Raw genomic sequence first — 60,948 nt, 5'->3', positions numbered from 1 at the left:
AGGATCCAGCTGGTAACTTCTACTCTCAGGAAACAAGGAGGAAGTGAATAATCTGAAGGATTGGTGGGAGAAGAGACTGTCTTGATATTCACCAGAGTCCTACTAGCAGGGTCCATGGTCACACTCACTTTTTCTTCCTGTACTACACCCAATCACTTATGGTGACATACACAGAGAGCAGAATAGTATGGATAAAAAATTTCTATGGAGCATACAATACTGTCACTCCAACCAGTGATGACCTCTCTTTCCTTGATGTCATTGCACATTGGAAGGTTGAACTTGATAGGTTTTATTTCCCATCACATCCTGTAATGAAAGGCAGTAAAAAGAAGAAGCAGGAGGAGGGGGAAGAGGAAGAGAGGGAGGGGAGTAGGAGAAAAGTTAGGATTAAACAAGGAAAAGCATCAATGCCAAAGGGCTGGTGAAATCTACAGGGAAGTAACGGTGTTATGGCAGAGCATAGATGTTGATGTCAGACGTATTTAGGTTCATACCTCAGCCTGCCACTTATTATCTATTTAGGCAAGTTGGTTAACCTCTATGTGCCTCAGTTTCCTTGCTTTTAAGTTGGAAATATAGTACCCAGCATAACAAATTATTGTGAGAATTAATGAGATCATGTAAGGGGGCTGAGTTTAGCTTTTGGTACAGTGAGGATACTCAACAAGTGATACTTGTTACTATTAATGTTATGATTATACCTTTATAAATCAGCATGGAAAAACTAGATCATATTTAAGTTGCTATTATTCCTTCTCTTCTAACACTCACTAGCTCTGTGACTTTGGGCACACGACATACTTTCTCTGATCTTAGTTTTCTCATCTATAAAATGAGGATAAGCATATTTCATAGTGGTGTTGTGAGGATCAACTAAGTTAATACTTGTAATGCTCTTAGAACAGTGGCTTGCACATAGTAAGTACACAATAAATGTCAGCTATTACTACTACTACTACTATAACTATTGTTATTGCTATTATTCTCAACCAAGGATGAACACATACTAATTGAGCACTATTATGAGTCCAACAGTGTTGGTAAAAGATTTGTGAGCAATACTGAATATTAAACTGTGTAGTATTGAGGCTAGGTTTCTAGCACTAAGTACTCAAAGTATTTGATTAATTAATGAAGGCATGCATTAGTAACCCAGAGAACAGACAGTGAATTGGTGAGGAAGAATCAGGAAAAACAATACTCATATTTTTGAGAGAATTGAATACATGAGAAGGGAAAAAGGAGAGTGTCTTAGACTGGGACAAAGGCATGAAGGCATAAGTGGAACAAAGTGCGTATGGAGAAGTGAATGTCCACCAGCAGTGGCATGCATACAAGAAACTGCAATATAGTAAAGTAATACAACGGATTACTATACAGCAGAGAATATTAACTAATTGTACCTATATATCAGTGTGGATGAATCTCACAAACTATGGAGTAACATAAGCAAGTCACAAAATAAAAGCTATTATTATTCTATTTATATAAAATTCTAAGCTAGGCAAAACTAAATTACATTGTTACAGATAACATATGTAAATTATAAAGCTATTAACAATTATTATTGCAAAAGTTAAAATAGTGGTTACATCTGGGGAAAGGAAGGGAAGGTCTCATGAAGTATTAATGTTCTATCATTTCATAATGGGGGTGTGTATGAGAACTTGGGTGTTTGCTTTACAAATTTTATTTATTTATTTTTGGCTGCATTGTGTCTTCGTTGCTGCACGCGGGCATCAGTAGTTGTGGTGTGTGGGCTCAGCTGCTCTGTGGTATGTGGGATCCCCCAGACCAGGGATCGAACCGGCGTCCCCCTCACCAGCAAGTGGATTCCCAACCACTGCCACCAGGGAAGTCCCCAGGTTTGTTTTTTTTTTTAGTGTACATGTATGCTTTATATATTCTTTTTTATGGATGACATATTTCATAATAAAAAGTAAAATCACTTAAAAGTAAGAGTGAATGGGGTCCAGGAAGTTAGCAAGCTCAACCAGAGGATATTGTATGTTGTGGAGTAGCAGGAATTAAAACAAATAAGGTGATATTCAATCCATTTCTTTTTCAGTGCTAAACGGCATCCAATTGGTTACTTTTTCCTCCTATAAGCTTAAAAATCTCACCTTCCTCAATATATAAAAACAAATAATAATGAAAAACAAAAACAAAAAAAACAAACAAATAATGGAAGTCATGAAGCTGAGTCAAGGGGTCATGACGAAGGGTATTGAAACCTGGGAGAGGAATGTTACCTCTGACACCTAGCTAGCTGGGCTGGGGTATCAGGCACAAGGCAAGAGTGAGGCATTGATAGTCGGCAGTTGTCTATCGATATTCAGGGCTTCCTCATCACAATTGAGGCCCTTATTCCAGTTGACAAATGACACCCCACCAAAAGAGACGATGGAATTCATTCTGCTATCGAGGATATGGTTAAAGCAGAGTCTGGTCAGTCCTCAGTGGGAAAATGGAAGAGATCAAGTGAGGATAAACCAAAGGAATGTACTCCTACTAGGAAGATCAGAAAGAGATATAGGCTGATATATATGCAAGTTTAGACACCTGGAGTTTATCTCTTGTGCCCGAAATCTGCCCCAGACATTCCATTACTCATGGCTCTTTCTCTTTTAATCCTGCTGTCGAGGAAATAAGATGCAAGCCGAGCAGGTGGGGACTAAAATCAATAAGTTTAACATTTTATTTGAATGCTTCTATCAATAGAATTTAGCCAGCAACGAAAAGGTTTATTCTGAGCTCCTTATTATTTTTTTAAATGGCTAGCCAGCTGAGAGCTAGATAGCTGGATATTTGGAAGTATTTCTGTGTTATTTGGGTTCAATTAAAATGTCTCTGTCTCTCTCTCAGAAATTATTCTGGGAACAGGTAAATGTCCAAGGCTAAATAAGAATACTAGAATACCATAGCAGATAAATCTTGCCTTGTTATAATAATTATTTTACTGTTGTTTTTGTATATAAAGTGGTAGACACTTTACATAATCCCTCAACAACCTTGCAAAATTGCTTTTTTTCCAGATAAGAAAACTGAGGCTCTGCAAGTTTAAATAATCTGACCAAAAACGTATAGTGAAGCTAGGATGCCAACTCAGTACTGTCTGAACACAAAGCAAAAGCGGTAGTTAGGTAATCACTAGTTTCTTAAAAAGCAGAATACTTTAAAGGAATCTTCTCAGAGCTAGTCATAGAGGTGGGAAGATTGTTCTCAGAAAGACTGGTATATCTAGTGGAAGTCTTTCTAAACTAATGAAAGACTGGGTGGTGAGGGGACCATGTGAAGTAGAAAAGGTGTAAGTCACCTAAGGTGGTCAGTGGCTCCTCACTTCCCACTGATTGTTGTAATGTGGGATTTAGGCCTAGTATTGCTAAATTTATTATTTTTCAAAAGAGGCCAGAAATCAAACATTTAAATAAAAAATCTCCTGATTAAAAAAAAGACTGTACTGTGTCTGAGTTTTTACAAAACTCTATAATGGCCTAACAAAGTCTGCCATCAGCCTGAATTTGCCCTGTAGGCAACTAATTTGCAACCCTAAACTTATTCCAATACTGCAAACCTGGGCTTGCAGGTGGTTTTCCTTTTAGCCTCCAGAGAATTAACTAGCTGTCTCTTCCTCAGGAAAGCCTTCCCTGGCCAGATTGGCTCTTCCAGTTGGACTTTCTCTAATTCTCTATAGATCCCCTATCCTTCCTCTCTACATACATTTTTTGGAATTACATGTTTGATGTTTTTCTTTCCTCCTAGACGGTAAGTTCATGAAGCAAGGAGCCATTTCTGTGCTGGTCATTGTCATTGGCTTCCCCAGAATCGGACTTTGGCTGACAGGAAGTTATGTGAAGGAGGTTTACTGAAGCGTGATCTAGGGAGCACCAGGTGGTTAAGGGAACCGGATTGGTCTGGGAGAGAATTAAGGTGAACAACTTAATAGAGCTCCCACCTGGGAGATAGTTATCTATAGTATATGATAAATAATTTATATGTTACTACTTTAAAATAAAGATATGAAAAATGGGTGTTTATTTGAAATTATATTAAATTCTGTATTATTTACTTTTCTGTTATATAAATGCTATTGTTTCAACCAAAGCAATATAACTAGTTAATAGTGACAATTAGTAGTAATTAATAGTAAGACCAATTAATTGTATGTGTGAGGAAGATTTAACAATATTTCGATATTTCTTCCCTCTGATGCAATGATTTAACTCTCTTAATTGGATATTAAATAATTCCAGGATATAGTAATGTGTATTTTTAAGATCCATACTAATTAAACAGATATTGCCTATATCTAATAAAAAAGTAACAATGAGATGTTTCTTTCTATCTTACGATACGGTAGAATAGTTTTACTCTTTCAGTTTCCTTTTCCAATAATACTTCTCTGAATGCCTGAAGCCTTTGCCTTAGGACATCCTTTTTTTCTTTTATGTAGTGGTAAAAGTAAATATAGTTGAATGTAAAATTCATTTTGATTTGCAGCTCTGCTCTTTCTTTTAAATCTTTTCCTTCTAATTTTATTGAGATACAATTAACATAGAGCACTGTATAAGTTTAAGGTGTACAGCATAATGGTTTGACTTATGTATGTCGTGAAATGATTATCACAGTAAGTTTAGAGAGCATCCATCTAGTCATATAGATATAAAATTAAGGAAATAGAAAAAAAATTTTTCTCTTGTGATGAGAACTCAGGATTTACTCTCTTAACAACTTTCACTTATAACATTAGCAGTGGTGATTATATTTATCATGTTGTACATTATGTCCTTAGTACTTACTTATAACTGGAAGTTTGTACGTTTGCCTTCATCCAATTCTCCCTTCCACAACCTCCATAACCACAAATCTGATCTCTTTTTCTAAGAGTTTGTTTGTTTGTTTCTGAAGTATAATTGATCTACAGCTAGGCTCTACTATTAGAGCATGTTACACACCATAGTGATTCAATATTTCTATACATTTCAAAATGATCACCATGATAAGTCTAATTACCATTCAAAGATATTAAATATTATAGCTATAAGCCCACGGATTTCTGATGTCAATCCAATGTGACGACATTGATCCCAATATCTTCTCAACAAGTTGGGCATTGAATACTTGGGATTTTACTCTGTAGTAACAGCAGGTTTTTAGACTTTTAAGAATTAGTTTCTGGCTCTCCCAAAATGTCCATTCATGTTGTATCTATACACTTGTTTTGGTAGACCAGCTGCTTATCAATCAGATCCTTTGCATGTAGAAGTCAATCAGGTAGGTTATCCATAACTAAATTGTTCACCATTTTTTTTCATTTTTTTAAACTTTTTTGGGGTTTTGTTTTGTTTTTTTAATTGTTCATCATTTATAAACAATCAAGCACACAGGATGTCATCATAAGTTAAATGTCCTTTTCAGCATTTAAGGCATAGAGGTAATTTGAACTTGTGAACTTGAAGTTGGATTCCAAATAAGGTAGTTTTAGTAAAGAAATGAGAAAGTCCTATTTAACTTGGCTACCATTTTCTGAGTTTTAAAGCAGTCTTATTTCTCCAAAAAAAAAAAGAGTCATTTTGTTTTTCACTGTATGAGTTTTGTTGAAGCCCACACATAACATTGAATGATTCATGTGCACCCAGTCCATCCTTTTCCAGTTTCCTTATGGCCTCTTCAAAGATCATTGAACAATTTCAGAGAAACAGCATATACAATTCTGTTTTACTGTAATCTTTTATCCATTCTCCCTCTGGATGCATTTTCATATTAGAGAAGGACATTCTTCTTGTCTCACAGTTTGAAAATATGATTTTACAGTAAGCTAACATTTTAGCATCTTTTCTATGGCTAGTAGCAATGATACCCATCTTGTGGGCACATGTCTAAGGACACAATCTCTTTCCATTTCTATAAAGTCAATCTTATTAAGTGCTTCTGTGCATTTTAAGGAAATTGAAAAGTGACCAATGTTTTCACTATGAAAGCCTCAATATTACGGGCAAGAAAATCACACTCCTTTTTTTTCCCCAATACTGCTGTGTACAGGTGTGTAGAACATAGCAGGTAAGACCTTTCTATTTTGTTTGATAAGAAGTTTCTAGATTGGAATTTTACAAAATTTATATTTGTATAGTACATCTGCTGAATATACAGATAGATAAGCAAAGTCCACTTCTGTTTGAACAAAATATCAACGATCTTTCGTATTTTCTGTAGTTTGATTAAAATCTTCATAGAAATCAGGAAGATGATTTGATTTTCAAATCAAAATACCTACGAGCCAGGGGGAATTTTTTTTTCTTGCCATGATTCAATTTATCACTTGTACTATAGAAAGTATGGTCATTGGTAATATCTGACATCATCGGCTCTAAGGGACCAACGCATCGGTTATCAAAATTCTCCCGTTTGTTTGGACCACAGGACTTTTTAGTTGGGACTCTAAATCAGAAGAAATAGCTTTACTCAGCAACACAGAGCAATTAAGGGACTGATAGATAATGTTTTATGTGGTGTGTCTAAATTAATTCAATGGCCACTATTTTCAACTGAGCCTTGGTGTTTTTTGGGGAATATGAAAAAACTGTTGATTGATTTAAAGTACTTGCCTGCTTCATTTCCTAACTTGTGAGATTTAATCTTCTTATGTGCTTTTACCTCCCCTTCTCCAACCCCAAGTTCTTTTTTGCATATTACACCAATATTGTACCAACGGTATTTTTTGTTTTAGTTTGGCCCTGTGTCCATTATCTAATAAAGTACTTCTAACAGTATGAAAGACCAAGCCTTGAGCTATATCTTATACGTGGGAGCTCTGACTCAACGTCTCATCTTCAACTCTTTAATGGAGTTCGTCCTAATATTTAGAAAACTTCAATTTTCCTACATGCTACAGGGATAGGAGGCTGTACTTAAAGGGAGAGGCGCTGGTAGGAAATTGCAGTAAGCCCTGGAGTTTCTTAGTACAGCACAATGGAAATAAAAGCCACCTCCCTTCTGCTGGTCCATTTTCCCTTTTGGATGAGCAAATGGGAATCATCTTTAGGGCATTACGTATTCATTGAGGGGCTGTGACCTTAATCCATAAAGCCCTATGGAGTTTATGCTTTGATTACCTTAAAGCTCGCCTCCCCTTATACAGTGTCCCAGACAGTCAAAATCTCCCCACAGTGTTCCTGCTAACAGTTCACAGTTTCAGTGGACCCAAGACTGAGCCCCATCTGGTAAACAGGGCTTGGTACAGAGATTCCCTTAAAGTGATCTGACCATGCCACACAGTTTGCCTAGAAATCTTCTCCTGAATTTCTATAAAGCTAGGCCAGTTTTTAGAACTCTCCTTGAATTATTGGAGAATACAGTAATTAAAATAAACTATAATTGTGGATTCACTACAACAAAGTTTCCATAAAGAAACTTTGTTTCTAAATAATGGCATTTAGAGTTTTCTTGTTATTAAAAGGAGATGAATAAAGGTTAAATTTAATGGGGCGGGTGTAAGGGTAAAAACATTTTTTGGAGGACCTACATGTGTCGGGAAATTGGTATGTTTTCTCATTTGACTCTCACAACTCTATGATGTAGATGTTATTATTCTTATTTTACGAATGAGAAAACTGGCTTAGAGATGTTAAATAACATTTCCAAAAGCATATGGGTAGTGAGTGGTGGACTTGGCATTCAAATTCAAGTGTGTGGGCTCCAGATTCTAGGTCTTTACATTCTGTTACCCAAATAATTACTCTTACTGAACTCCCTATTTCTCACCCCAGCTCTAATTCATTTCTTCTTTATCCTCTTTACTTTTCCCCTATTGTCCACCAGCCTGTTATATTTTTCATCATTTCTCCTTTCGATAGTCTCTTTAATGTCTTCTTTTTTTTTTTTTTTTTTTTTTTTTTGCCGTACGCGGGCCTCTCACTGCTGTGGCCTCTCCCGTTGCGGAGCACAGGCTCCGGACGCGCAGGCCCAGCAGCCATGGCTCACGGGCCCAGCCGCTCCGTGGCATGTGGGATCCTCCCGGACCGGGGCACGAACCCGTGTCCCCTGCATCAGCAGGCAGACTCTCAACCACTGCACCACCAGGGAAACCCTAATGTCTTCTTTTAATGACTATCTTTTTAGTTTCATTTCTCATCTCCTAGAGCTTAAGCCACTGTCATCTTTCCTAGACCACTGTATTAATATACTAACTGATCTCATATTTATTTTCTCCTTTCAGAGTCTGTTCTCCATACATGATTATCTTAGAGGAAATAAGTAAATTATGCCACTCCTTTGCTCAAAATCCTGTAATGGGCTCACATCACAATTTAGAGTAAAATTCTCCCTTTTGATGGCTGAGACATTCTGTGGGGTCTGGCTTCCACTTTAACCTCTTACTGAGTCTCCTGCTCTGCTCCTCATTCCAGCCACACTGCTCTTCCTGCAGGATCTTGCACTCCAAGCTCATTCCTGCTTTTGTACTTGCTGCTCCTTTGCCTTCCCTCTGACCTTTCCCTGGCTCACTCTCTTACTTCATTTAGGTCTCTGTTCAAACATTCCCTCGAGAGAGAGGTATTCCTTGACTCTCTATTTCTAAAATAACCACCAACTAGTCCTACTCTAATGGCTTACCCTAGAATTTATCACTCACTGCCTGGAATTACATTAGTTGTGAACATAAATTTATTCTCTTTGTCTTTCTCCTGCCATTAAAATACAGGCTCCATGGCAACAGGAATCTTTTCTGTCTTGTTTAGCACTGTTTCCCAGAGCCTAGTATAGTGCCTGCTTGTAGTAGACAATCAGGAAATATTTTTTTGAGTGAATATACTTTCACAAGTGCCTCAGGAATTTTCAAGGTGATCTTAGCAAATTGCTTTTCTGGCCACTAAATTATTTCTTCACTTCTTTTATTTGTTGCATTTTTAAAATTAAACACTTACTCTAGCACTTGATCACATACTGCCTAATGATGTATTTTGTATTATTACTTAAATAACGTCTATACAGTATTGTTATAGTTTGTGTGTTTCAATTTTTATCTTGTCTGTAAACACCATAGTAGCTTAAGGATAACTGTACTTCTCTTAGTATTTTCCAGAGCAACACAGTTATTGATACCACATAGTAGGAAATCATAGATGCTTCATTATTTGATGATTGAATTAATGACATGTTATTAAATCCCAAGACAATATTCTAACACTTTTTCAATATTATTTCTTTTATCCTTATGACAACAACCTGAAAGTAGGAATTCTTATTCTCCTCTTGCAAATAAAACCGTGGTTCAGAAAGGAGAAGTGAAATGCTTCATTAAGGTTGTACACCTAAGAAAAGATGAAGTGGGTCTTAAACATAGATCCTGACTTGAAAACAAACGCTCTTTCCACTAGAGACTATAATTTTGCAGTAAATCTGTTAATATATAGATTCATTTATAAGGCACAATGACTCCCAAATCATACTGAGCTGACTTGTCTATTGTGGGTAAAGAGGAAGAGTAGAGTGTGTGGCTCTTGATTTTTACCTTTATGCCATGCGCTTACAGTGCTGTGAAAAGAAGAACTGCAAAGGCAACTGGATCTACTCAAAAGACAGGCATTTAAAAACGCAAAACAAACGGGCATGAAGGGTAAAGTACAATTTTGATCCAATCCTCCATATTACTTGACCCCCCAAGACAAACTATGTTGCTTTCTTTTCCTTCCCATGACCATTATTCCTAATGAGGCCTGTGATGCACAGGAAAGTGTAGCTCTAATTAGAACTGGGAAACTCAATGTACAGCCTAAGGGAAAGTGAATCAATCACTAGCTAACCACATTTCAGTTCTCCACAGTTGTCCAAAGCTTGCAATATCCTTGGCATCTTTGCAAGCATGACATTGTGCAAGGTGCCTAGCCAAACCAAAAATATCACTGCCTAGAGAGTACAAAAGAGGGCAGCAGCACACAGTAGGGATTTGGTGATTTGGTGAAGCTTGACATTTCATGAGATCTTCACATTTGCTGTACTTTCTTATTCAAGCTGAATTTCCTGAATGTTAACATAAATCAGTGGCTGTCATGTTTTCATATACAAGAACCACCAGTGCATCCTGTATGAAAAAGCAGATTCCAGGGTCCTCATTGCTAGGGATTCTCATTTAGTAAGCCGTGGGTGAGCTTGAGAACCTGAGTCTTAAGTACCTCCAGGTGATTCTAATAATACATCATCCACGGAGGTATATCGGTCTAGAAAAACCTTTCCCCCCACTCAGATATTTTAACTCTGGACTTGTGTTTTATGTCTCTGAATAATGTATTATTTTCCACATGAGCATGGAGGACAGAGAATATTATTAAATGTGTTAATTTTAGAGACTCAAATCCAAAATGATAATCAGAGAAGAGATTGATCTTGGAATGATTTATTCAAGCCATTTTGTTTTTTGTTTTGGTCTTGTAGGGCTTTTAATGCACAGTCAATCTTTTAAATTAGACATCAGCCAAGTGTTAGCTCACAATCTATATTGCTAAGTACAATAAGCTGGCCCAGTGTTCTGGCAAGAAGGATGAGCTGTGAACAGTGAGGCCTGACAACCAAAATGGTGTGAAGTGCTTAGATCACCTTGGGGGGAATCTTGGCACTAATGCTAATCCTTATTTCCCAGAAGGTTCCTCAAGTGTCACACAGTGGGGAAACCATTAGCTGACACACTGCGAGAGGATTTTGATTGCTGTGATACATACATGCTGCATCTTCTGGGAATTTTTGTACTGCTTTCATTACACGATTTCTCTAAATAATTATTGAAAACTTATATTAGACTCTATAAAGTTATATATATCACAGTCACAGTCCTTGCTCTATTTACCCCATAATATGGATATGGGCAGATATGGATAAGAGCAGACCTGTATGTTATTAATTACGATAGAATATGAAAAGCACTACACAAATGGTATGAACAAAGTGCTCAGAGTTTGGAGGCTATGAAGAATGTGGAGAGGACGACATTTGAGCTAGACTGTAGAGTATAAGTAACCTTTCACCAGGCATAGGATGGAGCAAAAGCCTTTCTAAAGAGAAGGACTGCTTTAGGATAAAATAATAGCAACTAACATTTATGGAAAACTTATTACTTGCTAGATACTGTTATGAGCACTTGTGTTTTATCTCATTTAATTCTCAAAAACCTCTATGTAATGGGCACTGCTATTATCTTCCATATGAAAATGAGGAGAACCAGCTGTGTGCATATGTTTGCAATACTCTTGGATAGCAGGAGCGGGTCAGGCAGTGGCAAATGGTGTGGCGTGACCTGAGTCAACAGAGGAGGACTCAAAGGTAGGCTGGGGCCAGGCGATGAAGTGCCTTTGTTAGATGCTGATGAAGTGCTTTTACTACATGGAGGGTTTTGTTTTTGCTTTTTAAATTAGTGTTTCTAATTACAAATGTGATATCTACATGTGATTTTAAAATCTACAAAGAGCGCATAATAAAAAGAATCTTTGGCACCCTAGATCTTCATTTCCACGGCCTCCCTCCTGGGAAGCAACCACTTCTTGTGTATCTTTGTGGAAATCGTTTATGTGTAAACATGTCCTTTCTTCACCCATTTTTGCACACACAGGAGCATACCATACAGACCTTGATTTGTATCTTGAGATCATTCCGTATTTGGCACATTTAGATCTATCTCATTCTTTTCCACAGCTCCGTGTTTTACAATTATGTGGTTGAACCATGGTTTATTTAACCCATCCACTAATGATAGATATTAAATATGTTGCCAGTCAATACACAATGCTGATTTGAATATTCTTGTCTTTGAAAACATGCAAGTATTACTTACAGGAGATGCTCCTCAAGGTGGAATTTCTGTGCCCCAGAAAGAAATTTAAACAGGGGAGTGGCGTGAACAAGCTGGCCTTTTCTTTTTATTTATTTATTTTTTTGGTGGTACGCGGGCCTCTCACTGCTGTGGCCTCTCCCGTTGCGGAGCACAGGCTCCGGACGCGCAGCCTCAACGGCCGTGGCTCACGGGCCCAGCCGCTCCGCGGCATGTGGGATCTTCCCGGACCGGGGCACGAACCCGTGTCCCCTGCATCGGCAGGCGGACTCTCAACCACTGCGCCACCAGGGAATCCCAAAGCTGGCCTTTTAGAGCCATCAATCTGGCTGTTGTGTGGAGGATGGATTGGAGGGACGAGCAGTTAGAAGCAAAGAGGTCCGGAGTCTCTTGTATTTCTTCAGAAGCGAGACAGTGAGAGTTGTGGACAGCGCTGGCAAGGAGTGCTGGGAGTGAAGGACAGATTGGAGAAACAGTTAATGGATAGAGTCAACTGAGAGAAAGAGTTTGCACCCCCTTTCTGACTGCTTCTCTTTCTTCCTTTATGCCTTTCTGTTTTCTACTGAGGTCTTTGAGCAGATATCCAGAACCTGTGATCAGAAGTATTTGTGCCAACATCACGACCTTTATCTTTGAAAGTATTTTGAAATTAGTAACCACAGATAATTGAAGAAGCCAACAAGTAGTGGAAGAAGTGGGGGAGGGAACTGTTCTTAAAAATGAATTACAAAAGGGACAGACCAGTTACCTTAGTGGTCAAATCTGCTCCCAATGCTACTAGAGGATTGCGGATGGAGCTGTGTATCTGTGCATCTTTTATTGCCATCTTTCCTTTTTTAAATTTTTAAATTTATTTTTTATTATTTTTGGCTGTGTTGGGTCTTCGTTGCTGCACGTGAGCTTTCTCTAGTTGCAGCGAGCGGGGGCTACTCTTCGTTGCGATGCGTGGGCTTCTCATTGCGGTGGCTTTTCTTGTTGTGGAGCACAGGCTCTAGGCACGTGGGCTTCAGTAGTTGTGGCATGCAGGCTCTAGAGAGCAGGCTCAGTAGTTGTGGCGCACGGGCTTAGTTGCTCCACAGCATGTGAGATCTTCCTGGACCAGGGCTCGAACCAATGTCCCCTGCATTGGCAGGTGGATTCTTAACCACGGCACCACCAGGGAAGCCCTCCTTTTTTAAAAAAATTCTTTTCTCCTACCAATAAAAGCAAGCTTGTTATCCTTTTCATTTGAGGGTAGCTACTATACCCTCATTAAGCCCTGTGATTTCTTCATTCGTTGTCTAGTCATAATCTTAATTACCCCTGCTTAAAAAAGCTTAACCTACTTAAAGGAGAAATAACAAACTAATCCTAGTTTGACAACACATGTACATTGCATCTGGCATTGGAAGCAAAAGGGTTTACCCAGCATCTATCACTGTGTGGCTTCCAGGGGGAAAATGCAAAGAAGCAAAGGCTCAGAGTTATCTTCCTCTCTTCTCTCTGTCTCATGCATGGAGTCAGCTTTGGGAATGGACTCACTCACTCCAAGCCTGAGCTCCAGAGAACTCCACAGCCCATGTGCCCTAGGGCCATCCAGCTTTATGTAACAGAGAAATGAAGTAGAACTCCTCCTGGTGAGGTTGCAAATCAATTAGAATTTGAGAAACATAAAACTGAAAGCCAGAGAGGACTGGCTGCCAGTCACACAGTGTGTCCTTCTGCCACGGCATTCCTGCCCCAATGATATGGGTACCAATGTTTATTCTGTTCTGGCAGAAAAAAAAAAAAGCCCCAACTGGTGCAGCTCACAGCACTTTGGCTCAGAAGGGACCCAGCACACTCACACACCTGTGCTGCTCATCCAGCCATCAGGTTTTGATGATGGGAATTGCAAGGCAGTAAAGACAGTGCCTGCTGTTCATTCAGGGGAAAAAGTGAAATCTGCAGCTCAGCAGTCTTCTGGGTAAATGGTGTTCACAGTTTGCTCTGGGCTTCCTGATGCTTCCATTTAAACTACTATTGTTCTGTTTTCCTGGAGGAAGAAGAAAGAAAAAGGGAAGTTTTAACTGGGATTTTTCAGGTGGTGGGGCCTATTTATTTGTTTTTAGTGGTGAAATTGACTTTATTCAGCACATTTCTTTTTATTCCTGGAGAAACAAATTCAGAGCATGTGCAGAACCAGGGAAACGGAAGAGGTGAGATGGAGTAGGTTCTCAGTTCGCTTCCTGCTTACATGCCTGGAACGTTTCTCTAAGGCAGAACTTCCTAAACAGGGTGGATTTCAGTGTTCCAAAATACTGATCCTTTCAGCTCACAGGTGGCAGGACAAGGCCTGAAAGGGCCTCCAGTGGCCTTCTCCATGTATTTCAAGTCACTTCCAAATATAGTCCTTTTGTGTATATAGCAAGATGTGACATTTTTAGAGGCACTAAGAAACACTGTTTTAGAGCCTAACAGTCCCAAATTCTTGGAGAGAAACACAAGATGGCTATTTGACCCCATCAAGCCTCTGGTTTGCTAGGTTGCGTGGATGTGTATGTATTTTACATATATACACATGTATGTGTATATGTGTGTCTGTACATATATCTATAGAGAGTATTAGAGAGTTAATCAAGCGTGGTGGCTAATAGCATATGCTTTGGAGTCTAGAAGATTTGGTTTGAAACTCAGTTTCACCATTATCTCACTGTATGCGACCTTGAGCAGGTTATTAAACCCCTCTGAACCTTGGTTTCCTGGGGAATAAATACCTACCTTTCAGGGTCATGACCTTGAGCAAGTCACACTCTGTTCTTCAGTTTCCTCATCTGTAAACTGGGAAAATAATAGTATTTATCTCAAACTTTTGCTGTAAGAATTAATATGTTAACTCATGTCTTAGTATATGAGTTAATATGTATATAAATCAGTTAGAACATTGCCTGTTATGTGATTAACTATGAAGTTGTGAGTCTTCATTATCATTAATCATCATCTCGTAAAATGTTTAGCACAATGTTTATCCTGTTTAGCACAGGATAGCTATCATCATCATTATTATCATAGTTAGCTTTGGGGAAGAAAATGTTTTTGTTCCCACCACAGAAAACCAAAATGTGTGGAGCTCTGACAATTGCTGAGAACATAGGAGATAAGACTCTTTTCTGAGTGAGTGTAAAGTAGACGTCATCTTTGCAGCCTAGAAGATGAGCTCCAATGCAGGCCTCTTATCTAGTCAAAAGTCTCTTCTCTTTACCCCTTTCTTTCCAGCCTCCCTCCATCATATTCCCGTCTTTTTTAAAGCACTTATCCATTAATTCTGCCAAAAAGAAAAATGGGAATATTTGTGTTCTTTGGAACCCTGGCCTGTCCTTGCCATATCAAAAAGCCAGCTGCCAAGGAAGATTTGCCCTGGGGCTCCCTGGCTTCCCCTTGGCATTCCCGTTCCACTGCTCTCCATGTTGGCAGCGGAGGGAAACAATGTTCATGGGAAGGAGTGTGAAGAGTCAGCAAAAGCTGAGCTGAGCTAAAGTGTTTTTAGAAACAGAAGAATAACCAACAAATTGAGCTTTCAGACAGGAAAATAGAGGCAACCAAGACCAAGTCCAGGTGGGCACCCCACGGGCCCAGGAGTCTTGGGGCAGATATATTGTGCAGGGGTGTGACATGGCAAAATGACCCCCTGTGGACTTCTTGTTGCTCCCTGTCATTCCATCTCGGGGTCAATCTACACCATCTCTAGGAATCCGAGCAGAGAGCAGCCCCTAGAAGAGGAATAAAGCAGGAATCGCTTCCCTGGTTCACCCTCCTTTTCCGCACGCATGCTGGATTGTCAGGGAGCTGGTAGAAGAGGGCATGAGTCAGAACTTGAATACTCCAACTAGAGTTCATTCCAAAGCTCTCAGGACAGCAGCCCTGCTAAGGGGCTAGGAGAGCTGCGTGGGAGTCAGATGGACCTGTGCTGAAATCCTAACTCTTCTCTGCAACTGAATGATCATACTCAAGTTATTAATTTCTCTAAGCCTTGGGACCCGCATCTGAGAGATGGAATTAAAGGCAGTTGCACACATTACATTGTGCCTGAACCAGTTAATGTATGGAAAGAACTTGCCACAGTGGGGCATCACAGGTGCTTAATAAATGGTAGCTGTTGTTATTCTATCATCATTATCATTAACATTAAAGTCATGTATAAACCGCTCTTCAATGGGTCTGTCCACTGCTACCCCTGAGACAAAATCTTTTTCCTTTTTTCACTCACATCTGCTGGCAGCTTCCTGCTGGCCTTTCTTGACTCCTTTTCCTCTTTGAATACTGCAACTGATGTTGCTTTAATCTGGGTTTTACTTGTATATATGTGTTTACTCTTTGAGATAGTCCTGGGACTCTGAGCTCTCCTTGAGCCACCCTGGTAAGGAGTGAGGTTGGGACAGAACCCAAGTCTCAGATCTCATCTCCTGCTCTGATCCCTCCAAAGTCTTTTCCTGCCATATCCAATCTGACTGAGGAGACTTATAAACTGCAGATGCGTTCATGGGGCACTTGCTAGAGGCAGGAGAAGGGAAATGATCCCTCCCCACGGAATGATCTCTGGGAGGGAAGGTGGAAGGGAGACTGGGTTACACAACAGGGAAAAATCTTTCTGTCAGTAGCTTCTTATTGGCAGTTATTCTGGTTTCTGGTTTTCAAACTGCTGTGCAAAGTCAGCTACTGACAGTTTGGGCTGCCGTTTGATGATGGAAGAGGTTCATAAGCCCAACTGAAGTTCTCCCAAGCCTCCTCCATGGGATTGTTTCAAAGAAAAAGAGAAAAAATGCCATTGGTATCTTCTTTCTCCGAAGCTTTGATAGTCTCTCCAGTTATCATTCTGGAAAGGACTCTGATCTAGTATTTCATGAGAAAACCTAAATGAAGCATGTAAAAATAATCTTCTGTGGGGTCATAGGAGGGATGGCATTAGATGCTACAGATGGAAATGTTGGCTCAAAGGAACTGAGCTTCAGAATGAACAGGACCCCTTGGACGGTTGTCGACACAGGGTCTCCCCACAGGTCAGAATAGGGAAAAGGTGGTTCATCCTCTTAAGTGGCATGAAAAGAGGGCCTCAGGATACTTAAAGAGAGACTCTGCAATGCCAGGATTCTAAGCCTTACAAATCTAGCAGATGTTTTTGGTAGAGAATTTGGTTGGCTTTGAAAAAGAAGTAGAGGAAGACTTTTAACTCCGCGTGAGGACTCAGTCTTTGAAGGCTGATTAAACGAATACGTGGGTAATACTGTGTGTTTCAGACATCTCCCTTTCTTCGCTTCTGAACCCATTTTCAAGTGATTTTATCCGAGAGTTTATTGAAATGGCTCAGAATATAATTATATCTGTCTTCTTGGCCCTACCTGAGGGATTTGCTCTTTTCCATCTCTTATGTCTAACGAATTCTTGTCACTAAGTTCAATTTCTGGAATTATCTAGCTGACAAAAGTCTATAAAGTTTAGTGTGTCCTGGACATATCTAGTTAAAGAATCATAACTAAATTAATATTTACTGTGTTGCAGAGTGGAACTTAGGTCTGCATCCCCTCACCAGAGGGGGTAAAACAATGAAATGCAATGAGATGAAGTGATTCTATCCTTCCAAGGACAATTTCCTGTTCAACTTAAGCACCTTAACTTTGGTGGCTAAGCTAAGGACAATCTACTTTCTTCTTGTCCCTCCCTTAACAAGGAACTTATTAATTCATTCATTCACTCAACAAATATTTATTGAATATCTGCTGTGTGATAGGAACTCTTCCAGAAGCTGGGAATATAGTAGTGAATAAAACCAAGTTTATGCTCTCATGAAATTATATTTTACTAGGAGGCGATAGACCAATAACCTAATGACTATATTATATGATGCTGGTGGAGATAAGTGCTATGAAGAAAAACAAAGCAGGCTATCTAGCAGAAGACTTGTTAGAAAGCAAACTATTTGGCTAGAGAGAAAGTAAAACACTAACACTTTTTTTTGGTTGTTCCTGCACAGTTTATTAAGTAAAAAGTACATTTTTAAACCAAAGAATAAGCCAGGGTTAATTCTAAATGCATTTATCATGTGTCTAGTTGCTTTTGGTTTCAGATTTTTTTTTCTTTATCACCAGATATATAGCTTGAGATTTCATCTGCCTAAAGAAACATGTTATCATTAAGTTAAGTTTTGATATATGGCAGAAATAACATGACCAAAGCATTAACACTTCAGGCATCCTTCAACCTGTACAGTTTTGCCACTTGAAGGGCTCAGGACTCTCAAATGATATTAGTGGTGCTCAGCAAAGATAAACACCTTTGTGCGGACATGGAGACGTGTACTTGTCATAAAGAGGGAACCGTGTCTCAGGGTCAGGTTTGACTGCCCCGTGAACACCAGCACTTACCTCAGAGATGCGCTGGGCAGAAATAGGCTTGTGATGCTGAACCCGACACATCCAATTTATTTCTTCTTCTTTTTTTGGCTTTAAATCTGCATTTTAAAAATCGTGGTAAAAAACACAGAACATAAAAAAATTACCCTCTAATTTTTAAGTGTACAGTACAGTACTGTTAACTATATACACAGTGTTGTACAGCAGCTCTCTAGAATTTTTTCACCTTGCATCACTGAATCTTTAGTGAAGATTGAACAGCAGCTCCCCATTTCCCCCTCCCCTGCATTCTACTTTCTGTTTCTCTGAGTTTGATTATATTAGATACCTCATATAAGTGGAATCCTACAATATTTGTCCTTTTGCAACTGGCTTATTTCACTTAGCATAATGTTTTCAAGTTTCATCCATGTCATAACGTTGGACAGGATTTCCTTCTTTTTTAAGGCTGAATAATATTTCATATATATATATATATATATATATATATATATATACACACACATACCACATTTTCTTTATCCATTCATTCATCGATGGACATTTCATTTTGGATGGTGGATCCAAATTTGGGTTTGTGGATTGTGCTGCGGTGAGCATGAGTAAGCAAATATCTCTTCAAAATCCTGCTTCCAATTCTTTTGGGTACCAATTTAGGCATTCTTGAACCACTGTATGATGTGTTGACCCTGAATGAAATGCATGGATCACTCTCTTTGTAATTTGCAGTGGTTCCTCCAACCCCCATACACCAAGTACCAGCTGTCTCCCAGGCTCCAGAGACCCAGAGGAGAATAGTAATAAAAGCTAACACTTCTATGATGCTGGGCACTCTTTTAAGAACCTTGGGAGGTAAGTACTATTATTGTCACTCAGGGAGAATGCTGAGGCATACAGTTAACTGGCAAAAAGAAAATGGGGCTTAGTCTCAGGCAGTTTGACCCCAGAGGCTGTGCTTGTAACCCTTACACTGAACAATCTCCTCTTTGCCTTCCAAGTGTTCAGGGTATGGCAGGACGGGGCTGACAGACAAGGAAATGACCACATTCAACAGTGCAGGAATTGCTGCTGTGTATACGCTCAAACAATTTGCTTTGGAAACATGGAGCAAAAAGCACTGAACTCTATGAAGTTGGGCAGGATTTTTCTAGAGGCAGAGAGGTTTGTGTTAAATCCTGACAGGTGAGTGGGAGGAACAAATGAACAAAGGGGCATTTAAGGTACCTTCCAGGTAAAACAAAATCCATGTTTTTTCACACCTGTTTCGTGCATACCTGCATTCAATACCTGCTGTTCAATTTGTGTGTGCTAGACCAGACTGCAAGTATTTTGTGTACTATTAATCCCAAACCCTTGTCACTGGAGGGCAAGTATAATAATCCTCATTTTACAGGTGAAGAGACTGAAATTCAGAGAGGTGAAGTATGGTGCCCAAGAACATCCAGCCGAAGTCCAAGTCCAGTTTGTCGGACTCTCAAGCTGGTACTCCTGACACTCTGCGAAGTATAAAGGGAAGACAGATGAGGTAGAAGTCAAGCTCTTCACCCTTGGAGACCCCTGAAGGTGCAGTTGCCCAGGCAAAGGTGTGGTGTGAGCTGGTCCAACTTGGTCCACTGACTGATAAACCTGCCTGGAGTACACAGCAGAAAAGGAAAGGTTAAGAACAAGGGCAAGGTAGCAAGCCCTTTCTTTAAAGAAAAGAAAGCGGGGCCTCCCCCCCCGCCCCCCACTCCCGAGCTTAGCACTTCGGCACCGCGGTGGAGCTGGGTGTTTGGTTGCCTTGCAGCCACTGTTCTCTTCGGTCTAAGGTTGCAGTTCAAGGCTCCGTTCACCTGACACTACTGAAAAGCGGAGCGAGTGAAACAGTGGCTTATCACAAGGCACCGGAGGTCTCTGTTTCTGGCTGCGTTCTACCGTGCACTTGGCATTCTGAAAGCACTTGTAGATGGACTGCCAGAATGCCAGCTTTTTTTTTTTTTTTTTATAAATCCAAGGTAGGGTCAGATTTTCTCTCCATCCACCCTCCTCCCCATCCCCCAAGGTAGTAATCGCATCATAGGGAAACCTGAGCTGCTTGTTTTTTGCCGCTTGTTCCTATTTGCCTGGAAAATGCATTTGCTGGAGAAGAATCCGGGAGGAGCTCGGTCTTGATTTATTGCTCTTTCCCTGTGAAATTTTTGCTTCTGAGAATTCTATTGTGTCAGAACTGGGGTGGGATTTAGGTCTTGCTCTCAAGGACCCGAGTCTTGGTAATAAGATTAATAAAGGGCATATTCTGGTCTTTCAAGCACTGTGATGTGGGCACTTATTAAGGAGAACGGAGAAGGGATGGTTTGTTAAATTGCTTTGCTGTTCCTGTGGACCTTTACGTACTACCCTAATGCACACGATGGGCAGACTCAGAGGTTCGAGGCTGTCTCACAGGTCCTCCCCAGAACTCTGCAGCACGTCTCTATCTCCTCATTCTCTCCCACACATAACGCCAAGATGCCCTTGACCAAGGGGCTCAGAAGAGGAATAAGTGTGTTTTGCCTTCAATTCAAACATCCTTAGTGATATAGGTGCTCCACGAATGTGTGTTGAACGGGTGAGCTGGGATTTAGGAAAGAGTGGGCAATGGTGGAAATGGGGGCAACAGGCTGGTAGAGAGTGAGGAAGAGAATGGTAGTCCATAGTAGGAAGGAAGACAAAGCTGGTGTCCTAACCTCCTTTGCTTTCTCCACCACCAAAATCCTTTACAGTCCTGGCTTGGGAAATTCAAATATGCTCAATATGTTCACACAGAGGAGGACTTTTCTCTTTGCAAACATGCTTGGGGAGTATTTTTAGTAGAACTTAAATCTGTTTGTACTTTGGGTTCGAAGAGCAACTCACATCCAATGACATTTTCTCTTTTGTGAGACAATCATGTAGTTAAGCACTTGTCAGCAATGGCCACAGGATAGGTTTCTTTTTGTAACTGCGCCAAAGTTTGAAAGGAAAGTTTTTTGTTTTTTTTTTAAAATCATTTCTCAATTCAGAAACTGTATTTTGGTAGATATGGAGGAAAGGACACTTTTGATAAATATACAAGGAGATGAAACAAGGATTACCTTGATTTTAATTATGACAATAATCCAATTGCTCTTTTTCGTGTGTGTGATTTTTAAAAACCACTTTATTGATATATAATTTACAGTCCATAAAATTTACTGTTTAACTATACAATTCAGTGGATTTAATTTACTTATAGAGTCGCTACTATCACCATAATCTAAGTTTGTAGCATTTTCATCCCCCTAAATAGAAACTATGTACCTGGTAGCAGTTACTCTTCATTCCCTCCAGCCCCCAGCCCTAGGCAACCACTATTCTATGGATTTGTCTGTATGGATTTGCCTCTTCTGGACATTTCATATAAGTGGAATCATCTAATATGTGGTCTTTCTTGTGACTTCTTTCACTTCGCATAAGGTTTTCAAGGTTCATCTGAACAATGTCTTAGCCAGTATCAGTACTTTACTCCTTTGTATGGCTGAATAATATTCTGTTGTGTGGATATACCACATTAATTAATTTTTTTACTTTTAAAAATGATTTATTTAAAAATTTTAATTTTATATTGGAGTATGGTTGATTTAAAATGTTGTGTTAGTTTCAGGTGTACAGCAAAGTGATTTAGTTATACGTATACATGTATCTATTCTTTTTCAGATTCTTTTCCCATATAGGTTATTAGAGTTCCCTGTGCTATATAATAGGTCCTTGTTGATTATCTGAAAATAATCCAATTGCTTTTAAATGACAAAATACAAAGTTATAAGCAGTTGGGATCATAATTTCTGAATGTGTGAGGTAATTATGTACATTCTTAGTGGAGTTAGACTTAACTCCTGAATTGTAATTTATTTGTGGTAGAGTGTCATTTTTCAACCTTTTACTAAGTTGGGGGTCAGAATAATTTGATACACAGTTGTACCTAAATACTTCCATAGAGAGGAAAAAAAGAGATTAAAATGCTGCCAGTTTACTGTGTGATATCACTTATATGTGGAATCTAAAAAATACAGCAAACTAATGAATATAACAAAAAAGAAACAGACTCACAGATGTAGGGAAAAACCTAGTGGTTACCAGTGGGAGAGGGCAGGGGAGGGGCGATATAAGGATAGGGGATTAAGAGGTACAAACTATTATGTATAAATAAGCTACAAGGATACATTGACTACACAGGGAATATAACCAATATTTTATAATAACTATAAGAGGAGTATAACCTTTAAAAATTGTTAATCACTATACTGTACACTTGTAACATATAGTGTTGTACATCAACTATACGTCAACTAAAAAAAAGAGAGAGAAGAATCTGGAAAAGACAAAATCTATGAGACCTTGCTCCACATTGCTTGTCATGATGCTTGAGGCTAAAGAAGATGGCTTCTGCTTTAATACGTTGAGGCCTAGAGGAACGTAAAATGGACTCAGATTGCCGGTGGTCTTCACTAGACAGCAAAGCATGCTTGGAAGATTTCCTGGTAAGAACCTGAGACCCTGTAAGAGCTCTGAGGTCAAGGACAATGTCTCTCCTGTTCATAGCTCTATTCAGGACACCTAATAAAGACTTCTAACCCAGTAAGTACTCAATAGATAATTGCTGAGTAGGCTGAATGAAATAAAATGGAAATGGAAATCTGAGACCTTATTGGGTTAAGTGCTGATGATTCAGCAGTGAATAAAACAAAGTCCCTACCCCTATGGTGCTTCCATTCTCACACAATGGTGTTGGTGTAGAGAATTTCGTCAGAATCATTCCACAGGCAATATATATTTTTGTTGAGAAACTATTTTTCCAGAGTGAATTGTACCAAATCAGTTTGATTCCTTGATCAATTTTCTACAGAGTACAGTTAAACATTTCTAATATTTCCATTTTCATTCTTATTTTATTAACTTATTTTACTATTTTTACTGAGAGCTTTTTTCTTGTGAAAACTTTGCAGTGAAATTTGATTCCTTGGTTAGTTTTTTGTCCATTTACAGTCTACCAATTATAGCTTATTCTATTTGTAATTTTTGAACTTCCTTTTGATTCCTGTTTTTAATAAGTCTAACTTTCCCAGGTCAGATTGAAGACCTCATAATTTAGCTGTTGCCAATCTTATTTGATGTTGATTGGTTCTACCATTTGTTATAAGTGAGATAAGAGATCACTAGATTGTGTTTATATCCCCACTAATTCTTGACATAGTGCAGGATGGCTCTACTGTCTGGAATTATTCTCCCATGTTTAACACAGATCTTCTGATCACTTTGCATATTCTGTTCTCTGTGTCAGCAGAACAGAGTGTCACCATATCTGGTTTCATCTCTAACTTTATCTCCTCCCCTGACACTTTAGGCATTGTTAGTTTCAGCCAAATGGACTTCCTACTGAATGATGCTTTACATTTTTTGTTCTTTCTAGCTTGAGAGGTTTTGCTTATACAAATTTTACCAATCTCTTTAGGTCTATGAAGGATGTTTCTGAATCTTCCAATCAGAGGTAAATTTTTTTATATCTTTGATGGCACAGATATTATGTTATATTATATTGTTATGTTATATTACATATTATGATATATAATACATATATATATATATATATATATACCCCAAGATATATGTACATATATAATGACCTTGTCTTATTTTCCATGTTTATCTTGAAATTCCTTGAAGGTACTGTTTGTGCCTTATTTATAGTTATGTTATCTAGGGTTACTTAAAAATCAAGCTGAATCCCTTTCTGAACCCATATCACAGTAGGCTGGAGGGATGATCAGTCTCATTCTTGTTGCTTCTCCTCCCATCACAAGTCCACACTGCTACTATTGAGACACCTTAATCGAACCTGGAATGGTCCTTTCATTTTCTGCAGCTGTGCCCCATCTGTACCATATGTGGGGGGTGGGAAACTTAGGCACTGGGGGTTCCTGGGCCTAGGTTTCTTGGTAATTCATACAGACAAACCTCTGAGGCCTTGCCAACTCTCAGGAGTACTCCCCTGAGATGGGCCTGGGTCCTCATTCCTCTTATTTCTGTAGAATACACATTTCTCAGTTCTACCCATTTAGGTTATTTAAGATAAGCTCTTCAGTAAGTTTTCCCAAAAGACAAAAAAAGTCATCTTCTTCAAGTGGCTTCTGCTTTCTTAGGAAAATTCTCTGCATCAAGGAGATACTAAGGGCCTGGCTACTTGCTTGGAATGGTTGGGGAAGGGAAAAACATAAAGAAGAAAAAAGTATTAATATTTTAGGGAAAAATCCTTCCACAGACAAAAAGCTGAAAGACTGGCTCTGAGATGTGAACCTTTACACAAATAAAGGACTAATCTGAATCAGGGTTGTAGTCAGATGTTCAGCTGACTTGACACAGGAGACCAGTCAACTCTAAACCATAGGAAATATGAGGAAATAAGGACTGGCAGTTGAGCTGCTGGGGATTTGGTAACTAGCAATAGCTAGAAATGTCAACAAGAGGAGAAGCAGCATCAGGAAGGTTTGGCAAAGAGCGGGGAGGGCATTGGGACTCAGGGTTAGGACACTGGTCTTCAGGAGGATCAATGGGACCCAGGCAGGACCTTAGCTCTAGAGGAATGGGCATCAGGTCAGGCAATCACAACAGGGTGTTCAATAAGGAAAAACACAATGAGGACCAAATCACCAGAAAGGGATTCAAAGGTTAACCATATCCAGAAGCAAGGCTGACTTCATGCTAGGTTGCTGAGTCATTGAGCTACTTGATTATAGTTCCAGAATTTGCCCTCTAAAAGGAGGAAGGAAGATTGGTCCTCAAGCTGGGGGTGGGGCTAAGTACCAGCCCGCTGTAGAAATATGAGTTGCCCAAGGGATGGAGAGTGAAGGGATGGGGGAGGAATGGAGAGTGAGTTAGGCAGGCCATTAAACTTGGGTTTCAATGCAGTGTTTGAAAGGACACTGGCATAAAAATTAGTCTTCACACACTTCTCCACACATGGATGCTATCAACACTTAACTTTAAACATGTTGACCAAAATAAAAATGGCCTGCTTTTAAAAAAATCACGACTTATATTTCCTTCTCAAAAGCTCCGTTGCCACAATTCCAAGGTAGAGAATGTCTTATATGTTGAAAAATATAGTGACAATATTGTTCTGATAATGACTGTTAGTGAAGTCTCCAGAATGAATAGAACATTTTCTGGGAGGATTAGAGAGCATGTCATGGATGATTGCCAGTTTGTGAACCATTAGTCAGGAAACACTTGTGTTAAGGTAACTCTAAGACCTTCAGTTGGGCAACAACCATAACTGATGCAGTGAAAGCACTTGAATGTTTTTCAGTGACTTCATAAGCAAATAGATCCAATCTCTTTCCACTTTAATCTGTACCACATTCTACAAAGAAAAAAAGTTTTCTTAAACTATTAAACACATTCTTCCTCTTGCTTCAAAATTTTGGTAGATCCTTAATATGCTCCACATCAAGTCCAAAGTCTTCCTGTCAAAGATATCCACCACTTGGGCTTCCCTGGTGGCACAGTGGTTGAGAGTCCACCTGCCGATGCAGGGGACACGGGTTCGTGCCCCAGTCCGGGAAGATCCCACATGCCGCGGAGCAGCTGGGCCCGTGAGCCATGGCCGCTGAGCCTGCGTGTCCAGAGCCTGTGCTCCGCAACAGGAGAGGCCACAACAGTGAGAGGCCCGCGTACCGCAAAAAAAAAAAAAAAAAAAAAGATATCCACCACTTGAACTCACTCCACCTATTCATTGTTCTCTCATTGTTCCCAGCCATATTCTTCCCTTAATCTGTTCTCTGAATATGTCAGGCTAATCATTCAAATCTGACTTCCACTTCTGGTCATGCTGTTGATGCCACTGGAGCAAACTCCTTCTGTCTTCTTTGGGATATCCAGATCCTGCCACCTTTCCAGATCAAGCTCTTGTTTCACTTCCTCCATGAAACCATTTCCAAGAACTTTCTCCCTTCTTTCGACTCTCAGTGTTGCAGAAACAAATGGTCATCTACTTACAACAACTCTCCTTTGCTTTTTCTTTTATAGAGTCCCAATTTTGTTCTGGGCAGCTCTTTTGAAGCAAGGAGTGATAATACTCTGGCTAGTGAGACAGAAATGAATTTCTATGAATTGTTTTCCCAGTATAGATATGGCATCTCCTTTTCCTCTTGAGGCTTCTTTTATTTTTTTCTAGCTTTATTGAGATACAATGGACATGTAACATTTTGTGAGTAAGGTGTACATATACATATAAATGATTACCACCATAAGGTTACTTAACATGTCCTTCACCTCACATAGTTACCATGTTTTTTATTTTTGTGGTGAGAACAATTAAGTTCTACTCTCTTAGCAGCTTTCAAGTATACAACATAGTCAACTGTAATCATCATGCTGTACATAAAATCTCCATAACTGATTCGTTTTATAAATAGAAGTTTATTTCTTTGACTAACATCTCTTTTGTTCAACCCTCCAGTCCCTGGCAATCAGCAATTGACTCTCTGTTTCTATGAGTTCGGCTTTTTTAGATTCCATATATGTGATACTGGTATGTCTTTCTCTGACTTGGTTTACTTAGCATAATGCCCTCAAGTTTCATCTATATTGTTGCAAATGGTAAGATTTCCTCCTTTCTCATGGCTGAATAGTATTCCATTGTTTATATACACCACATTTTCTTTTTTTTTTTTTTTTTTTTTTTAACATCTTTATTGGGGTATAATTGCTTTACAATGGTGTGTTAGTTTCTGCTTTATAACAAAGTGAATCAGTCATACATAAACATATGTTCCCATATGTCTTCCCTGTTGCGTCTCCCTCCCTCCCACCCTCCCCATCCCACCCCCACATTTTCTTTATGCATTCATCTGTTGATGGCTACTTAGGTTGTTTTCATGTCTTGGATATCGTGAATAATGCTGCAACGTGTATGGAGTGCAGTATCTCTTCCAGATAGTGATTTCATTTCCTTTGGTTTATACTTAGGCGTGAGATTGCTGTATCATATGGTAGTTCTATTTTTAATTGTTTGAGGAGCCTTTATACTGTTTTCCATAGTGATTGTACCAATTTACATTTCTATCAATAGTGTTCCAGTCTTTCCTTTTCTCCACATCCTTGCCAGCACTCGTTATCTCTTGTCTTTTGATACTAACCATTCTGACATGTGTGAGGTGATATCTCATTGTGGTTTTGATTTGCATTTTCCTGATGATTAGTGATGTTTAGCACCTTTCTATTGCCATCTTTATGTCTTCCTTGGAAAAATGTCTGTGCAGGTCCTTTGCACACTTTTTAATCAAATTATTTGGTGTTTTTGCTATTGAGTTGTATAAGTTCCTTCTATATTTTGAATAATAACCCCTTAGCTATATGGTTTGTGATATTTTCTTTCATTCCACAGGTTGCCCTTTCATTTTGTTGATTGTTTTTTTTTGCTATGCAGAAAATTTTTAGTTTAGTGTAGTCCCACTTGTTTATTTTTCCTTTTGTTGCTTCTGCTTTTGGTGTCATATCAAACAAATCATTACCAAGATTGATGTGAAGGAGGTTTTCCCTATGTTTTATTCTAGGAATTTTATGGTTTCAGTCTTACATTTAGGTCTTTAGTCTATTTTGAGTTAATTTCTGTGAGTGATATAAGATAGGGGTCCAATTTCATTACTTTGCATGTGAATATCCAGTTTTCCTAGCATCATTTATTGAAGAAACTATTTTTCCCCCATTGAATATTCTTGGCTCCTTTTTCAAATATTAGTTGACTGTATATGAATGGGTTTATTTCTGGGGTCTTCATTCTGTTTCATTGTGCTATGTGTCTGTTTTTATGCCAGGACCATACTGCTTTGGTTACTATAGCTTTATAGTATAGTTTGAAATCAGGAAATGTAATGCCTGCAGCTTTGTTCTTTTTTCCTCAAGATTGCTTTGGCTATTTAGGGTCTTTTCCACACAAATTTTAGGAAAATGCTATTGGAATTTTGAGAGAGATTGCATTGAATCTATAGATGGATTGGGGCAGCATGGACTTTTTAACAGTATTAATGGCTTTTTTGTGCCATAAACATGAAAAAATCTTTCCATTTATTTGTTTCTTCTTCAATTTCTTTCATCAGTGTTTTATAGTTTTCGGTATACAGATCTTTCACCTCCTTGGTTAAATTTATTTCTATTTTATTGTTTTTGATGCTTATTATAAATGGAATTTTTAAAAAAATTTCTTTTCAGATAGTTCAATGTCAGTGTATAGAAACCTGCATGATTTTGTATCCTGCAACTTTACTGAAATTATTTATTAGTTTTAACAGTGTTTTTCAGCTTTATTGAGGTATAATTGACAAATAAAATTATAAGATATTTAAAGTGTACATTGTGGTGATTCAATATATATATGCATTGTGAAAGGATTCCTCCAATCTAGTTAAACACACAATCACCTCACATATTTATCTCATTCTTCCTCTTCTCCTTCTTCTTCCTCTTCTTCTTCTTCTTTTTTTTAAACATCTTTATTAGAGTATAATTGCTTTACAATGGTGTGTTAGTTTCTGCTGTATAACAAAGTGAATCAGCTATACATATACATATATCCCCATATCTCCTCCCTCTTGTGTCTCCCTCCAACCCTCCCTATCCCACCCCTCTATGTGGACACAAAGCACCGAGATGATCTCCCTGTGAGATGCAGCTGCTTCCCAATAGCTATCTATTTTACATTTGGTAGTGTATATATGTCCATGCCACTCTCTCACTTCATCCCAGCTTGCCCTTCCCCCTCCCTGTGTCCTCAAGTCCATTCTCTACATCTGTGTCTTTATTCCTGTCCTGCCCTTAGGTTCTTCAGAACATTTTTTTTTTTAATTCCATATATATGCATTAGCATACAGTATTTGTTTTTCCCTTCCTGACTTACTTCACTCTGTATGACAGACTCTAGGTCCATCCACCTCACTACAAATACCTCAATTTCGTTTCTTTTTATGGCTGAAAAATATTCCATTGTATATATGTGCCACATCTTCTTTATCCATTCATCGGTCAATGGACACTTAGGTTGCTTCCATGTCCTGACTATTGTAAATAGAGCTGCAATGAATATTTTGGTACAAGACTCTTTCTGAATTATGGTTTTCTCAGGGTATATGCCCAGTAGTGGGATTGCTGGGTCATATGATACTTCTATTTTTAGTTTTTTAAGGAACCTCCATACTGTTTTCCATAGTGGCTGTATCAATTTACATTCCCACCAACAGTGCAAGATAGTTCCCTTTCCTTCACACCCTTTCCAGCATTTATTGTTTCTAGATTTTTTGATGATGGCCATTCTGACCGGTGTGAGGTGGTACCTCACTGTAGTTTTGATTTGCATTTCTCTAATGATTAGTGATGTTGAGCATCCTTTCGTGTGTTTGTTGGCAATCTGTATATATTCTTTGGAGAAATGTCTATTTAGGTTTTCTGCCCATTTTTGGATTGGGTTATTTGTTTTTTTTGATATTGAGCTAAATGAGCTGCTTGTATATTTTGGAGATTAATCCTTTGTCAGTTGCTTCATTTGCAAATAGTTTCTCCCATTCTGAGGGTTGTCTTTTGGTCTTGTTTATGTTTCCCTTTGCTGTGCGAAAGCTTTTAAGTTTCATTAGGTCCCATATGTTTATTTTTGTTCTTATTTCAATTTCTCTACGAGGTGGGTCAAAAAGGATCTTGCTGTGATTTATTTAATAGAGTGTTCTGCCTATGTTTTCCTCTAAGAGTTGTATAGTGTCTGGCCTTACATTTAGTTCTTTAATCCATTTTGAGCTTATTTTTGTGTATGGTGTTAGGGAGTGTTCTAATTTCATTCTTTTACATGTAGCTGTCCAGTTTTCCCAGCACCACTTGTTTCAGAGGCTATCTTTTCTCTATTGTATATTCTTGCCTCCTCTATCAAAAATAAGGTGACCATATGTGCGTGCGTTTATCTATGGGCTTTCTATCCTGTTCCATTGATCTATATGTCTGTTTTTGTGCCAGTACCATATTGTCTTGATTACTGTAGCTTTGTAGTATAGTCTGCAGTCCAGGAGCCTGATTCCTCCAGCTCCGTTTTTCTTTCTCAAGATTGCTTTGGCTATGCGGGGTCTTTTGTGTTTCCATACAAATTGTGAAATTTTTTGTTCCAGTTCTGTGAAAAATACCATTAGTAATTTGATAGGGATTGCATTGAATCTCTACATTGCTTTGGTAGTATACTCATTTTCGCAATGTTGATTCTTCCAATCCAAGAACGTGGTATATCTCTCCATCTGTTGGTATCATCTTTAATTTCTTTCATCAGTGTCTTATAATTTTCTGCATACAGGTCTTTTGTCTCCTTAGGTAGGTTTATTCCTAGGTATTTCATTCTTTTTGTTGCAGTGGTAAATGGGAGTGTTTCCTTAATTTTGCTTTCAGACTTTTCATCATTAGTATATAGGAATGCCAGAGATTTCTGTGCATTCATTTTGTATCCTGCTACTTTACCAAATTCATTGATTAGCTCTAGTAGTTCTCTGGTAGCATCTTTAGGATTCTCTATGTATAGTATCATGTCATCTGCAAACAGTGACAGCTTTACTTCTTTTCCAATTTGGATTACTTTTATTTCTTTTTCTTCTCTGATTGCTGTGGCTAAAACTTCCAAAACTATGTTGAATAATAGTGGTGAGAGTGGACAACCTTGTCTTGTTACAGATCTTAGAGGAAATGGTTTCAGTTTTTCACCATTGAGAATGATGTTGGCTGTGGGTGTGTCATTTATGGCCTTTATTATGTGGAGGTAACTTCCCTCTATACCTACTTTCTGAAGGGTTTTTATCATAAATCGGTGTTGAATTTTGTTGAAAGCTTTTTCTGCATCTATTGAGGTGATCATATAGTTTTGCTCCTTCAATTTGTTAATATGGTTTAACACATTGATTGATTTGCATACACTGAAGAATCATTGCATTCTGGGATAAGCCCCACTTGATCATGGTGTATGATCCTTTTAATGTGCTGTTGGATTCTGTTTGCTAGTATTTTGTTGAGGATTTTTGCATCTATGTTCATCAGTGATATTGGCCGTAATTTACTTTCTCTGTGACATCTTTGTCTGGTTTTGGTATCAGGGTGATGTTGGCCTCATAGAATGAGTTTGGGAGTGCTCCTCCCTCTGCTATATTTTTGAAGAGTTTGAGAAGGGTAGGTGTTAGCTCTTCTCTAAATGTTTGGTAGAATTTGCCTGTGAAGCTATCTGGTACTGAGCTTTTTTTTGTTGGAAGAATTTTAATCACAGTCTCAATTTCAGTGCTTGTGATTGGTCTATTTATATTTTCTATTTCTTCCTTGTTCAGTCTTGGAAGGTTGTGCTTTACGAAGGATTTGTCCATTTCTTCCAGGCTGTCCATTTTATTGACATATAGTTGCTTGTAGTAATCTCTCATGATCCTTGGTATTTCTGCAGTGTCAGTTGTTACTTCTCCTTTTTCATTTCTAATTCTGTTGATTTGAGTCTTCTCCTTTTTTTTCTTGATGAGTATGACTAATGGTTTATCAATTTTGTTTATCTTCTCAAAGGACCAGCTTTTAGTTTTATTGATCTTTGCTATTGTTTCCTTCATTTCTTTTTCATTTATTTCTGATCTGATCTTTATGATTTCTTTCCTTCTGCTAATTTTGGGGGGGTTTTGTTTTCTTTCTCTAATTGTTTTTGGTGTACGGTTAGGTTGTTTATTTGAGATGTTTCTTGAGGTAGGATGGTATTGCTATAAACTTCTCACTTAAACCTGCTTTTGCTGCATCCCATAAGTTTTGGGTCATCGTGTTTTCATTGTCATTTGTTTCTAGGTATTTTTAAATTTCCTCTTTGATTTCTTTAGTGATCTCTTGGTTATTTAGTAGTGCATTGTTTAGCCTCCATGGGTTTGTATTTTTTCCAGATTCTTTCCTGTAATTGATATCTAGTCTCATAGCGTTGTGGTTGGTAAAGACACTTGATACAATTTCAATTTTCTTAAATTTACCAAGGTTTGATTTGTGACCTAAGATATGATCTATCCTGGAGAATGTTCCATGAGCAGTTGAGAAGAAAGTGTATTTTGTTGTTTTTGGATGGAATGTCCTATAAATATCAATTAAGGCAATCTGGTCTACTGTGTCATTTAAAGCTTGTGTTTCCTTATTTATTTTCTGTTTGGATGAGCTGTCCATTCGTGAAAGTGGGGTGTTAAAGTCTCCTACTATTATTGTGTTACTGTCAATTTCCCCTTTTATGGCTGTTAGCATTTGCCTTATGTATTGAGGTGCTCCTCTGTTGGGTGCATAAATATTTATAATTGTTATATCTTCTTGGATTGATCCCTTCATAATTATGTAGTCTCCTTCTTTGTCTCTTGTAATAGTCTTTATTTTAAAGTCTATTTTGTCTGATATGAGAATTGCTACTCCAGCTTTCTTTTAATTTCCATTTGCATGGAATATCTTTTTCCATCCCCTCACTTTCAGTCTGTATGTGTCCCTAAGTCTGAAGTGGGTCTCTTGTAGACAGCATATATACGGGTCTTGTTTTTGTATCCATTCAGCCAGTCTATGTCTTTTGGTTGGAGCATTTAATCCAATTACATTTAAGGTAGTTATCGCTTATGTATGTTCCTATTACCATTTTCTTAATTGTTTTGGGTTTGTTATTGTAGGTCTTTTCCTTCTCTTGTGTTTCCTGCCTAGAGAAGTTCCTTTAGCATTTGTTGTAAAGCTTGTTTGGTGGTGCTGAATTCTCTTAGCTTTTCGTTGTCTGTAAAGGTTTTCATTTCTCTGTCAAATCTGAATGAGAAGCTTGCTGGGTAGAGTAATCTTGGTTGTAGGTTTTTCCCTTTCATCACTTTAAATATGTCCTGCCACTCCCTTCTGGCTTGCAGAGTTTCTGCTGAAAGATCAGCTGTTAACCTTATGGGGATTCCCTTGTATATTTTTTGTTGAATTTCCCTTGCTGCTTTTAATATTTTTTCTTTGTATTTAATTTTTGATAGTTTGATTAATGTGTGTCTGGGCATGTTTTTCCTTGGATTTATCCTGTATGGACTCTCTGCACTTCCTGGACTTGATTGACTATTTCCTTTCCCATGTTATGGAAGTTTTCAACTATAAACTCTTTAAATATTTTCTCAGTCCCTTTGTATTTCTCTTCTTCTTCTGGGACTCCTTTAATTTTTTTTTTTTTTCTTTTTTTTTGTGGTATCCTGGCCTCTCCCGTTGCAGAGCACAGGCTCTGGATGTGCAGGCTCAGTCGCCATGGCTCATGGGCCCAGCCGCTCTGCAGCATGTGGGTTCTTCCTGGACTGGGGCACGAACCCGTGTCCCCTGCACCGGCAGATGGACTCTCAACCACTGCGACACCAGGGAAGCCCTGGGACCCCTATAATTTGAATTTTGTTGTACTTCATGTTGTCCCAGAGATCTCTGAGACTGTCCTCAATTCTTTTCATTCTTTTTTCTTTATTCTGCTCTGTGGTAGTTATTTCCACTATTTTTCTTTCTTTTTTTTTTTTTTTTTTTTGCGGTACGCGGGCCTCTCACTGTTGTGGCCCCTCCCGTTGCAGAGCACAGGCTCCGGACGTGCAGGCTCAGTGGCCATGGCTCACGGGCCTAGCCACTCTGCAGCATGTGGGACCTTCCCAGACCGGGGCACGAACCTGTGTCCCCTGCATCGGCAGGTGGACTCTCAACCACTGCGCCACCAGGGAAGCCCCTATTTCCACTATTTTATCTTCCAGGTCACTTACCCGTTTTTCTGTCTCAGTTATTCTACTCTTGAGTCCTTCTAGGGAATTTTAAATTTCATTTATTGTGTTGTTCATCATTGTTTGTTTGCTCTTTAGTTCCTCTAGTCCTTGTTAAACGTTTCTTGTATTTTCTCCATTCTATTTCCAAGATTTTGGATCATCTTTAGTATCATTACTTTGAATTCTTTTTTAGGTAGACTGCTTATTTCCTCTTCATTTGTTTGGTCTGGTGGGTTTTTATCTGGCTCCTTCATCTGCTGTGTGTTTCTCTGTCGTCTCATTTTTTTAAAAAATAAATTTATTTATTTATTTTTGGCTGTGTTGGGTCTTCGTTTCTGTGCGAGGGCTTTCTCCAGTTGCGGTGAGTGGAGGCCACTCTTCATCACGGTGTGCGGGCCTCTCACTGTCACGGCCTCTCCCATTGTGGAGCACAGGCTCCAGATGCACAGGCTCAGTAGTTGTGGCTCACGGGCTTAGTTGCTCCGTGCCATGTGGGATCTTCCCAGACCAGGGCTCGAACCCGTGTCCCCTGCATTGGCAGGCAGATTCTTAACCACTGCGCCACCAGGGAAGCCCTCTCTGTCATCTCATTTTGCTTAACTTACTTTATTTGGGGTCTCCTTTTTACCGGCTGCAGGTTCGTCTTTCCTGTTGTTTTTGTTTCTGCCCCCAGTGGCTAAGGTTGGTTTAGTGGGTTGTGTAGGCTTCCTGGTGGAGGGGACTGGTGCCTGTGTTCTGGTGGATGAGGCTGGATCTTGTCTTGTTGGTGTGCAGCACCACATCCGGTGGTGTGTTTTGGGGTGTCTATGACCTTATTCTGATTTTAGGTAGCCTCTCTGCTAATGGGTGGGGTTGTGTTCCCGTCTTGCTAGTTGTTTGGCATAGGGTGTCTAGCACTGTAGCTTGCTCATCATTGAGTGGAGCTGGGTGTTAGCGTTGAGATGGAAGTCTCTGGGGAAATTTCGCCGTTTTATATTACATGGAGCCGGGAGGTTTCTGCCGGACCAATGTCCTGAACTGAGCTTTCCCACCTCAGAGGCACAGGCCTGACACCCGGCTGGAGCACCAAGACCCTGTCAGCCACACACCATGTGTTCTTTTAAGAGCACTCTTAAGTAACAACCTGATTATGTGCAGTACAACTTTGCTTTTGAATTGAGAGTTGCGGTGAATGTGATTTTTGCCTTCTCCACATGGTTGAAGGTTACAATTTTTGTTTTTGGAAACCCCACCACCTCCTTGTTTCTATTACTATTTTTGCAAGAAAAGTGTAAGGAGTGTTGGAGTGGAGGTGGGATTTGTGATCAGGAAAGCCCTGGATGCCCCCCTTCTCCATCTTCCACCTCTCTCTCTCTGATTAGTTCCTATCCAGCAGCAGATTGAAGCAGGAGATGGTCCTTCTCAATGTTTGTTCAGCAGCTTCACTTCTAGGTGAAGTCTTCATGAACCAAGTCCCTTCTTCTTCTTCTCCTTCTCCTTCTCCTCCTCCTCCTTCTTCTCCTTCTCCTCTTCCTCCTCCTTCTCCTTCTCCTTCTTCTTCTTCTTCTTCCTCTTCTTCTTCTTCTTCTTCCTCTTCTTCTTTTTCTTCTTCTTCCTCTTCTCATTATTGGTGTGAATATTTAAGTTCTACTCTTCTAGCAAATTTCAATTATACAATAGTGTTATCAACCTTAGTCATCATGTTATACATTAGATCCTCAGACCTTATTCCTCTTATAGCTGAAAGTTAATAGCCTTTTGCCAACCCTTCCCTATTTTCTTTATGTCCCAGCCCCTGGCTACCACTTTTCTACTCTCTCTAATAATTTTTTTGTGGGGGGAAGGTAAAGTCTTTAGGATTTTCTGCATATAAGATCATGTCATATGCAAACAGGGAAATTTTTACCTCTTTCTCTCTGATTTAGATGCCACTTTGTTTTTCTTGCCTACTTGCTCTGTCTGAAACTTCCAATACCATGTTGAATAGCAGCAATGAGAGGGGGTACCCTGGTGTTGTTTCTGATCTTAGAGAAAAAGCTTTCAGCCTTTCACTGTTGAGTCTGATGTTAACTGTGCTTGTTACAGATGGCCTTTATTACATTATTTTTATACCCAGGTGTTGAGAATTCTTATCATGAAAGAATGTTGAATTTTGTCAAGTGCTTTTTCTGCATCTATTGATAAAATTGTATGATTTTTATCTCTTTCATCTTCTTCCTAGAACCTGGACTCTAAGTTGCAGGTGGAGAAGTCATCTTGTGTTTATAAAATGACCAAAGGAATAAAAAAGAAATGCTAAGGATGGCAGAACATAAAGAGAGTAGACTGGGATTTTAGTAATATCATGGGTTTACTGCACCAGCCCTGCACTGCCTATCTATAGCCATCTTTTTTTTTTTTTTTTGTATGACAAAATAATCCCTCTTTTGGATAATTCACAATAGGTTAGTGGGTGAAATGTACAGCTATTGGAACACCTATATAGTACCCCCATGTACTATATACATATACATATACATATATATACTATATACTATATACATGTCAATGTCATACCATAAATCAGTTATTTATTTTCTTACCTCTTTATCTTTGCTAATTTTTTCTCTCCAGTTAGATGATTATCTCCTTGTGGGTGGGTATGATCTTATATGTCTTTATCAATATTTTATCATTATTCTTAGACACTGTTAGAGGCATCTAAGTAATTGAGTGCAACTAACACGCAATTATATCAATCAGCCAGTAACTATGTAATAATATAAACTATGCATCCAGAATAATAGAGATCATGCAAGCTGGGGGAGTTTGCATTTTGGAGTAGTTTTATTTTTATACTAGAAGTCAGATCGTTGCATATGGGTTTTTAATGTACTTGTTTTAAAATGGTCGTTGAGTCTTTTCATACATTAGATTGTTATATTTCAGTATTTAATTTCATTATATTTTGCATTAAAGGAGTGCTTGTAATTTCAGCAGCCAGTGTTAAAAACAGAATAATTAGATGATAGAGTCAGGCAACCTTATAAAACCTATTTAAACTATATCTTAATGTAGTTCTTATTATGGGATAAATCATATAATACTATGAAGATATTCTTGCATTTCCAATGCAAATTTGAAAGAAATATTCTTTCATTAGCTGTGTAAGAAGCCATTCCTGCAATTCAGGAAGTCAAGAAACTGAAAGCCTGGGTGTTGGATGAATTATCTATATAGAGTTAAGTTCACCAAGATGATAAGAGTAAATGATAGAGAGGGAAAGAGTGAGCCAGGTACTAAAGTGACTGATGAATGAAGAAGATTGATCAAGAGGTAAAAAACAGCAAAATGAAAGTCAGCAAGGGATATTGTCAAATGATTATGTATTGGTATCAAGTATTATTATTAAAAGCATTATTTTATTAAAGTTTTGATTTTTCTTTCCAATAATTATTTATGAAAGTAAGTTTAAGTTTCTAAATTAATGGTTTTCTTTTATTTGTTCTTTATTTTGAATTTTATTATATTTTGACTATATAACATGGCCTGTTTAATTCCATTTAGTAGAACTTCTTTGTGGCTTAATACATGGTCAATTCTTATCAGTGTTTCACTGTTGTTTTAAAAGAATATCATTCTCATTTTGAGGGGTCTAGAGTTTGATATATAGCTCTTGAGTTCATCTTACTAATTATATTATTCAGAGAGTGAGGAAATCAAACCCACAGTTTAACTCATTTTGTATTAAACGCAGAATAATATGTGTATGCTATTATATAGTTTGTTGTGTGGAAGAAAACTTGAAAATTTAAAAAATTTGAAAGATTAACCCTGTGATTCTGACTTTAAAATATTACTTGATGCTGTTTGTTATTTTAAGCTGAAAGTTGTTAAGAGAATTTGCTTAAATTTTAAAAGACTATTGAAATATTTTAAAATAATTTGTAATTAACTCTAAATAGTTGTGTAAAAGCTAAGGAGGATTTGCCTAGTAGTGTTGTGTATGTATCTGCCCGATCAAGCACTTGAAGTTCTTCAAAAGAAAATAAAATATACTAATCTAAATGCAGTTCAAAATGCTTAAGGAAATCAATTAAGTCCATGAATTAAATGGCTTAAGTGTAATTTAGTCCATTCTACATTAGTTGGCCATACATTAATTAAAGATTTTCCTGAAAATTATTGTTCTTGTTTTACATAAAATTTACTAGATTTATAGATAACATGAAAGAATCTTTAAGTGAATTTGAATTTAAAAGCTTAAGGGAAATTTCAGCACTTTTTTTGTGTCCTATTTTTTTTTCTTTTTTTTAAATTGAAGCATAGTTAATTTACAATATTACGTTAGTTTCAGGTGTACAATGTTTTTCTAGATTAAACTACATTTAAAGTTATTATAAAATAATAGATATATTTCCCTGTGCTGTACAATATGTCCTTGATGCTTATTTATTTTATACATAGTAGTTTATATCTCTTAATCCCCTGCTCCTATCTCGTTCCTCCCCCCTTCCTTCTCCCCACTGGTAACAACTAGTTTGTTTTCTATATCTGTGACTCTGTTCCTGTTTTGTTATACACACCCATTTGTTTTATTTTTTAGATTCCACATATAAGTGATAACACAGAGTATTCGTCTTTCTCTGACTTATTTCACTAAACATAGTGCTCTCTAGGTCCATCCACGTTGTTGTAAATGGCAGAATTTCATTCTTTATTGTGGCTGAGAAATATTCCATTGTATAGATATATACCCCATCTTCTTTATCCATTCATCTTTTGATGGGCACAGGTTGCTTCTATCTTGGCTACTGTAAATAATGCTGCTATGAACTTTGGGGTGCATATATCTTTTCAAATTAGAATTTTCATTTTCTTTGGATGTATATACCAAGTGAAATTGCTGGATCAGTTCTATTTTTAGTTTTCTGAAGAGCCTCCAAACTGTTTTCCACAGTGGCTGCACCAACTTACAGTCCCACCAAGAGTGTACTAGGGTTCCCTATTCTCCATATCCTTGCCAACATTTGTTATCTGTAGACTTTTTGATGATAGCCATTTTGACTGGTGTGAGGTGATATCTCTTTCTGGTTTCAATTTGCAGCCAATTTCAGTTTTAAATTGGGAAATTTATTATACTGAATACTTAAATTCCATGTAATTCTAAATAGTCTTTTCTGGGCACAAAATCCCTCCTTGAGCATCAGAAAACTCCCATTAATGAAAGCTAATATTTTTAATACGAAGTCCAGAAATGGGGGTGGGTGGATATGGCTTTATAAACAAAGAACCATAGAAGAAATCTCAGTGAAAGACTTCAGGGAAAATGACAACATGAACACAGGTGTCATAGAATCCTCCCATCCTCAACTGAATTGAACAAAGGAATGCAAACATAGAGAAGCTGTACACAACACCAGAAAGAAGACTATCTGTATCTTACAAAATTTCATGAAATTTTACTAGATCCATTTGCAAATGGGACCAAAATTAAAGGAAGCTATCAAGGGGTCAACAACACTTCCATTTAAGAAAGTAGAATGGTTTCATGAAGCAAATGGACAGATATCCTGGAAAAATACCATCCTCTAATTTTGAGGGGCCAGGGCTGGAAGCAAAGGGCAGGGGGCCCTGGAATGGGTCAGGGGAATCTTTCATTTAAAGTCTCTTTTACCACCACAGATCAACAGAGTTTGGAAGCAGAATGGGCACCCTTGGCAGGAAGCTGATTCTCCCATCCCTGTGGGCTCCTTCAGGAAGGAGACTAGACAAGGGCTCATCATGTGGCTGAACTTGTTCCAAATAGTGCAAATCATTGGGCAAATATGAGAGGGGAGGAGTGATGTAAAATGTTGAATGGAAGGGTTTTTGGATCTGGAAAAAAATGCTTGAGTTGGGGATTGGCTCAGAATCATAGGGAAAGGGCGAAGCTCTGCTCTTGCGCTGATTTTTTTTCATGTTGATCCTAACTATCCGTACTAAAAATTAAGGCCTAAAATTTACTTTCCTACTTCCTCCTGTGCTTGCATTATGGATGTCCAGGTCCTATCTAGTTAGAGTTCTAGAGTATGGAATTATGGAATTGGGAAGTGAGTGGGTGGGAACTTGGTCTACACCAGACCCTCTTCAATCTTCTGTTGACTGTAGAATCTCTGCTTTTCAATGTAGACCTGAGAACCTGAGAAGGTGGTGTGTGATTGGCTTCTTTGTGTGCACAATAGAGTAATGAAGCTTACTGGGTGTAAAGCACACAGCAGACACATAAACACTTCAGTATATGCACTAATTAATGCATGTGAATCTGTGGTGGGTGGGAGTAGGTAGGCAGCCGGGCCAAGGGAGATTGTGGAGAGGCCAAACAGCACTATCACCTTGATGGCTGATGTTAATAAAAACCAATGACATTTGTCTCTTTGTACTATAAAATGGATATATGTCAATTCATCCATCCTCAGTCTTACTGATGCCAGTTTACTCCTGCAGTAAATTACAAGAGAATAACCAATATTATCTTATGAATGTAACTATTACCAAATCCTACTTATTACCGGGGAAAGCAATTCATAGGCTTTTTTACCCCATGTCTTTGCCACGACCATGGCTGAAATCAGAGTGTAGTCTTATTATGAAGAATTGGTCATATACAACTGTGTTTGACATTTTTAATTGTTTTCTGGTTCTTTACTTCTTTGGCTGAAAGATCAAGTGGCAGCTAAGTGATTTATACGACGCGTAAAATCGTGACTGAGAAAAGATCTACTCAGTGTCTGCTTTAAAGTAACAGTGTGGTTTAGTGGGAGGGGCAAAAGCCCGGGGCAGAAGGACCTGCATTTACACTCTGGCTTTGCCACTAACTAGTGTGTGATTTTACATAGGTTGTTTGATTTTTCCAAGTCTGTTTCCTCACCTGGAAATGTGGTAACTCTAACGAGTAATTGTAAGAATTAAAATTTTAAATTAGACAGCAAAAATCCTCTAACATAGTACCTGAAACATAAAAAATGTTCAAAAACACCAACTATCCCTTAAAATAGCTTATAATTTATTCCAGAGGATGTCAATAGCTCCTGTCTTTACTTGTTGATTTTCAACTGTGTATAGACCCCAAAACCCAGCTGTAAATTATGCAGAGAAAGAATAATTCCCAAACATCTGAAAACCCTTCTATTCTAATGCCATTCCTCAGTCCTGGGTATTTGGATATCTATTTACTTTTTAGGGATTAAGGTGGGATGTCTCAAAGGGCAAATGATGCACTTTTTAAAGACAGAGATTAAGTTTTATTGCATTATTTTCTAGTGGCTAAAACTCTTGCCAGGCATTTTGCTATATTCTGTCTTTATATGAGAAATGCATATTAAAGTAAGGGGATTGGGGGTATAGAGAATAAGGGAGAAATCAGGAGGAGAAAAGTGAGAGCAACAAGAAACACTCTTTCTTTCTGTCTTAAGTTATTTTTGCGCATTCACATAGGCAGAGTGTCTAAGAGCGTGGCCTGTATAACTGGCTTCTTGATATGCACAGTTTAGTAGAGTTATGAAGTTTAATGAGTGTGAAGCAGCCAGCAAACACACCCAACTCCTTCAGCATATGCACTAATTAGCATATGTGAGAGAAGAGTCGTTGGGGTGGAAAGAGCTCTCCAAGGGAGATTGGGGCAAGACGGAGCAGCCTTGTGATTTTGAGAGCTGATTTTTTTAAAAAACAGTGATAGTTTGTCTCTTTTGCATTCAACAAATTCCTATAAAAGCTGGTAATACCCATAATAATTTAGTTTATATGTCAGACCCCGTAGGTATTTTGTAAGCTCCTTTAAGGCAGTTTCTATGTCTTATTTCTCTCTGTACAACCATCCCCTAGTATAGGCACTCCATAAATGTTTGATGGATAAATGAATAAATAAATGAATGAACACGAAGTTAAGTAGACTGAAGTTACTGAGCTGAATGTGTTCTGCAATCCTGAAAAGCTGACTGTAACTTCAGTAAAATATCTTAAGAGGCTACCTCTGTCCATTTACTTGTCTAGAGAAATATTGTCCCTCACTATCACAAACTGGAGAACCACAGACTTAATCTGTGAATAATGCATGTATGCCTGTATGTGTTTTAAAAATTTAAGTTAGCTACAGGTGGAAGTTGGGATATCATATATCATAAAAGTTTGGATTTGTGTGGTTTCCTTGATTGGCTCTTGACTGATGCACCATTTCTCTTGAAAAAAGAAAAGACTTGGCTTTGGTAGGTCAAATGCTTATGTGAAAAAATTTGGCCAGACCTAAGTTGTGACTACCCTCTCTGGATGGGACATGTAATTTGTAATTCACCATCATCCCTATCTACTCACTTTACTCATTTACGTTCCCTACTTGATCCAGAATAGCTGGTTGAGTTTGTGATCTCTGCACCAGATGATGGCCTGGTTAAAAAAGGGGCATCCAAGGAAGAAGGGGATACCTTACTCTCTTCCAGAAACACTGTGAGGTGTTTGATTGGACCTGATGAGGATCTGTCTGGTTGGGGTTACAGGGAACGAACACCTGCAGAGCAGCTGCATTTGGGGACAAAGCTGATACAACTGTTTTTGCACTGAGAAATGGAGGGAAAAGAAATGAAAGATTCCAAATTCCATTTCATTAGGCTGCATAATGGTCCTTTGTGGTCAAGAAGACCAGTCTTTCAGCGGACAGGGGGTTGCAATGAAAGAACTTGGTTTCTGAAGGGGGAAGAGCAGAATGGAGTTGGGCTGAGATTGTGCTCAGTCTAAACTATCGCATACAACCCTCTGGTTCTTAGAAGTCAGCCAATTCAATTTACTTACATTTGGCTTCCACTTTCAAAAACGCATACATTGGATGATGCAATCGTGTTATATTAGATTCATTAATATTTTACAGTGACGCAGCAAAGAGCAGGCCAAGTACCTTAGACACATGAGATTTATGACCAGTGATTAATCTTGTAAAAATAATGAATTGCCACTGAAAAGGGGGAAAGAACAGATTCTTCCCCAAAGAATCTAGCCCTCTCATCTGATGGATGGGTATTTCTTTTGAGAAAAACAAATAGAAAACATTTGGAATCTAAAAAATCTCTTTCCGAACACCAACAGTTAACATCTTCCAAAACCCACTTGGTGGGTACAGTTGGCAAAACTGAATTTGCCCTCTCACCTTAAGAATATTAGCAAACTGCAATGGGTTCCCTCCAGAAGAAATGTAATATTCTCGTGCTAGGACTTTCCAGCAGGAATACAGCTTCTACAGTTGGCAGGCTCTAACTGACACTCACAAATAGGTCCAGTTTGAAAGATGAGGATTCAGGATGCAGTGAACAGCATATTTTTCTTATTACTTTTTATGTGTATCTAGCTTTTTGGAAAAAAATTTTCAAATGTCCCTGAAACTGAAACTCAAATGGCTTATAAAAACCATTCCTTTATTTTTTCTCTAATGTTACTTTTTTCCCCTGTGACTTGAAAAGAAAGGGGAAAATGAAATTAATTATGTTTTAGATTAAAAGGAAAAGTAATTTTGAGTTTTTGAGGAGGAAAGCTGTGTAGCAGGTTGGCTAAATCTATACATAGTCACATACATGCTGTATCCCTGGTAGTACTCTTACTCATTATTATCATGTTTTTAAATGAAAAACTCACCTTTTCTGAAGTGGTATTACCTATGGTTCATTGCCTTTTTTTTTTGAGCTTTATATAAAAATTCAGGGGAGTCTTGCTTCACTGGTTTTTCCTGAAAGAAAACATTTCCTTTGCAGCTTGGAATTAAAAAATGCAACTATTGGAGTTGTTTTCCTTTTCCTTCCTCTAAAACCAAGAAACATATTTTTCTTTCTGCACTGAGACTATTACTGAACTATCAGATGACCAGTGAGTCCTGAAACCAAGATATTTATAGTCTGTAAATATTTTTATGGTGGTAGTGGTGAAGAAAGGGGTGGTCTTCCCTATACACACAGACTGCCTTATAATTTTTTTTCTATCATTTAAAAGTAACCGATTTTTCCTGCAATGAGAGCAAAGCAATCTAAGTTTCTGCTGGGATAATATGTGGTTATTTTCTTTTGTTGCAATCTCAGACATTGTGGATCTGTGAATTTTACAGATTATAGATTGATTTTTATGGTTCTTTTTCATAGGTATTGAGAAATAAAAAAGGTTTATAAACATAGACAAATTTATATTTCAAACATTACATTTTTTTCTGTACCAGTTTTATCTCAGAGCATGTAGTACTGGCAACAAAGTAACTCAGGAGTTTACTTTAAAAAGCTTTGGTTTGCACATCAAAGACAATTTAATGATGTATAAGTCAGCTCTGCTTTGGTAACAAATAATCCCTCAGTCTCAGTAACGTAGAACAGCAAAGGTGTCTGAGGGTCAGCTGTGGCTCTGCTGCCAGTGTCGTCTTATTCTAGGATTCAGGATAAAGGAGCAGCTCTTATTTGAAACATGTCATTTTCATATCTAAAGAAAAAGGGCAAGCATCATGGCTCTTAAAGCTTCTGCTTTGGTGTGACATGGCTCACACATGCTGTTGATCACAGAAAATTGCACAGCCAAGATGGATATCAGTGGGGCAAGGAGGTGTGTTTCTCCCACAAGAAGTCACTGCATACTCCATGGCAATGGATAAGATAATTACGCTAAAGGAAAGGGGAAGCAAATCATTGAAAACCACAGTACAATCTAACAGGATAAGCAAGAGGAACTTCCATAAACCCATCATCAGTCAGTCCAGGGTGCTTCCAGTTTCCACCCTACTTCCATGATTTAAATTAGGATTCCCCCTGCTGTGAAGAATACATCCAGAGTTCCTTCGTCCTGTCGTTTAATGTGCACTCAGGATATTAAGAAATAAATTTTATTATTTGCATAAGCAGAGAAGACTCAGAAGGGTCAAAATTCTAAAAGAAAGCATTATAATGTAGCTCATAACTGGAGATGCCCAAAAGTATTGCTTAATGTTTCTAATTTCTTCTATCTTCTCTTATTCTTTTTCTCTTTCCTTCTGTCTTCCAACCTCTCTTCTTCTCCCTTTCCCAAAGTACATAAATTTTACTTATTATATCTCTCCTGTTTTCTTAATTTCTCCTTTCTTATTTCCTTTTCTCTTTTCATTTTATCAACTCATTCCTTCAATTAATTAATATTACCTCCTAAACACATCTAGGATACCAAGATAAAACATAGTCCCTACCTCAATTTATGAAATAAGAAAGTCCTTCTAAGTCTGTCCAAGGTATTTTTTTAAATATAAATTTATTTATTTTTGGCTGCATTGAGTCTTCATTGCTGTGCACGGGCCTTCTCTAGCTGCAGCGAGTAGAGGCTACTCTTCCTTGTGGTGCACAGGCTTCTCATTGCAGTGGCTTCTCTTGTTGTGGAGCACGGACTCTAGGTGTGCGGGCTTCAGTAGTTGCGGCACGTGGGCTCAGTAGTTGTGGTTTGTGGGCTCTAGAGCACAGGCTCAGTAGCTGTGGTTCACGGGCTTAGTTACTCTGTGGCATGTGGGATCTTCCCTGACCAGGGATCGAACCCATGTCCCCTGCATTGGCAGGTGGATTCTTTTTTTTTTTTTTTTTTCTTTCTTAGCAGTACGCGGGCCTCTCACTTTTGTGGCTTTTCCCGTTGCGGAGCACAGGCTCCGGACGCGCAGGCTCAGCGGCCATGGCTCACGGGCCCAGCCGCTCCGCGGCATGTGGGATCTTCCCGGACCGGGGCACGAACCCGTGTCCCCTGCATCGGCAGGCAGACTCTCAACCACTGCGCCACCAAGGAAGCCCGGCAGGTGGATTCTTAACTACTGTGCCACCAGGGAAGTCCCTCCAAGGTACATTCTGACTCTGAATTTCTATGATTATTTCCTCCCCAGGGTATGCAGATTTGTAGGAGAGATATATAAAGCTTGCTATAATACAAAGTAAAATGTTTTAAGTGCTGAGATAAGGTAATTGATAAAGTGCTATGAAAATCAGTAGAAGGAGATTATTTTTAGGATGTGTTGGCAATAGGTAAGTCTCATTACCTAAATTTTCTAATCATTTCCTCTTTTAAAATTTTCATTCCAAGACTGACTTTCCCTCTTTCAGATATTTTATCCTTGGTAACCAGCCCAGGGCTCTGAATAATGTTCTTATATACCAGGAGTTTTGTTTGTGAGTTACAGAAACACAACTCAAACCGACTTAAGCAGAAAAATGGAATGTACTATCCTGTAAAATGGAGATGTGTCTGGCCTATACGCATGGAATCTAGATGTTTAAATGATGTCATTAAGAATCTATTCCTCTACCTTGGGTTTTCTTTTCTTGGTGTTGGCTCTGTTTATAAGCAGGCTCTCTTCTCATGGTTCGAAAACAGCCAGCAGACTTCCATCCTCCCAGGTTAGCTGCCTCAGCAGTTCCAGCTCCTTCAGGAGTTCCAGCAAAAGTTTTACTTTCATTGGTCTGTCTTGGAAAACAGTGCCACTCCTGAATCGATTACAGTAACCAGGTGAATGGAATTGTTCAGTTAGTCAGTCTGGGGTCTCCGTACCACTCTTGGAGCTTGGAGGAAGGTGAGTCTTCCTTATAGTGTGTGTTTCCTTATTAAGGAAAATAAGATGGCTACTTGAGAGGAAGGGAGTGAAAAATAGACATGCAAAAACAACAGATATCTGTTACGTAGTAGGGGCTTAATAAAGCATTTTGATGAAAATGATGGTATTGTTATTGACTTTATTCATTATATAGGCATGTATGTATGCAAACAGAATCCTCCAAGTTTTCTCCCGAAACTTTATTGTCCTTAGCCTTGTCTTCTTACCTCATTCACAGTCAATCCTATACCCTGCAGGTATCGTCAAGCTTGTTTTTTAGTATTTCTTTAAACACATTAAAGCATAGTTGTTTTATAGTTTGCTTGATTACACCAATATTTGTAGTCTTTGTGGGTCCATTGTCTGTTGTTTCTTGTCCACAGTGATTTTTGTGTGTGTATGCATCTGGTTCTCTTGTATTTTGTGCTGGTTATTGTATCTGAAAAATTATTTCTAGAAATAATGTGAATTCAGGATGAATGTATTTTTTTCCCTGGACAGGTTTTAAATTTGTTCCTGCCAGCTCCTATTTAATTCCTCAACTAATGTGAACCTTGCCTTTGAATTTCTATTTCCCTTCCCACAAGACACCCTCACTTTACTGAGAAAATGAAAATTCACGTTTTTGTGTTAGGCAAATAGCCTCAGGATGAAAGTGGTTTTGTGTTCACTTACCATCCTGGGTTCTTGTTTGGCCTGTTATTTCTTACTATCTTCTTAGCTCTTTGTGGCTATTAGAAAGATGTTTATTATATTCATCATTTTTAGTTGTTTTCAGCTGGAGAGTTGTTCAGATAGCCCAGCCTGCCATTCCTAGGAACTGGAAGTCTTCTTCCTGAAAACCCTGGTCAATGCTTCGTCATTCCTGATCCTTTCTTTCTGTGTCCACTCTCCCAGTTTTCTGCCCCTGTCCTTTCACTGTACTTTGCTTATGAATAGGTCTTACTGGAATGTAATAGACAAACCTATGTTTCTTTTTAAATAATTAATTAGTTAATTAAATTTTGGCTGCATTGGGTCTTCGTTGCTGCGCGCGGGTTTTCTCTAGTTGCGGTGAGCAGGGGCTACTCTTCATTGCGGTGCGTGGGTTTCTCATTGCAGTGGCTCCTCTTGTTGTGGAGCATGGGCTCTAGGTACGCGGGTTTCAGTAGTTGCAGCATGTGGGCTCAGTAGTTGTGGCTCGCGGGCTCTAGTGTGCAGGCAGGCTGAGTAGTTGTGGCACACAGGCTTAGTTGCTCCGTGTCATGTGGGATCTTCCCCGACCAGGGCTCGAACCCATGTCCCCCACACTGGCAGGTGAATTCTTAACCACTGCGCCACCAGGGAAGTCCCAAACCTATGTTTCTTGATGTGACATCATGGATCAACTTTTCATGATCTTTGGTACATATCTTTCTTTCTCTACCTTGAGATTGATGGTATGGGGCGCTTCCAGTTTCTCCAAAAAATGATCTTCTTGGTCCATTTGGACTCTGGTGTATTTCCAGGATAACCAATCTTAAATTATTTCTACCATCTTAAAGCATGATAAAAATTAGACTGTTACAGAGGCAACGGGTACCAAATATACAAATAATGTTGCATATTTAGAATTGTATTACATACATGTTTGCATACATAGTATTTCCTTTACTTCCTGTCCTGCTTGGGGAACATTTACTAGCCTTTTACTTGTTATTGTTCTTATAATCCCCTTAGATTTGAGATTTTCCCCCCAAATTTCTCCTTGGCTTTTTCATTGGTTCTTTTCCACTATACCCCTTAAATTTAGTATATATTTTCAAGGTTTTATCTTTGGATTTTTGCCTCCTTACCCAAGCAATCTCTTCTATTCCTACAGCTTCAATTGTACTCTATATGTACCTTATAATCAAATTTTACACCTAGCTATGGCCTCCGTAAGGTGCTCCAGTTCCACATTTTAATGATTACTGACTATCGCTACCAGGATGTTGCCCTTGTTTTAAAATTCTACATTTCCAAAATTGTATTATCTTTCTCCTCCAGACTCTTTTTCAGGATTATATTTTTTGGTAATAACATTAACATTTACCCAGTCTTCCAAAATAGAAACTTCAGCAACATCTTTGCCTCCTACCTCTCCCCATTCACACATTTAATTGATCAAATCCTTCCTTCCCATTTCCACTAACATTGCACTGGTTTAGTTTCATACATATGTATGTATACAGGTATATATAGTCGATACTCATGATTTGTAGATTCTGTATTTGCAGATTTGCCTACTCACGAAAATTTATTTGTAGCCTCAAAATCAGTATTCCTGGTGCTTTCTTGGCCATTTGTGGACATGCACAGAGTGGCAAAAATTTAAGTCACCTGATGTTCATATTCCCAGCTGAGGTCGAACAAGCGGCATTCTGCCTTCTTGTTTCAGCTCTCATACTGTGAACAAGTATCTTTTTGTGATCTATTTAGTGCCAGATTTTTTTTTTTTTTTAAAGAAGATGTTGGGGGTAGGAGTTTTTATTAATTAATTAATTTATTTTTGCTGTGTTGGGTCTTCGTTTCTGTGTGAGGGCTTTCTCTAGTTGCGGCGAGCAGGGGCCACTCTTCATCACGGTGCGTGGGCCTATCACTATCGCGGCCTCTCTTGTTGCGGAGCACAGGCTCCAGGTGCGCAGGCTCAGCAGTTGTGGCTCACAGGCCTAGTTGCTCCGCAGCATGTGGGATCTTCCCAGATCAGGGCTCAAACCCGTGTCCCCTGCATTGGCAGGCAGATTCTCAATCACCGCACCACCAGGGAAGCCCTAGTGCCAGATTTTTCACATTTAAAAATTTTTTGTTGGTAATTTGTTTAGAAAGGTCCCCACGTGTAGTGTTGAAGTGTTGTCTAGTGTCCCCCAGTGCAAGAAGGCTGTGATGTGCCTTACTGAAAAAATACGTGTTAAATAAGATTCATTCAGGTGTGAGTTTATAGTGCTGTTGCTATGAGTAGGATGTTAGTGAATTAACAATACATATTAAATATGGTGTCTTTAAAGGAAAATACACATAAAACAAGGTTATGTATTGATTGGTTGATGAAAAGTGATCAGAGACTTGCAGGAATCTTATTTCTCCAAGGAGCAATGGGTCAGTATTTGCTAATTCTGTGTTCATGGTGACTTTGTAGAACACAACTACCATAAATAATGAGAATCAACTGTGTGTGTGTGTGTGTGTGTATATATATATATATATATATATGTGTGTGTGTGTGTGTGTGTCATATATAATATAGTCACATATCATATATATATAATTGACCTCTGAACTGGCTTCCCTCCAATACATTTTCAGTACTGCCAAAGTAATTATCTTCCTAAGGTAGAATTGAATATGTTACAACTCCTGCTTTAAAAAATTACTCAGTCCGTATTGAAGGTAAAATTCCTATTCATTACCATGGAAGTCCATTCACTTACAATCTGACTGCTATCAACTTTGCCAGTCTAAACCCTTATCTTCCCTCCCTTCATGCCCCACTCCATTAGCACATTGGTTTATTAGCCAGCTATTTCCCTTTATATCTTGGCTTTCCCTCTTTCTATCACTTTTGACTTAAACGCCCTTTCCTGCTTCCCTGATAAAATCCTACTTAGCCTTCAAGACCAAGCTTATGTATCATCTCTGGTGAAGCTTTTCTTGATACTCACACAACAGCAGCAATTGCTCTTTATAGGTATTTCCAATTTACCTTTATCACTGTTGCAGAGGGAGTTACAAATATGGAAATAGAAAAGGCTAGAATGAACTCTGTGCTGTTGGATTGGAATGAGGGGTGTATATAAAGAACTCATGATTTTAACTCTGATGCTGAGAAGAAGTAGAAGCTATGACATACCAGTAGAATTGCATATACCAAGTACCCAGGTCTTGGTTTCTAAATATAATTCTCCACTAAAAGGAACCAGGGCTGCTTGGAGAAAAGCAGGGCTTATTCCAGGGCTGGAACAGGGAAAACACAAGATAAGTCTGGAAGTTATGGTTGCGCCTAAAAGTGAAAAAGTCCTTAAAGAATCTTTGAAGCACAGAACCCAGCTTAATATTCTCCACAGGCCAAATTTGGGTCAAACTGAGACTCAAAATAAAAGTAGTAACACAATATAACACACTGAGCAAACTAAGAATCTATGAGTCCATACTGATATCAGTCAATTGATCAGGGAGAAGAGAAAGCTTTTCCTTACAGTAGAATAATAAATGTAAATAATAAATAATAATAATAAATGTAGAAGAAATAATGGAGTTAGAAAATCACCATTTGACAACCATCAGAGTAATAAGTGATTTACCCTCTTTACATCACAGTAATTAATTATCAATTAATAAATCATTAATGGATGACAAAAGTAGGGGTTAAAGTTTGATGAGAAAGAGGATATTTACATAATCCAATATGTTTCCCACAAATTAATTATTAATCTCAAAAGGAAAAATAGTGACTTTACCGTGTAAAATCCTGGCAGACAACATCTTAATCAAGTAGTAGGTAATAGGATAGATCAGCAGAATGTTCCTCTTGATATGATGCCCTGAGAAGGACACAGCATCAATTTTATAGTATTCTTCCCCAAAAAGGCATAACCTCAATTTAATTATGAGGAAATATTAGACAAATCCAAACTAAGGGGCATTCAACAAAATAGAATGTGTTTTTCAAAAATATTAATGACAAACAATGACAAAGAAAGACTGAGGAACAGTTCCAGGCTAAAGAGGACACTGAGGCATGACAACTAAACGCAGCATGTGATCCTGGACTCAAGCCCGGGCTGAGGAATCAGTGGCTATAAAGGGCATATTGGACAACTGAGAAAATTTGAATATAGACTGTGAATTAGGTAACGATATTTTATCAATGTTAAATTTCCTAATTTTGATAATGTTGAGGTTATATAAGTGGATGTTCTTGTTCTCAGGGAGTATACACTGAAGTATTTAGGACTAACAGACCATATTTAAAACTTACTCATCAATGGTTTAGAAAAAATAGGTATAGCTGTAGAGATAAAGTGACTGAAAAACAAATGCAGTAAAATTTAAATTATTAATGATGTTTGGAAAAGAGTATGTGGGAGTTTTTTGAACTTGCATCAAAATAAATGTTAACATAAACACTTAGGGAAATAAAGACAATCCTGCGTATTTGCTTTTTATTGTTTATATTTTCCCAGTTAGCATATAGGCTCCATAAGGATCTTGTCTTCCTTTCTCACTGCTGTATCCTCAGCACCCATAACAGTGTCAAAATATAGGGCTTCAATCATTATTTGTTGAGTGAATAAAAGAAAAACAAAGACAAGTAACAATAAAGTGGATTCCCATGCCTTTAATTTTTTTCTCTCCTGAAACTTTACTAAATCTTAAGTGAAATGAGTTTTTCAAAAGTTTTTCAAAACTTAAGTGAAATAAGTTTTTCAAAAGTTTTTCAAAAGGGGAGAAAATACACAAGGGAAGGAAGAATTAAAGACAAGACAATAACTGCCACCCCTCAACCCTCCCTCTTTGCAGAATATTGGAAAACTTTGTTCTGGGAAATCTAACCAAACCTAGTGAAAACAGTTAAATAAACTATATTTTGATTCTTTCCAATAAATGCCTCAGTCCGTTTGCTTACGGTCTGTATTTACCATACAGTAAAGCTCAAGTTGGCAAGCATCACCCAAGTGGTAAGAATCGTTTTTCAAAGATCAGCTTGTTAGTCTCTCACTTTGAAATATAAGCAAATAGCCAAGAATTTAAAATATCAAGAAAAGCCTCAAAGATGAAAGATAAAGACCAAAACAAACAACAACTTGGAATAAACAAGACTATGAACAGTAAAGGAAATTTTAAAATCAAATAAGAGAGCTCTTGGAAATTAAAAACAAAGTGAGAAGAGCAATGGAAAACTCATTAGAAGACTCAGACGATGAAGTTGAAGGAATATTCCAGAAAATAGAGAAAAAATACAAAGAGATGAAAATAGGAGAGAAAATATAGGAAAATTAGAGGGCCACTCTAGGATGTCCAATATGTGAACAATAGGTATTCCCAAAAAAGGAGGAGAGAAAAATGGGTGTGTGTGTGTGTGTGTGTGTGGTGGGGTGGGGAAGGGGTGGAATCATACACCAAATAATTAAAGAACATTTATAGAACTGAAAAATATGAATTTTATGGTTAAAAGGGCCATCAAACCTCTAACAATATCAATGAAAAAATATCCATGACAAAGTAGTTTCAGTGAAATTTCAGCCCTTCAATCTTCTGGGAGTGGGCTTCAGACAGGAACATGAGAAAGAATCAGTAATTAGAATGGTTTTGGCCTTCTCGAAGCAATATTGCAAAGTAAAAAAGCAATGGAGTCATGTTTTCAAACTACTAAAGAAACATGATTTCAATATAAAATTTTATATTATCCAAATAGTCAGTTGTGAGAGTAGAATAGGGACATTTCTGACATGCAAAAGTCTCAAAAAAATTTTACCCCTATACAAAATTTTTCAGGAAACTCCTGGAGAATGTCCTCCACCACAATGAAAGGTTAACTAGGAAAGAGGAAGACATGGGACACAGGAAACAGAAAATCCACCAGAGGTGAAAGAAAAAGGGAATCCCCAGGAAGATGGTAAAGGGACATCCCAGAATGACAACTGTGTATCAGGCACAAAGGGTAACCAGTCCAGCAGAAGTATGCCAGAGCCTTCAAGAGGAACTTGAAGAAAATGAAACTGATGATCTACTTGGTAGGTAGGAACCTAAGAGGTTATTAAGATGACCCGAAGAATGTTTGGGTTCAGTTTTTTATAAGTCACAGAAAACTCTGCAGAGGAGAAAACAAGGTAATGATAATTTCAGAGAAAACAAAAAGTTGCACAGGAAAGTAACAGTAGTCCAGTTTACTGCATGACTCAGCTCTGAATAACATAGTCAGACATAGCCACTCAATATTGATCTAGCCATATTTGAAGGATGGGGTTGGTGGGTGGGGGGAGGATGGTGTGTAGGAAAGAAACAGGAGGAAAAGGGAATAAGTTCTCATATTTAATAGTGGAAAAATCAATTGATAATAGTTATATCAGCCATGGTTCAGTCAGGAGAGCAGAGTCACTGGGTGTTACAGATGGAATGATTATAGGAACTAGATCTTATATGATTGTGAGAAGAGCTGAGGAAGGGAAGATCTGGAAGGAAAATTGGAGGGAAAAAGAGGAGTCACTAATATGTCTGAGAAGCCAAGTGTGACCAACCACCATAGTGTGATGGCAAAGGGGGAATTTGTGGAGAGGTCTCTGGAAATCTACTGCCTCTGCAGCTGGTCATCTAGTAGTGGGCCTGGGGGCTCTGGATAAGCAGAGCGGCATTCAGAAGAGCAGGATGTAGAGCAGAGCGAGTTTCAAGCTGGTACCTGCTGTATACCTAGGCTTCTGTCTGTCACTGCATCATATTGAAAAAAAGACCTCCAAGAAAGTCTTGAATGCTCTTTCATTTCTGTCCCCCCAAATCCCATGTAAATTCCTCTTTTATTCAGCTCCAACCTAAAAGCATTACATGCCAGAGGATTTGAGAAATACAGTTCCCAACTTAACCCAAGTGATAGTGTAAACCACAACAGTCCATCTCTTGACAATCTGGCATCCAATACATACGTCTTTTAACCACATTTAACTTCCAAATAAAGATAAATGCAAATTTATGCTTCTACAGTACATGGCACAGCTACCTGCACAAAAACGTACAGACTGACTTCCCGAAAGAGGATACCCAAAGTATCAGATGTCCCTTTATTAATCTTGGGGTGAAATTCATTCTTTTAGCTGAGTCACTTGCTATTTCATATTCGGTAGTTTAAATACTGAGATATGAGGTTAACTATCAATACAATTTACACAACTTATGTTAAATAATAGAGGAGTAGGAGATGACAAAATATTGATATTTGTTATTTATATCAAATCAAGGAAGAAATACTTATTGCTATAGTGTGTGTTTCTGAAGCTAGTTATGTGATTGTAATTGGTACTTATAAGTTACTTTTATCTAGGACTGAAGTAGATGGACAGCCTACTAAAGTCTTGATTTGTATAACAGAAAAACTTTAGGTCTGGCTTACAGAAGTGTAACTTGAGTCACCACAATAGTCACAGCCCCTTAACCAACCCAGACTTGAGCCAGTTCACAGCCCCAGAGCTCCTTGAATGAAGACAAGGTCAGGTCTCTTGAGCAAGGACTCTCACAGTAAATCTTTCTCCTGATCTCCCCCCACAGGACCTGGAGCCATTTACTCAGATGACTGTGTTTTGGGGAGGGGGATATAACTAGACTTTGGTTAATTTCTTGACACCCAAAATATCAAGAGAAGGGGTTTATGAAGACTGGGTAATTGATAGAGTTTGGGCTTGGGTTCATCTCCCAGTGGGCCTAGTGGATCTCCAAATTCATGCCATGGCTATTTCCTCAGTCTTGAATGAACAGTTGGAGTAGATGTAATCAGCAACTAGAACCCCTATGTTGATTCTTTGACATATATATATTTGTATTATCATGTGTATAAGGTATAAATTATTATTTTTAAATTTTCTATATTCCAAAATTAAAGCAGCTTATGAAGATGCATAATAATACTGCAAAATACAACATTAAAAATAGGTGAGAAAAAATTGAGCAAGAAATGAGACTAGTACATAAAGTACCTGACCATTTTGTATACTTGCTGATGGTAAACCACAAATTTGCTCTTGAATAGTAACGCAGTTCATTATAACCATAAGTTAAAGACAAATCAGTTGCTTAGGAGAGGTGGATCTACTTGGGATATCAATACTGAAAAAGGTTCTGGGGAGGGTGTTTCCTGCTCTTAGGGATGCTGTCCTATTGTTCATCTCAATTAGCATAACTAATTGAGTGTCCACAAACAGTGAAAAGAGACATTCTCTTCTATTAGTGAAAACTGTGTCTCATTCTTAAAATAGCTGAGAATCTTTATCTCTTGTTATTAACCAAGTGTAGTAACACTTCCTTCCAGCAACCACATTCACACAAAAAAGAATGGAAATGACACTACTTTAGTTCAAAAGAGTTCAGAATGCACAAGATTAAATAAAGGGAATAATTTTAAAGCTTCAGGTCAAATCTTGAGTTCTTTTCTTATGAGCTGGTCTGAGTTGGACTTCCTTTGAAGAGAGCCTCCTGGATCTCTTCCATGGGGATGAAGAACAAAATGAGAAATAGGCCTTATCACATCAGTCTACAGAAAGAGTTCTCAAGTGGCAGGACATAGTATTAATATTTGGAGGAGTCAAATATTTACACATTTTTCAAATGTTAAATAAGTGATTATGATGTGGCTTTTAAAAACAACAAATTAGCCTGGATAAGGACTGGTCAGTGACCTGGTTGAAGATCTTTCATATCAATTCATTTAATTATTTCATACAAAATATAATAAGTGAACATAGGTTATCACATGCAGCTAGCAAAATGGACATTCAGCTTATATTTAACAGAAAAAAAATATCAATTTTGATACAATGACAAAAATGCCATAATTTGTTTCAAAGTAAGTAACGGATAAATTCTAGACTGGAAGAATAAGTATGACACCACCAAATTTCAACAGTGAATCAGAAGATTGTGGGAAACTTTAAATCTGAGGGTATGAATCTGATAACATAAAAGATAAGAGAACTGTAAATCAATTAGCTAATAAAGATGAGAGTCAGAGCCAAAGTCAACCAAATCTGTGAACATAAATAGGAAAGATTTAGAAAATGTAAACTCTATTCTGTTGCAGCCACATCATACTGTCATAAAATCACTAACATCTTATGGTTTTTAATATCAAAAAAAGTATCTTAGAAAGATCCCAAATAGAAACTTAAAAAGAATGGCATGGGGAAAAACTTTTTACAAGTGTAACACAAACATAGAAACTATAAAGATAAGACTGACAAATTTAACTACATAAAATTATTTAAAAAGTTTTAGCATAGTAATGTACATCAAAAGTAAAGTTAAGAGACAAATGATAAACCTGGAAAAATATTTGCAACTCAAATAACAAAAGATTATATATACAAAACATAAATTGCTTGGGCATATTAAAGATGCCTAATTTCATTTAAAAGAAAAGAAATAAAAATTAAAACCATTGAGATACCACTTTTTGCCTAGGAGTATCAAAGATCAAAACACATTGGCCGGTATATAGGGAGATGGGCACTTTCATACATTGTAACTGGATAGAATCTCTGTGGAAGGCAATTTTAAGGATACACATATACACACACACACACAAGTATGTCTAACTGTTTGATCCAACTTTTCTACTTTTAGGAACTTATAATACAAATTTAAAATGACCCATGAAAAGGTTAATTGAAGCATTGCTTATAACAGAAGAAGAATGTAGATAATCTGAATGTCTATCAGTAGGGACCTGGCTAAATACAACCAAACAATGAAATGATAGGTGACTGTATAAAAACAATGAGAACATTTGCTATGAACTGATACTGAATGAACTCTAAGATGCATGAAAAAAATCGAGGTGCAAATTAATGAATAGAGTATTCTACTAGTTGCCTAAAGGGGTGAAGAATATATATGTGTATACACATGCATTTTCTTGATAAGCACAACATATCTCTGGAAGTATACTAAAAACCTGGAAGGATGTACATGAATAACTGGCTGTTTCTGAGGAGGAGAACTGGCTGGCTGGTAGAGAGGCTTTTCCCTGTATGCCCTTTATTAACGATTGAATTTTAGCTGTATGAATGAATTACAAGTCAAAAAAGTAAAGTAGGCAACTTGCTTCTAATCTATAACATCATCTCCCCCCACCCCCACCCCACCGGCACTCAGTTAACCTTCTCTATCACCAGTGCATGGCATGAAGTCAACCTCGTCAGTACGCTTCTCTGTAAACAGACACCAGACACATGCCTATTTATAAAGCGAGTTTAATGAAACCACCGTCTAAACTCGGTTTGAAGAAAAAGCCCATTGAGTCTCCAAGATGGAGAAACTGTGAACTCTGAGCCTCAACAACAACGCTTTCACAGTTTAGAAATGAAAGGACACAGAAATATGGGGTTAAAGTTAATGATAGTTTAGGATCCACCAGGGATGTGTTTTTTAGTAGCAAGAACATTCCTCGGTTCTTGAAATCAGGAGAAATATTCAGTGAATGGCAAAAAAAAAAAAAAAAGAAGAAGAAATTCTGCTTTATCAACAAACTAGCCCAAAGAGATTTCGTGTGAGATTCTAAGTACCCCAAGAACTAAGTGTGACAGATCTTTTTGAAGTTCCATGGTGTCCTTTAAAAAGCACAGACAGACCAGGAGAGAGCACAAGGAGAAAGGAATTAGGAATCTTCTTTACTTCTAGTGCCCGTTCTTGTCTTGTTAAGAGCATTAACCTATCTTCAGCAGAAGTGGTGCTGTTAAAATTCTTTTTTTGTGAAATGGATCTAGGAGCTCACTAAACTGAAAAGTATCTCTGGTTTAAAAAATGTCATCAGTGCAACCCAAATGATTAAAATTTTGGAAAGTAACCTTTGAAGAGAGATTGAAAGTGGTCTGTAAATTTAAGGATGACAGTGGCTAACTCTCATCTTTCTATATTGAAAATTCATCAACGATGAGTTTGTCCTGATACTGTTAGACTCTGTAGCAAACTTCTTGATAGAAATAGAAAATTGATTGTAAACCAGAACATGGTAGGGGTGAAAGAGATCTTGTTCTAATTTCCTAAAAATACCAACAAGGAAACAGATCCAGAGACTTGCCCAAAATGACCCAGGTGGTTAATGGTAGAGCTAGATCTACTTGGTCTTGTGCTTATTTTTGTCTTTATATATTTTAAAAGACACTGATGTCCACTAACCTTGAATGAGTCCCAAGGCTGTACAGAAAGGTAGATGGCTTATTTATAGAGGGCTTTGTTCTTTCATGGATTTAACTCCTTTAGAAGTGCAATAAATTTGGTGTGCACATGTGTGAGTGTATGGGAGAAATGGTATTTCTGATGATTGGGGGATATTCACTGGAATATCATGTCAAATGCTGGGCCACTCCCTAAACTGAAATGTTTCCTATCACTTCCAAATTCTGTGACAAAAATCAAAGACTCTGAAAGCTAAGAAACAGATCCACTGTTGCTGTTATGTGCTTTGTCAACTCTACTTGTGCCCTATGGGCCAATCTCAGGGGCTGAATTTTCTTATGTGGGAAATGGGACCAGGGACTTCAACTCAGATTGACTTGGGTGTTCTCAGACATACATAAAGTGAATAACACTAAAATTCTTAGCACATAAATACTGCTATGTAATAGTGATTCCATTAAAATAATTATGGATAGGCATTAATGGAACAATTAATAAACATGACTATTTTAATATTCTTGTTGTTTCTATATGATTGTCTCAAGTCTCCAAACTTCTGAACATCTTCTGAAACTGAAGGCATAGAGAAAGAAATTTAAATGATACAAAATGCTAGCATAATAATATGGTACCTGAGGTCATATTTGCAAACATTCCTACTGCCATGGTTAGCAGTATAAATTCTTATCTTTTGCCTAGGGGGTAAATACATTCATTCCTACAGTAATGAATTCAGGACAGAAGATTTCACCAGAATGAAATCAGATAGCGTAAGTGTATTTAGTGTAACACTTTGTTAAACAGAGTATTCCCCAAACTCAAGGCACCTAAAAGTTCAATTCAGGAGACTTTTGAGGGTGGGGGAGGGAGGAAGATTATGAATGAGAAATACTTCAGTAGAAAGTGAACTTTTCTTTGAAGAACCAAGGCCCCAGTTTCTAGCGTACTCAAGAAAGGGATCAAAGTTTTTTGTAAGTTTTTCCGCAGGAGACACAAAGTCAAGAAGTACAACCTCTAAGGATAAGCAAAGTATTGGAATACTCTTTTTACTCCCTAAACCGAAGACGCGTTTTAGTTTCAGCCTTGCTAACATCTTCCTGTAAAACAAAGCCAAGACGTAAAACTTAAGAGTGGCAGAGGTGTGGCATCTTTCGGGGTGCGGCTCAAGTTTAAACGCCACTTTGGAAGCAGCCGTCCCGGCCGGGAGCTCGGAAAGGAAGGTTTAGGAGAAGCCATCAGTCAGTCAGATCTTCCTGCTGGAAGGTCGGCGCTGAGGTTGGAGTCGACCCCGGAGCAGCGGAGAAGACGCCTTGGGGGTGGAGACAGCTGGGCCGTCAGGCCAGCACAGTCAGGGGGCACCTCCACCTCGGCTACTCTTCAGTTTAGCCACCCACTCCAGGAAAGCCAGGAGGGGATTCGCCTGGGGTTAGGCCCGCTGGAGGCTGTCAGCGCTCTTTAGGACCTCAGGGAAACCGGAGAGGTCCTGGCTTTAGGACCCAGGAACTCCGAGGCAGCCCTGACTTAGTTGCCTTGGACCACAGCACCACCTACTTATAGAAGCATCCCGAGCCTCGGCCCGACTGCATCTCCATCGGAAAGTGAGCTCGCCATCCCTTCGGCCTCCCGGGAGCGTTCTGTCTCCCACAGCTTGGAAACGGAGAAACCTTAGCTGTGAAGTGGCTGTGGAGAGAGCTCTGGAAACCGCACAAGTGGACAGGGACCCAGAGAGTGAGAGCGGGCGTAACCCTTGCCGTAGGATCGCACACACCGGCGGGGACGCAGCATCCCAGAGGCTGCGGACCCGCCCGCCCCGCCGCGCTCCTGCTAGGCGCGGTCAGTCCAGAGGACCCTCCGGGCACTTCGAACCTAAGGCAGCCGCCGGGATCCCAGAGCTGCTACGCGCTCCCGGCGGGTCTCGGCAAACTTTTCCCCATCCCACGTGCTAGCGAGGCGTCTCGCTTTCTGAGCCCTGGATGGAGCTCCGCGCCTAGGCACGCCGCACAGCCTGAGACGTAAGTGCTCACGGTAGGCGACCCGCGCCTGGCCACCGCGACCACGGCGCTTGGGTACCCCACTGTGGGACCAAAGGACCGAAGAGCGCGCCTTTAACCCTGCACCCTCGGGAACTGTGGAGCTCTTTTCTTTTCCGGAGCGCCCGCGCAAAGTCCTTTCCCCAGGGTCGGAGCCTATAGGTCTGCAGAGGTTGCTAATTCACTGATTGTAATCACCTTCCTCTCCAAGTTGCAGGCAGCTGTGCGCTTGGGGTTAAGCTGCTCCGCAGCTCCTGCCAGGCAGTGAGTTCGCTTCCCCCCTCCCTCCCCTTCTTAAATTGGGACGCGTGAAGAGGCAGCTGCCTCCCTGGGCCTCTCTCCACCCGGCTTCTCCTCCTCGTCTCTCAGGTTCAAGGCGGAAAGATGCTGGTTGCGCCGAACTGACCAGTGCAGGCCCCTGGGCTAGTGGCGACTCCCCCTCGGCGTCTTCCTCAACAGCGCGGACGGCGCCGGCTCCTCGGATGAGCCCTCCAGTTCCCCGACTTTGAGAGGC

General features: G+C 38.7%; 1 long non-coding RNA gene across 3 annotated transcripts; it reads left to right on the top strand.

Annotated features, from left to right (window-relative positions):
* Positions 1 to 1,817: 1,817 nt before the first annotated feature.
* On the top strand, positions 1,818 to 37,973 carry LOC113633434 (uncharacterized). 3 transcript variants are annotated; one of them, XR_003438200.1, is made up of 7 exons: positions 1,818 to 1,868; positions 3,766 to 3,933; positions 18,913 to 19,035; positions 19,182 to 19,708; positions 22,485 to 22,700; positions 23,672 to 23,707; positions 36,178 to 37,973. It is a non-coding gene; the product is annotated as an uncharacterized LOC113633434 (long non-coding RNA). The 3 variants fall into 3 exon arrangements; XR_003438199.1 differs by having other exon boundaries at positions 18,913 to 19,708; XR_003438201.1 differs by having other exon boundaries at positions 18,913 to 19,708; positions 22,485 to 22,797.
* The last annotated feature ends 22,975 nt before the right edge of the window (positions 37,974 to 60,948 follow it).

This window comes from Aethalodelphis obliquidens, unplaced genomic scaffold, assembly GCF_003676395.1.
Source record: "Aethalodelphis obliquidens isolate GAN/ISIS:26980383/991018 unplaced genomic scaffold, ASM367639v1 scaffold39, whole genome shotgun sequence".
In the NCBI taxonomy this organism is placed as follows: Eukaryota; Metazoa; Chordata; class Mammalia; order Artiodactyla; family Delphinidae; genus Aethalodelphis; species Aethalodelphis obliquidens.
The sequence above is the reverse complement of the archived record's forward strand: the minus strand, read 5'-3'. Positions and strand labels throughout refer to the sequence as shown.